At 36.5% G+C, this 72,089-nt stretch overlaps 2 protein-coding genes across 2 annotated transcripts; both read right to left on the reverse strand.

Moving 5' to 3' along the window:
• Positions 1–29,083: 29,083 nt before the first annotated feature.
• Positions 29,084–30,081, reverse strand: LOC111886950 (uncharacterized). The gene has a single exon (XM_023883194.3). The coding sequence runs from the start codon at positions 29,901–29,903 to the stop codon at positions 29,190–29,192; it is 714 nt and encodes a 237-aa protein (XP_023738962.1). The 5' UTR covers positions 29,904–30,081; the 3' UTR covers positions 29,084–29,189.
• A 924-nt stretch (positions 30,082–31,005) lies between these two features.
• On the reverse strand, positions 31,006–32,250 carry LOC111886918 (uncharacterized). Its single transcript, XM_023883153.2, has one exon. The coding sequence runs from the start codon at positions 32,248–32,250 to the stop codon at positions 31,006–31,008; it is 1,245 nt and encodes a 414-aa protein (XP_023738921.2).
• Positions 32,251–72,089: the final 39,839 nt, after the last annotated feature.

Below are 72,089 nucleotides of genomic sequence, written 5' to 3' on the forward strand. Positions count from 1 at the left end.
AACGACAAGTGTCAAAAATCATGAGAGATTGACACGTGTCAAAAAAAACTTTTATTTATTAAGGAGAATTTTAAAATTACATTTTTAGTCATTTACATAATTTTTGTTTTATTAATTGTATTTTAGAGTATTATAATTTCTTAAGTAATTGTCATTTGTAGTATTATACCAAACAATATATATTTTAAAATTTTATTTTTGTCCATCCATTCAATAAATAACTGTTTGAATCAAAATTGTATCTCTATACTTTTATGATTTATGATATACTTTATAAAAAAGTTCTTCGAGGCAACCCAACCATCTTGCCACCACAAATGAATTATTTAAAACTGATTTTAATGAAAACGATTGTTTTAATATCCACTGGTCTTCGTACTAAAATTATTTACTTAAGTTATCGTCATGAATTGATGAGATTATTTGAGTTGAGAAGTTAATTTTGTTCTCAAACTATGTTAAAAGCTCTTTATGTTAATAATTCGTCCGCTACAAAAATAAAGAATATTAACGGTGACATACATCGCAACTAAAACTCTATTGATCATCGTTGTTGTCTTGCTGCTAATGTTCCAAAGGTTGCTGCTATTGCTCTCTGTTACCGCTAAAGGATTGTCGCCGCTAATACACGTGCGTCGCCACTAATTGTATTTCCTTTTTTTAGTATTTAAAATTAAAATTAGAAAAATAATATACAAAGTATAAAAACTGTTATGAAACATTATCTGGGGAAAAATAGTTCAAACATTAAAATTTAATAATATATACGACATCCGATCCAAAATACTAATCCAAACATCAGGTCCAAAATAGTAGTCTAAAATACTAATACAAACAAAACATTACATAAATCATAAAAGTAGCTACTCATCATCATTGCTCCCCTCGTTTCCTCCGATTTCATTTCGTTGTGGCAACAATTGAAACCTTTCTTCAAGTGTCGTACTGCATGTCGGGTCTTATAATATTGTTTGGATCATGTCCAAATACAAAGAAAACAACATAGTCTTATACGTTAAAACAACTTATGCAAACATAAACAACATACAAAATATATTACCAAGATATCATTATAGCACTATACTTTACAAATTAAGGTCATCATGATTATAACATCTTACTTTTTTTTTTTCATTATTCCATTATAACATTGTACTTTCGAAAAACATTTAAACATACATCCTACACATACTGCATATACATTATAACATTATACTTTTTTTTATCGTTTTCAATTACAACATTATATTATGACTAAACTTACGAAAATATAAGCAAAGTACAAAATATATTACCAACATATAATTACAGTATTCTACTTTACAAATTAAGGTCATGATGATTATAACATCCTACTTTTTTTTTTCAATTTTCCATTGTAGTATTGTACTTTCCCAATACACTTAAGCGTACATCGTACACATATTACATATACATTATAGCATTGTACCTTTTTTCATTTTATCTATTATAGCATTGTACTATACTAAACTAACAATTAACAAACTACAAAATATCAACATATCAAACTATAACTAAACTACAATATACCAATATATCAAACTATAACCAAACTAATAGTTACCAACATATAACCTATTACCAAACTAACAATTACTAACATTTGAAACTATTACCAAACTAACAATTACCAACATATCAATAAAAGTTATAAGATGCACTTTTGCATATATATTTTTAGTTATAGTATCATTTTTTTTCATTATAGCTCCTACTTTTGTTTTCTAATTTTTCCATTATAGTATTGTACTTTCTAAATAATCCCTTAAAAGTTAAGTGATGTTACAATAAATACATACATACATATACACACAAATACACTTATACATACATCCTACACATATTGCATATACATTATAACATCCTACTTTTTTTTATCATTTTTCCATTATAGTATTGTACTTTCCAAATAAGCCCTTAAAAGTTAAGTGATGTTTCAATCAATACACACATACATACACATACAAATACAGTTAAACAAACATCCTACACATATTGCATATACATTATAACATCCTACTTTTTTCATTTTTCCATTATAACATTGTACTTTCCAAATAAGCCCTTAAAAGTTAAGTGATGATCCAATCAATACATACATACATATAAATACAAGTATACTTATACATACATCCTACACATACTGCATATACATTATAACATCCTACATTTTTTTTTTATCATTTTTTCCATTATAGTATTGTACTTTCCAAATAAGCCCTTAAAAGTTAAGTGATGTTTCAATCAATACATACATACATACACATACAAATACAGTTAACCATACATCCTATACATATTGCATATACATTATAGCATCCTATGTTTTTTCATTTTTTCCATTATAACATTGTACTTTCCAAATAAGCCTTTAAAAGTTAAGTGATGTTCCAATCAATACATACATACATATACATACAAGTACACTTATGCATACATTCTACACATATTGCATATACATTATACATACATCCTACACATATTGCATATACATTATAACATTATAACATACAAGTTAAGTGATGTTCCAATCAATACATAATATTTTTAGGAAAAATCCAGTGCCTCGACGTGGTGAATGGAGCATCACGACGTGACATGCCAAATGCATGGAACGCGTATATGATGGACGACACGATGTGGAAAGAGGAATGTCACGATGTGGCAGCAACTGCAGCCCAAGCTCATAATCTTTTAAGATTTCTTCTATATTTAAGCACCTAATCTCAAAGGACATTTTCTTCAATCCCTAACCCATCATCACGAAACCCAAGCTTCCATGGATGTTTGAGAGTGTATCTTCTTGATTTGGAGCTTATTTTGTTGGATTGTGGTGACGCTTGAGGGAGAAGGAAATTCACATTTGTGCAAGGAAGAATTAAGTTGGTTTTGGATCCATCATTCTCTTCTGATTTCTGAGCTATTTGAGGTATAAAGTTCATACCTTGGCATTTCTTCTTCTAGATTCAAGTATGGGGTCATTTTGGGTGGTTTTGGTGGTATTGGAGTTTGAGGAACTCCAGAGCTTGTTATTTTCCTTTTTGGTCTCCAAGCTTCTAGTATTTAAGAAAAGAGCCATGGTTGGAGTTACTTTGTGTCCATGTTCAACATTTGGCCTCATTAAAGATTTATTGGACTTAGAATTATAGATCTCGACTTGTTATGGAGTCATAATGGATAAAGTTGGAAACTTTATCCATTAAGTCATTGAAAAGGACTAGATATGAAGTTATGTGTTTAGATCTGTAAGGGTTAAGTTCTTAATGAAGAATATGACAATCTACCCGTTTGCACGATGTGGCAATGGGATTGCCACGATGTGGTGGTTCTCAACTTCATGACTATTTTGTCCTGATATGCCCATGACATGGCTAAGAGGTCTACACGTTGTGGTGATTGTTGACTTAGTTGACAGTTGATCGCTGACTTTTGACTAATTTCACTTTGGGTCAAACTTGATGGACTTAGATTATTGATTAAGGATTTATCTGTATTTGGTGCCAGTTGGTTCGCAAAAGTGATCAGTACAAGGAGTGAGGGTGTTGTTATGTTTCCTTGGGTCATCGATTCAGATGAGTTTCCTTACTATACTACATGTTACAGTATATACCATTGTATGTTAGGATATAGGAGTAATGATATTTTGGTTAGAGTACTAGGAGCCAATGATCATTTATTTATGTTCCCTAGGGGTTATACGTAGTCACATAGGATAACCTGAGAGCTCTTGATCTAGGTTTTCTTATATGTTCCTTGTTTGGTTGTGGCTATAGCGTGGGATCACATGTTCAACTTGTTGGGTTTTGAGCATTCTAACACTCCTAAGTGTACATGCAACCCTAAATACCTTGGATCTATGTTTTCTCTATTATACATGCAATTATGAACATCCAAGGTATTATCCTATTCTAGCATACAAAACAATGAATATAACAAGATAGAATACATACCTCTTTGATGTAGAATGTCTTCATGAAGCTTGAGTGCCTAGTGCCTCAAGTGTGACACCTCAAATGGTTCACACAACACCAAATACACTTGGAATAACTTGAGAGAAATCTACACTTCATGAAATCGGCTAGCCCTTCTTTCACACACACTAGTGGCCGATTTTGGTGAATAATATGATGCTTATATAGTGTGTTACAATTAGGGTTACACCATGTAAACCCTAATTGTCATGAACTTTCATTTCCATGACCCATGGGTTATGTAACCTCCATGGAGCATCCTATGGGTTTAACCCAACTCGATTATCCATGGAGATTTGGCCCACTATATAAGTTATGGATGATTTGCACAATCAACCCATATATTTAATTAGTCTTCTTTTGATCATATATTCCTTGTAGATGAACTCTGACCTTTGTCGATGACTTGTCCATTAGATAAGGGATCATATATTCCTCCATTCTAGATATCATATGGACTGAGACATGGATTATAATCATTCTCTCTGTCCATTTGTTGTTTCCCGATTTCCGATTTATGACGACACTAATTGAACAAATCAAATCAGTCCTGGCCCGACCGAGCACTTCCATTTGTCATCATCAAATCATCGAGGGTCCCACAGATATCGCTTTTATCCCGAAGGTAAAAGGAATGGATAAACTTCGACTCATATGGCTTGTTCTACTACTTGTTGAATCATACACAAAGGCACGTTTTATAACATCGAGTTACCAATGCGTTTTCGTGCAATCAATGTACTATCAACTCATAGTAACAACTCATATCTCTAGGTTTGAAGAATATAAGATATTATCGTCTCATGATCACTCGTGATAAAATCCATGAAGTGATTCCAATGAGCGCGGGTTGAATCCAATACTCAGAACTTATGAGCACTCATGAGTGCTGTAGCCCTTTGTCCAACATCTTAGACCTCTACAAGCCAACCCATGACAATCTTGATTCATATCTACTTCCAACATATGACCGACTGTGGATGGTTTGAATAACTTAGTCAATCAGAACAATGACCTAGTTATTCTGGAAGTCAAAACATGCAAAGTGAAACACAATAATAATCGAATCCAATATGGTCTCAGAACTTATGAATATAAATAAAACACCTTTTATTTATCACCATATGATTACACATTATTTATTGTATACTGTTTCAACTATCAACTTTATTCTTGAATTTAAAACAATAGTTGTCCCATGCTCCAAGCATGTACACTATGTTTTCTAAACACTAGCCATGCCATACACCAAGTATGCATACTATGTTTGTCTATGATCTTCACTTTGTGAAATAGATCAATTGAACATAACTCCAATGATCCTCTTTTCACAGTCTCAAATCCTTACTTCAAATGCAAGAATTCCAAATTCAAGCCATTTACTGAAGTTTGTTAGATTCTAAACTTATATGCATTGATCCTCTTGTAATGATTATGCACAAAGTCAGAAAGACTTGACAACAACCATTACAGAGCATTCCAAAGGAGATCAGCTCCTTGGAAACACCCTTCTTGCATTAAGTTTCCTAATCTTACACATATTGAATAATTTCTAACTTTGAAACATTTCCATATTCCATTTTGACTATCACTTCTGAACGAGAGTTGCCTCCTTACAGATTATGTCAATATGGTCCTTCCAGAATTATCACTATACTTCCAACTGTCCTTGAGCAACCAATCTTTGGTAAACCGTAGATTGTCCTCGACAATTGTTTAATCCTTTTAGTCATATCCAATGCTAGACCTTTTCCCTTCTTAATGCCCCAGGCATTTGGAAAATTTTAGAAAGGATGAATATAGCACATGTAATCGATCCTATATCCGAAGCATATGGGACACAATTCATGATGTCTCACATAAAGACTAAACCAGTCTTTTTCTATAATATTTCCATCTCAATTTGCCAAGTTCTCATAATTCAGATTATGAAAAGGGATGCCGTAATCATAATCGAATTTTACAACGCAAATAATGGAACCATATACAGAATTTCCTTAAGTTGAGCCATTCCAACATGAAATTCATATATATATCCTTGACTAAATACGATTAAAACCTCAATCTAAGCTTTTAGATTTGAGATGAAGTATAATTTCTCTCCCTTAATAATAATAAAACAACTCTTTTCCCAATTGAAACCTTTTGTTTTCTATAATTAACATTGCTAACTTGCAACCTTTATCATAATTATCATGCTCTCACTAACATGATGATTATTAGCATAACACTTATGCTCCCACTAGCTTTGACATGTACTCAGAAATTAGATGACTTTCTTACCAAAGTTCAGATTTCTGATACTATATTGTTTTGATAAAACTTTATCAAAATCATACACCTCTTTTAGATAGCTCACAGGTGTGTCTAAACAATTTTAGAACTATGAAAAGGGATGTCGTAATCATAGTCTGAATTTTTTAGACCTTTTCCACTTCTCACTAGTCCATGTTAGTGTGTCGGTTAACCACACAGATCCACTAACGACTTTGAGAATGCAAATATCATAATTGCTATCTACTTCAAATCTACTTGGTGGAAGTGTTTCCTCACCATCATTTTCATAAATCGGAGAGAAACCTTATGACCCTTAGATTTAATGGTATATGTGTTCTTATCCATGTGAATTGTCAAAACCATAGTCACAAGACAAGGATAATGACAAATCCAAACTCATATGGACTGAACTTGTGCAATCTTAACTTCTTGCCACCTGGCAGCTCAAGGGCCTACCATTGCTTCCAAGTTGTTATGCAACCAATTGAGAACTCTAAGAACTCAAATGCTAAGCCAACTTTAACTGGAATGGGCACAGAGTATGTGAACACGATAGGTTATAAACCTCAAGTCGTGTGCTAGCGAAGAACTTTAGGTTTTATTCTTGATTACATCTTAAAACCCTTTCAGGATCTTTTAGACTCCCACTGTCTCCTTGACCTATAAGACTTTCTTTCCAAATATTCAAGAGATAGTGTGGATTCTAATCAAGACAAACACTTAACACAATTGGCCTTAGTTGGTCTTTGTTTTATCCAAAACATCACAACTTACCAATTTCAAATGTACAAGAGTGGAAAACTTTTACTCTTACATTTGATAAGTGTTTTAAACCTTCTTTAAGACATGTCACTCGAGTTACCATCTTGGAGTATAACTCTAAGAATTGTTTTTGGAACGAAGCATGAATCATCTTCTTGATTTAACCACTTCAACAATTCATAACTCCTCTTCTTAACTATCAGAATGCACTTAGAGGGTGAATTGTGATAAGGTCTCAAAATCATTAAGATGGTCTTAAAACATGATACTAAAGTACTCTCCCATCTTTTCAGATTTGAGAAACTTTTATCTTTCTGCCTAAATTGATGCTTCTTATTCGCTCTGTCATATATTGGAACCTTTTCCAATGTCTCAGAATTACACTTAAGCTTGTAAGTGTAACCATATTTACTGAGCTTTTGTAAATTATGACGAATAATCTTATCAATCTTTTGTGGTGGACTTAATCAGTGCACAAGAATGTGTACTCGATCACTTAGTTCGGAACTTGACTCACACATCCATGTGAACAAGTAACTAGTCTTAATTTTTCCAAAGATGAAAAATTCTCATTCATCATGCTATACAACTTGCATGATTCCAAGTTCTGGTCCAATTGAAAGTTGGGTGATGAGAATCTTTCCTTATTTGGTAAATTTAGACATTACCACAAATAAAAGAATCAATTTCATATTTCCTCTCTTGCTATTAATGGAATCATATAATCAACAAATTTTTTCTCAAATGCCATTGTAAGGATATTTTAAAATAAATAAAATCATCATTTTTTCTTTTATTTTAAAAACTTTGCGGAAGAACTTATCCTTACAATCCATATGAAAACTTATTGTTAGCTATTCCTAAGCAATATCTCAAAACTCCTAAGAAGTAGCTCAAGAATCCAATCTTCAAACTATGCGATAGAAATCAATCTACGCGATCAGATTCAACATATTCTTTCTTTAAGTTTCTTCATTTTTTCTTTGATTCTTATCAACATGTGACCCAGTCACATCATGTATCAAAAATCTCAGAATAGAAACTTAGCAGAGTTAGATAGTGGACTTTACCTAAAGTAGAGTCAAACTTATTGACTTTAACATCCTTAGGTAAATTTGGCAGCTTCGCAACCAATGCCCCTTCCTTTGGCAATTTAACATATGGACGCTTTGATAATGGAACATGGGACTAACACAGACTTAGCCTTTCTCTTTACCATTTGGTCAACCTAGTTGACTATGGTCAATCCCTTTTCCTTGGGAAGAGAATGCTTTTTCTGGATTTCCAGTGTCACCATTGTCAATGTCCATAAAGTTTTAGGAAGATGATCTTAGCAAATAGATAAGATCATTAAGAGTCTTGTCATAGTCTGTTTCATAGGAGTCCCAAAGGAGCTCACTATGTGACTTAGAAAGTGATTAAACCACCAACATTCTTAATATTTTGACACCCAACTCTCCCGGCTTGTCAATATGTGACTACATCTCCAAGATATGATCACACATAGACCTTTGCTTGCCAATAGGGCTTGAGTGACCTTAAGTTTTTTCATGAACTTTTGGGTTGGGGAGAATAATTGGAGGAGGTGAAAGAAGTATGATTTCCATGGGACATCATCTTCATTTAGGAAAGCTTGTTTCAAGAGATTTGGGAAGATCATAAATGTCTAAACCAGACATCTTTTTGGAGATATTCAAGATAGTTGATTAGAAGTCCTTAATATAACACCCAATATGAAATATTAAGGCTAGGACCCAACACAATACTTTTATAACTTGGAAGAGGGATGCCGTAATCCGAGCTATATGAAGGTAGGTGAATGAAAATTCACCAATTTCCACCATGAAAACGAAATAATTTAATTAGGATTTACTTGGATTTGAAACTCCTAGATCTTTTGAGATTCATTGAACTGTTCAATGACATGTTTCAATCTCAAGTGTGCCCTTCAGGTTTTCTGAGTGGGATGCAGAGGATCACAAAACAAGGTGTGAAGTAATCATGCAAATTACTTGGTACCCTTAAGTGTTTACCCCTCAATCGATGTGTCGGTTAACCACACACGCTCCATCGATACTATGATAAACATTCAGTTACCCTTCGCCTACCTTGTTAAATACGAGTTAGTGTGCCGGTTAACCACACACGCTCGACTAACCGACTTAAACAAAGTGCAAAGTATAATTTCAGGGATTAGCACCTTTTTCACATTTTGCTAAGTAACTAAGATTGGGTATTTCTAAGTGTTTAGTTACTTAGTATTTATCATTAATACTTTTAATGAAGGGAGAATTATAGTCCTTGTCCTACCCGTTCGGCTAACGACCCTCCACCAGTCAAGGAAGCGGTGGGTGAGAGTGGACACCCATTAAGCTGTCATTTTATAGGCAGTAACCTTATACCCCCCCCCCCCCCTTATAGACCGGCTTCGTGAATGAGGCCTACTAACAGTAATACTGACTTTACTCTTATACATATATATATATATATATATATATATATATATATATATATATATATATATATATATATATATATATATATATATATATTATTAACTTATAATATTATAAAGTATAAGGGTTGAATTTTAACTTTTAAAATTCTAAGGGCAAACTTGGAATTAAAGTATTCATAAGAGAAAACTTTACAAATTCCAAAACTTGAGGGCAAGTTTTGAAACTATTCAAAACTAATTAATTCCATAACCTATGTGTTTAAAGTAGTTTTAATCCAAAAACTCTTCAAGTTCCATAACTTGAGGACAAGTTATGGAAGACTTTAAACTAATAAAAGAATTAACTTTTCTTTATTTTATAACTTATGGAATTAATTAAGGTTACACATTTTATTACTTAATGAAGTGACTCTTGAACTTCCATAACTTGAGGACAAGTTATGGAGTCATAAAACCATTCAATGAGACAAGACTCCTCATTTTTGTAACCTTTGCCAACTTTTATGAGTTTTATGAAACTTAAATGTGACTTTTCATATAACTTGAGGACAAGTTACAAAAACACATTTTAGAATCAACTCTTAGATTAATTTGGATTGAAAACAACAATTTCACATAACTTCCTATTAATCTAAGCAACTCATAAGAACAAGATAATTCAAATCAAACTTATTCATGTAATTAGTCTAAACCTTAAACTAATACAAAACATGAATCTATTGACAATTATCTTTGAAATTGGATTAGCATGAACATTACCACATCAAAAACAAGTTTATAAGTTCAAAAACATCTTAGGGTAATGTTCCTAGTCCAATTCCAGCCAAAAAAGTCGAATATATGTTGTCTGGGGGTCCAACTCGTCGAGTGCACGAACCAACTCGGCGAGTTGGATGCATTTTGCCTTAGACTCGGCGAGTCTGCTGGGCAGACAACATCAAAACTCAATTTTTCAGCTACTTTTGCAAGTATAACAAGAAAACAAGCCTAGGCTCTGATACCACTGTTGGGTTTTGAGCATTCTAACATTCCTAGGACTTGCTGGCTATTACCGCAGATTCATAGAGAATTTCTCCAAAATAGCCAAGCCGCTTACAACACTAACCCAGAAGGATACGAAGTTCAATTGGGAAGACAAACAAGAAGCTGCTTTTCAGAAACTAAAGCAAATGTTGTGTAATGCACCAATCCTACCCCTTCCAGAGGGGACAGAAGATTTCGTTGTATACTGCGACGCATCAAATCAAGGATTGGGATGTGTGTTAATGCAAAGAGGAAAAGTTATCGCCTATGCATCACGACAACTTAAGGCGCATGAGAATAATTATACTACCCATGATCTTGAATTGGGAGTTGTAGTTTTTGCACTAAAAATCTAGAGACATTACCTATACGGTACTAAGTGTACTATTTTTACCGACCACAAGAGTCTCCAAAACATCTTCGACCAAAAAGATCTTAATATGAGACAACGAAGATGGGTCGAATTGTTGAATGATTATGAATGTGAGATTCGTTATCATCCCGGAAAGGCAAACATGGTAGCAGATGCCTTGAGCCAGAAAGAATATATTAAACCCCGACGGGTACGAGCATTAACTATAACTATCCATTCTAACTTTACCGCACAAATTAGAGAAGCTCAACTTGAGGCTCTAAAAGAAGAAAACATCAAGAACGAAGCTTTGCGAGGAATGGAAAAGATGACAGAATGTGACAGTTTATGAACCGAATTTGGACGCCTAAGTTCGGTGGAATCAGGGACTTGGTCTTAAAAGAAGCCCACAAGTCCAGATATTACGTGCATCCAGGCTCTAACAAAATGTACTTGGATTTAAAAGTACATTATTGGTGGCCAAACATGAAGGCAGAAATTGCTACTTATGTGAGCAAATGTTTGACGTGTTCTAGAGTGAAGGCAGAACATCAAAAGCCTTCAGGTTTACTTCAACAACCGGAAATACCAGAATGGAAATGGGAGCAGAGTTCAATGGACTTCATCACTAAGTTACCCAAAAATCCTAGTGGGTTCGACAATATTTGGGTAATAGTCGATAGATTGACTAAGTCCGCCATTTCTTACCAATTAAGGAGAACGACAAGATGGAGAAGCTGTCTAGAGTTTATCTTAAGGAAATTGTTAGATTGCATGGAGTTCCAAGTTCTATTATTTCTGACCGAGATAGTAGATTCATTTCACGATTTTGGCAATCTCTACAAAAATCCTTAGGAACACGTCTAGACATGAGTACATCTTACCATCCACAGCCTGTGTAATAGACTTTGGAAATGCGTGGGATACTCATTTACCGTTAATTGAGTTTTCCTACAACAATAGTCATCACACCAGCATCAAGGCTGCACCGTTTGAGGCTCTTTATGGACGCAAAATGTCGTTCCCCAGTACGTTGGGCAGAAGTTGGAGATACGCAGATGTCCAGAGAACATACAGGCGATACTACGTACTGGACCATAAATAATCCATGAGACAATTGAAAAGATCGTACAAATTAAGGATCGATTAAAGGTTGCACGTGATCGTCAAAAGAGCTATGCTGACGTAAGACGTAAGCCTTTAGAATTCCAAGTTGGAGATAAAGTAATGTTGAAGGTCTCTCCTTGAAAAGGTGTAATTCAATTCAGTAAGCGAGGAAAACTAAACCCATGGTATATAGGACCTTTTGAAATTCTAGCTAGAATTGGTTCTGTGGCATACCAACTCAAGTTACCTCAAGAGATAAGTAATGTACACGATGTTTTTCACGTATCAAATCTCAAAATATGTCTATCCGATGACACTCTGGTTGTACCTCTCAACGATATACAAGTCAATACCAAACTCAACTTTGTAGAAGAACCTGTCGAGATCATGGATTGAGAAGTGAAAAGATTAAAGCAAAGTCGTATTCCCATAGTGAAAGTTCAATGGAACTCTTTGCGAGAACCTGAATTTACTTGGGAACGTGAAGATCAGATGAAAGAAAAATACCCCGAACTGTTTGACAAAACCCTAACCACAAGATAAATTTCGGGACAAAATTGTTCTAACGGGGGGAGAATGTAACACTAGTCAAAATAGGTCAATAGACAATCACATGTGATTATGCAAATCATGTAATGTGATTATGTTAACCTAGTAATGTGGTACGGATCTTATGTAGTTTATGATAAATTCTAATACAAATATGAACTTCCTTTATGATACAACTCAAAGTATACGTCCATACGATTCCAAAAATATAGAGAACGTCTGAATCTGACTTCGCATGAAGAAGTTATGATAAACCGAACACTATAAATCTCTATATAAGAGGAATTTAAAATAGACTTACAATTAGCTATTTAAGTCTAAAATAGAGTTGTAGTACTCATAAATACCTATGCGTGCATATAAATAACGTCAAAAACGGAGTTCGTATGCAAAAGTTATGGCATTCCGAAGATTTAGCTTTTAAAAACCCTAAACTAGCTAATTCACGACGTGAGTTTTATGACTCTCACGGCATTCTGTCATAATTTGGAATCTAAAAGCTGCGAGAGGATAAGATCCAATTCACGACGTGAGTTTTATGACACTCACGACGTGAGGAGTCACATGGCCACCTTTTGAAGCTAGGGACGCAAATGGCAAGTCTATGGAGTGAATCATGAGACTCACGACGTGAGTTTTATGACACTCACGACGTGAGTGTCGTAAAATCTTACTATAAACAGAGGCTTCGACCCATTCACTTCCTTACACCATTTCCTTTCTTCCTCTCTTACTTGCTGAAGCCCTCTTGCATCCCGAGCCCCGACGAACTCGCACGCTAACTGTTTCGCTTAGATATCATAAAAATCACGCTACTAAGGTGAGTTTCACGGCCCCACTTTCTAATATTTCGGGGGAAAACGCATGCTAGTCATTGTATATATGTTATTATTATGTCTATATGATAATATATATAGTTATAATAGCCTGTGTATATTTGTTCTAAATATAATATTTTGAATATATACAACTATTATCAACTTATCGGTATGTTAATATATTAATGTAGATCTTGAGTTATACTTAGGATTCTATATATATTTTGCTTGCGATATAGTTCCGAAGTTATATTCGGAAGTTTTATATGTTAAGTTATATAGTATGTTGCAATTAATAGTTTTATGTCAAGATAAAACTAGATATGTTATATGTTGTTATTATTAGTTTTATGTCAAGATAAAACTGGATATGTTGTTATTGTTAGTTTTATGTAGAAACGTTATATGTTGTTATTATTGGTTTTAGGTCAAGATAAAACCTGGTTTTTACTTCAAGATATAGCTGTTATACTGCCTAAATATTATGAAGTTAGGAGTAATGTTTAAAAGCAAACTCTAGTAACTTAAGGTTTTAGACATGAAAATGCTTTTCTTGTTAGAGCTATAGGAAGTCGTCGAAGTCTACATGAGTAATTGTATTCATCAACTAAGATTAGGGATCTTAGTGGAAATCCTCTGAACTGTAACTGTTAATCCCGTGTGAGCGAGGAAGTCGTGTATAATTAATATACTGGCTGACAACCCCACTTGTGACTATTAGCTACAGTCAACCAAAAACAAGTGATGAACTATCCTTTTATTTGTTATTGTTCTGGCGTCGATGAAGCGTACGGTGTTGTTTCTCATGTTAAATCATGAGTGTATTTGTTCTCATGGTAAATCATGAGTGTATTGTTCTATTAGAGGTATTATGTCATAGCAGCGGTTACAGGCTCATGGTAGCACATTGTTAGAAACATTATACTTTGTCGTATACAAGTATTAATGTTAAGTATAAGTTTTCCCCTACTTATACCTTAAGATTAAGAAATGTTTAGGTATAACACTTAATTGATAAGTATACAATTATACCTAATGTTGGAGAGTCAAAATGATACTTTCAAAACTATACTTTTGAATGTGTAAAAATGTATTATTTTATGGAGTCAAAACCTGTGGACTCACCAACTTTATGTTGACGTATTTTAAAATGCATGTGTTTTCAGGAACTTGAAAAGCGGGTATGTATTCGAACAGGAGAAGTTTTACTAGTATCTTTTTGTTCTTTAAGAAGCATGTCATAGTCGAATATTATGTAATAAACACTAGGAAAAAAATAATGTAACTTTCAATCATCAATAAAGGTATGTATTTTCTTGAAGTATTGTTCAATGTATGTTATATAACTGTGATACGAAAAATGACGTTACACTACCCAGTGTTTCCGCCGACGGCCGGGGTGTGACAATTAGTGATCTTCCAGTGATGATATAAAGTGTTGTATGATACCCTATATGCGGTAGAGGGTTGTTAGACATGTAGTCTAGTGTAGATAGTTACTTGTGCTTATGTGTTTCTTTGATTGATTTTTTGATCTATATGTCGACATATTGGTTGGTGGGTTGAGATGGTCATGCTTTGTGTTGTAGGCCAAGATACCCAGGCAGGCCAAAAATATGCTCTAGTCTATGTATGGATCGGTTGTATGATAAGAGAGAAAGAGAAAGAAATAAAGAGAAACAAAAAGAAAGAGAGAGAGAGAGAGAGAGAGAGAGAGAGCAATCCAAGTGTATTATAGGCCTTACAAGGCAGTCTAGTCAGACTGTAGGCTCAGGACAACGGTCCAGGCATATTGTAGGCCTTATGAGGCAGGCCAGACAAACTAAAGGCTCATGTGTGGATGCATTGTATGTGTATTGTGGTATGTGGTATTTTGGTGGAACTCGCTAAGCTTTGGCTTATAGTTGTGGATTAAATGGTTTTCAGGTACCATCGGCGATCGTGGTAAGGTGAGAGTGTGATTGTACACACTCATCAACAACAATGGAGATTTAGTAATATTTATATTACTATGAATTTCAAACAACTGTATTTTGGAACAAATGGGTTTTCATAACTTTGGTTTTATGTAAATGGTGATTTTACCTTATTTAAAAATGAAATTTTCTTGTGAAAATAGGATGTTAGAAGTTGGAATCAGAGACCTGGTTTAAGGGATTTGGAGGAACACTTGTGTGAATCCAAACTCAAACTAGGATCCGAGAATTTTCACAAAATGTTTTTGAAAGATATGTTTTAAGAAAATGGTTGGGTTGGAGACATGGGCTCGGTATCTTGTCATGTTCTTGTTTGGTTGTTGGCTTGAGATCATGAACATAGATCTCTGACTCAACCTTGGTTTTTACAAGAATATGCGATGTGTATATTCAGCTAGAGCCTGAACATGAAAGTGATTCCCAAAATTTTCATATTTGTTATATATGTTGAATTTGAGCTTACAGATATGTGAACTGTTATGAATGCATGCTAGTGGGTAAGTTAAGTATCCCTTCAGGAACTATATTATAGTACTAGTTTATAACCCATGAGATCCACGGTTATAAAATTAATTTAAATTTCATATTAGAAACTCAAAATTATTAATCAATTATTTTAAATAAATTATTAATTAAAAGATATTTTTTTAGTTATATAAAATTATAATCGTTGATTTAAATAAATACAAGAAATTATATCACCTTATAATATATATTAACTTTATTTTAATTTTTATTCTAATGTTTTAATTTAATGTAATTAAAGTAGGAAATTTAAAATTTAAAATTTGAAATTTGAAATTTGAAATGGAGAATCTATAGGTTGACAAGTGGCATGACATTAATTAAGATGTCTAATAGGGTGACACATGGAAAAAGGAGAATAAACCTATTCTATTATTAGAATAGGGAGATTGTATGACCTATGTGATGCCTTATAGCCTTGGGATTTGCTTGTTATGTCCTACTTGATTTTGTTAATTACTAAGTGTATGTTTTGTAGTTGGATACGATTAGGATTATCTAGCCTTAGAACGATTGACTTAGCCTTATTTCATGTTTGTTGTTTGGTTGTGAGCTTAGCTTAGTGTCATTTATTTGACTGTTTATTTAATGTTGTTTTGTGTACAACTTGCATGCACGAGGAAACCAGCGGTGCTGGTAGATGTTCTAGTAGTGCTGGAACGTGATTAAGGAGAATCCTAGGATGAGTGCCTCGGAAGTTTGTTGTGGCTCTTAAGAGCATGTGGGTGTTAGTACACCTAGGAGTGGTTTAGTGTAGTGACTTTGTACCTTGAGATGAACTTTGATTCTACTACGAATAGATGTGGAAGGTAGTATGGCCCATACTACTAAAAGCATGGGATCCGTATGTGAATTAGAAGGAGTCTCAAGTCTACTAAGAAACTAATATGTAAAGGCATAGTGTGTTTGAGTGATATTTCTAGATGTTTGACCTTTTTCATTGTGCGTTTCAGTATGGTGTATATTAGAGAACCGGGATCAGGCATTGGCTACCCAGAGGGGATGGGTCTGAGTGATGAGGAGATCCGTATAATCATTGCTATCAAGGTGGTCGGAACTATCAAATAGGCGATTTTGTAGTTGTTTGAGTCGGTAAAGACCATGTTGATTGAGGAGTTTGATGGGTGTTATGTTGCTGTCATGCAGGCTGTTATTTCCGCTGCCATCGTTACTATAGTACTTTAGATATGTGGGGAAATACAATATCGATAGTTCAGTATTACGAAGCCTCCAGAATTTAGGAGGGACAATGACCTGATTATCGCTTTGAGATGGATATATGACATGGAGGGATGTTTCTACACATGTTCGTGTCCTGAGGACCAGAAGGTGAAGTTTATGTTGAACCTTCTTTGTTAGGGAGTGAAAGATTGGTGGGATTTTGTGACCCATACCTTTTCATATGTAGAGCAAGGTAGAGTGTCTTAGGAGCGGTTTCTGGAGATGTTCCGGGCGGAGTATGTTCCACTTGTAGAGAGAGAGAGGGGGGAGAGGGGGGAGAGCAACTGGCATAGGAGTATATGTCGCTTCAGTAGATGATAGAACCCATGACAGAGGTCACCAAGATGTTTACAGAGAGAGCACTTTTCTGCTTGGAGTATGTGACTTCAGAGCAGATGCAGAGTCATAATACTTGAGCATGATCAAGGATGAGATTTGAGAGTTTGTGTTGACTCAGTACTACCAAAATTTGGTTGAGTTGTAGTCGAATGCCAAGAGGAGAGAGATTAAGTTAGAACCCCAAAGGAAGGTGGAGAGGCCAATTTCAGTGCAGTTGCAGCCAACAGCGAATTGGTTCAAGTCCGCCAACTTGAGATCAGGACCACTAAAGTAGAGGAGTTCTGGGTGTGATAAGTGTGGAAAGTTTCATGACAGAAGGTGTCGATCTTTTTCATGTCGCAGGTGTGCAATGAGGGACATTTCAGCAGGGATTGTAGGCAGAGTGTGCGGGTTTGTTTTCATTGCGATTGGGAGGGCCACATCAAAGCTCAATATTCCCTTCTCATTTTTGGTGAATTGTAGAACCCTACACCTTTAGCATGGAAGATGCCTTATGGACGCCAACGGAGGGATGAGGTGCCTAGGATGGAAGGAAGAGGCTAATAGTTTATTGAAGAGGATCCAGGTGTGGCAACAATTTTGATTGCATGTATATTTCTAATTTATTTTATTTTGCATATATGAATTGGGTTTTGCTTATGCAACTTCCATTATGGATGAATGTTTTCTTATGTATGCATTTGCATTGGAAGTGTTACGAGGTCCTCGATAGACTATAGGGTTGGGGTGACATAGACTCATAACTTTTAAATTGATCTCTCTACTTGTTCTTGTTTGATAAAGGTTTTGGGGTTGAGTTGAACAGTTCGAAGGACTCTCTTAATCCATTTCATTTTATTCCGTAGGGAAAGAATAAGTAGTACTTCAACTAGTTCGAGTTGGAACTTTAGTTTCATGTTAGTTGCATTTGAATGATTTGTATGTTTCAAGTGGGGGAGAGTGGAAAATTCATAGCGAGAGAATTTCGGACCAGGTTCCAGTCTTCGGCCAGACTGCTTAAGATAGTGACTCTTGCATGGTCATTTAATCTTCTGATTTCTGTGGTGGGTTCGTTGTTGGTTAGCGGATGCTTTTTGTATGGTCTTAATTATACGCCACTGTAACATCCCGAGTTCAGGAGTGCAAGTTCAGGGTTCAAAGTGAAAATGTGAATGGTCAACTCGGCGAGTCCATGGTTGGACTCGGCGAGTAGGGTCGTGATTCTGGTCGCGTGTTAAGTGGCCAACTCGGCGAGTCGGTGGCTGGACTCGGTGAGTTGGTGCTATGCGAAGAAAACCCTAATTCCGGGGGATGAGCCCTATATAAAGGACATAATGCCCTCTCCCCAACCTCTTTACTCTCCCTTGAAGTCTAGAAACCCTAATATTTATTGTGAGTGAATTAGAGAGTATTTGGGCCTTGAAGGAGTGTTTGTGGAAGAGATCTTTGAAGGCTAAGAGGCTTGGAGCAAGGGGCTTTGCAAGGATTTGGATTACTCTTAGTCTCTTCTATTGGATCTTTCTTTTGAGGTATTATTTCGTTGCTTGGGATGTTATTCATCTAGATTCATCATTTTGGAGTTTTTGGAAAGCATATCTTGTGATATTTTGAGTTTGGAGGTTAGATCTGAGGTTGCTACCTTAGATCTGGAATGGAGAAGGTATAGAGTGCATAAAAGTCCCTGTTCTTGAGTGATTGGTGAAGCCATCTTGTCCCAAACCCTAACCCTAGAGTGTTATATGCTTAGATCTCTTTGGATTCACATAAAGTTTGCCACTTTACGTGATGGATGGTTTGTAGAAGGGTGGATCTATTGTTTGGATCATTTGCATGGCCTGGAAAGCCTCTGTATGGATTAAGACCTAGGGGTACTCGGCGAGTTGCATGAAGATAGGCAGGAACTCGACGAGTTGGAAGAACAACTCGGCGAGTTGGTTGAAGATGGCCTTGGACTCGGCGAGTCTATTCTCGGACTCGACGAGTCTGGTTGAGAGGTCCTAACCTCTTCGGGTTAAGCCGTAAATCGGTGAGTCAAGGGATGAATCGGTGAGTTGAGTGCGAGGGGACTCAGAGTTGTGGAACTCGGCGAGTCTCAGGGTGACTCGGCGAGTTGAGTCGTGATTTGGGAGTTTCAGAGCAAGGGAACTCGACGAGTCAGCGAGGTGACTCGGCGAGTAGAGTCAGGCAGGAGAGTTGACTTTGACTTTGACCAATAGTTGACCAGTTGACTTCCAGGGGCATTTTGGTAATTTTTGGCATTGATTTTGAGTTCGGTGTTTTGGTGTTGGCTAGTGGTGGAGATCGTGTCAGTGGTCGGAGCAGCTTGGTCTTATCTTTTCAGTCAACAGTTGCAGGTGAGTTATTCTCACTATATCAGCAGGGTCTAAGGCACCAAGGCCGGCCCTTTATCGGATTGTAATCCGGGTATCGTTGTTATGTTATTGCTTTGCTATGTTTGCATCCTGGTAGTTAGGATGATATATGTTAGAGACCTGGTTGAGGTCGGTATCCTGGTATATAGAATGATGCTATGCTAGTGACCGGTTAGGTCGGTATCCTAGTTAGGATGATGTTATGTTATGTAATCTGCTAGATCAGTTCGATTGGATGTGAATTTTTATATGATTAAATGTTATGTGCACATGGTTGTTGGACTGGGATTGGGTTGAGGCGGGTCTTGCTTTGTGCTGTAGGCCAACAAACCCAGGGCAGACCGGTTATCCCGAAGGCCGAGCGAGCGGTCCGGATAGGCTGTAGGCCCCACGAGGGCGGACCAGGCGTGCCGAGGCTCGGAGAGTGGACCAGGCAGACTGAAGGCTCGGTGCGAGCAGACCAGTCATACTGTAGACTCAGATAGTGAACCAGGTGGATTAAAGGCCCGGTGCAGGCGGACCAATCACACTTCAGACTCGATGTATATGGCTAGACTCGGAGGGTGGAACAGGTGGACTGAAGGCCCGGTAGGGCGGACCAGTCACACAGTAGACCCGAAGTGCATGGCTATTTTGTGTTCTGTTATGATATGGCATGTTATGTGTATGGTATATGTGGTTGGTATCTTGGGGTATCTCACTAAGCTTTCGGGCTTATAGTTGTGGTTTAAATGTTTTCAGGTTCTTTAGGAGACCGTGGCAAGGCAAAGGCGTGATCGTACCGCTCCTCATGATTATGTTTTATGATATGGTTCTGGGAAGACTCTGATAAATAATTATATTGAAAACCTTTTTGTAATAACTTTATGAAACTGGGTTGTTTTTGAAAAGTTTAAATTGGTTGAAATTTTTAGAGTGTTACAGTCACATAGGTGATTCCATAAGATTTTTTCGTGTTTAGAGTCCGAGAATATTAGGAGGCTCGCGTTAAGGGTTATGGTAAGGATCTCCTTTTCTGTTCTTGTTTGATTGGGACCTGGGGGTCCGAGTCATGGACCAAAAGGCCTGATAGGGATAGTTAAGTTTCACAGGTTCGGTGTGTGCCTATGCTAGGTTGAGTGGAGTTGTTAGTGGTTGGCGGATTGGAGGTAAGCCCAAGAGATGTTAGTGGTTGGTGGATAGGGGGTAATCCCGAGAGCTGTTAGTGGTTGGCGGATGGGGAGTAAGCTCGAGAGCTTCTAGTGATTAGCGGATCGGATGTAAGCCCGAGAGCTGATAATGGTTGGCAGATCAGGAGTAAGCGCAAGAGCTCTTAGTGGTTGGTGGATCGAGGGTAATCACGAGAGTTATTAGTGGTTAGCAGATCCGATGGTTTAGAGCCTAGAGGGTATATAATCTAGTTTAATATGAATTCGTTTGGTTTCCGTTAAGGTTTTTCCTAATGTGTTGTATATGAGGTTATCGACGATGGCGGTCGGTTGTGGTTCCATAACTTAGTTTATGAGTAGGGCAGCATGATTCCATGGAGATTATGGTCAGATCAAATATGTGAATTTCGGTCAACATAGATGATGATAGGGTGGAATTTTTTACAAGATTGTAGAGCATGACCTTATGGTCTTCGAGTTATGGTTAGGGAGTGAGATCCTCGCAATGGGGCTAAATGACTTTTCTCCGTCGGGGCACATGTTTTCGCTAGAAGATTTAATTTGCAAGAGTATCAGAAATGGTCTTTTGGCTAGGGAATTGATCTAATGTTGCGGCAGTCGAGAGATTGATTGTAAGGCATCTAGTCCATGAATAGACTTTACTTTTGTTCATGAGGGCTTTGAGGTGGGAACTGCAAACCATAGCGAGAGATTCATGCCGACCAGTGGAATTGAAGTGGGATTAAAAGAACCATGAGAGGGTCGTAGTTTATATAAGAGGTAATTTCTAAGGACCGATTGCGAGGAAGAAATCTAATTTAAGTTGGGGAGAATTGTAACACCCGTTTTCCAAGATAGATCAGTTGAGGAATTGAATGGATCAAAGGTAAGAGTTTTGGGAAAAATCTAGTGCTATGACGCGGTGAATGGAACACATCGAGGTGGCATGCCAAATGCATGGAACACATATCTGATGGCCGCCACGACGTGGCAAGACGAATGTCATGACATGGCAACAACTGCAGTCCATGCCCATGATCTTTTAAGGGTTCTTGCATATTTAAGTACCTAATCTCAAGTATTAGGGCATCTTCTTCAACCTCCAACCCATCATCACGAAACCCTAGCCACCATGGATGTTTGATAGCCTATCTTCTTGATTTTGACCTTATTATTTGGATTGTGGTGAAGCATGAAGGAGAAGGAAGTTCACATTGGTGCAAGGAAGAAAGGAGCTACTTTGGATCCATCATTCTCTTTTGATTTATGAGCCATTTGAGGTATAAAGTTCATAGCTTGGCATTTATTCTTCTAGATTCAAGTTTGGGGTTTTTTTTGTGGGTTGGTCCCTTACATGGATGCTCTTGGAGTTTGAAGAACTCCAGAGCTTGTCATGGTCCTCTTTAGTCTCCAAGCTTCAGGTAATTGAGAAAAGAGCCATGGTTTGAGTTACTTTATGTCCATGATCAAGATTTGGCCTCTTTAAGGACTTATTGGACTTATAATTGTAGATCTTGCCTTATGGTGGAGTCTTGAAGGATATAGTTCGAAACGTTATCCGTTAATTCACTGAAAAGGATTAGATATGAAGTTATTGTTTAAATACGTGAGGGTTAAGATCTTAATAAAAAATATTACAATCTGCCAGTTTCCACGACGTGGTAATGGGCTTACCACGACGTGGTGGTTCTCAGTTTTGTGACTATTTTTTCCTAATGTGCTTACAATGTGGCCAAGAGGTCTCTCTATCGTGGTGAGTGTCGTAGTAGCCGTTAAACCGAAAGTGTACATATGGAGAACTTCTAAATCTGACTTCATCAGAGGAAGTTATGATTTTTCTAAGATTCAACTTAATAGTATACAACTCAGAAATCGAATTTTAGATTGGTCAATTTTTAGCCGAAACAATCTAAATGAGAATTGAAGATCTCGTTGATACAAGCTCAAAGATATAAAGACATTCCAAAACAGATGTCAGATGAAAAAGTTAAGCATTTTACATGGACTTTAACAGCCTAAGCATGTGTGAAATAAATAAAGTCAAAACTAGCCGACGGAGTCTAAATAAAAGTTGTATATCTCATCGATAGCTATGTGTGGATATAAAGTACGTCAAATACGGATTGTGTATAAAGAAGTTATGCATTTTTTAAAATCTAAATATCGACCCGTGAAGTGTGTGACGTGCCTATCTTCTAGAAGAGGGCGATGTGGCTCCAACCAGAATTGGACACATGACGGACAACAGATGGATCGAAGTGCACGATGCCCACCTCCATGCACAGTTTGCATTGGTGGAATTCTTCCTATAAATAGCCTCGACTCCCCTGACCACTTTCCTCACCACTACAACTCCCTCTCACAATATTCTTCGATTATTAGCCATTTTTCCTTAGTTTCTAGTATACCGGTGAAGCCCTATGATCTCTGAGTGTCCGACAAGTAGTAGTCATCAAATAGTAACTCCGCTAGTATAATTTCCAGACTTTTGTCTAGGGAATCTCTATAAGTTAAATTACACTATATATTATTTTAGTGTAATTTATATTTAAAATTCATAGTTGTTGTTATAAATTTATAAATAAGGTTGATTAATGGCTCCAACGTCATATTAGATCTACTTACAAGGATGATGTCTAGGCTAGATTTAGTGAGGTGTTTAAAGTGGGATTTCCAAACAGTATACTCTATATACCAAACAGACCCTACCTCCGATATGATCCTACCTGATTGTCTCTTATCAGCTATAAATTAATAGACATTGGGATTGTTGAGGAATCTAGACTATTAATTAGTCATATAAAAGATAATAAACTAAGACTTAGAGATAAATGAACCTATGTCATATCAAAGGAAAAGCCAAGTGTTGAAGCAAAGCACTGCCCAACTTTCTTTATCAAGTGAATGCATAGTTACTTTCATCTTACACACACACACACACACACACATATATATATATATATATATATATATATATATATATATATATATATATATATATATATATAAAGTATTTATGATAATTATGTAGCATATGTGCATATTATCTTTATCTATGCTAGATGAACGATTTATACATGTTTTACTTGATTTAAATTGTATATGTATTTTATACCTACAAATATGTTGGGTAGAGATGGGTAGATGAAAGATGATATAGATGATGAGACATAAAATATAAAAGATGAAACGGATGATGAGAGGCCTTGACTTTAAAGATGATCTAGTCGTCTAGCAGAGTATAAATGATGACTACAAACTATTCTAGATAGTCCAGTGGAACGCTAGCAGGCTCGCAACATATAGATGTTTTTGAACTAAGTGTACCCCATCCCCTCATGGTTCCCTTACTGACATATATTTCTAAGGTATCCCATAAGCAATGGTGTCTATCCCGAAGATGATTCCTTAGGACAGGTTGCCTGAATTAGATGCTATAGGGATAGAACGTGAGGATAATGGGAATGGATAATCGGGTTGAATTATTTGACTAATATATCATTAAACGAATATAATTATTGTGGGTTAAAAACCTTATGTACTCACCACGCTCCCAAGCGTGACCCACTCAATTTCTTGTATCAGAGGTAGTGGCACGAGAGCATAGGTGTGATGACTAATGAGAGATTTATGGATGATAGACCAATAGAATAACATATGTTTGTAAGCCCTGTATAATTTCTGTTTATGCTTATGTACTGTATTGACGATGACATCCCAAGGTTTTTAATATAATAAAATACATTTCATCGGAAAAGTCTTGATAATATCATTATCATGTTTTTGGGAACAAATTATGCAATATTATTTTTTTAAAAGGACACACTGATTTTAAATAAGCATAAATAAATTGGTCTTTTTCTGGCCGTGAAATTGGGAATGTCACACATTTGTCACGTCGTGACCTAATTAACTCACCACGTCGTCGTTTTCGTTTTATTTGTGACTTCTAGTCCGTTGCTAAAATGTTTTGTCATAAAAGAAAATGGTATTCTACTTTCTCATGTTGTGGCCTATCTGTGTCACGTAATGAATACTGCAAAGTACATTGCCTTCACTATTCACCTTACGTCAACCTTATCACCGCTTTGGCCTCACGTCATGACAATTCATTTGTCACGTCGTGAATACTGAAGTTCAGTAATTCTTCATAATTTTCCTTTTTTAACCTCATTCATTTTATCCCACTCTAAATACATTAAGTCCTTTCGATTAAGAAATTATTCATACTTTAAAATCACATTGTTCCTTTATTGCTCACATAAACTCTACTTAAATTCACAATTACACAAAAAGACCAAAATACCCTCTTTGGTCTAAATACTTTTCTGAAGATTTTTATCAAACTTTAATACACATAGATATACATTTTATACTAAAACTTCATTATAAACACCAAATTTATTTATATCAAAAAAAGATTTCACTAATATATTTGATTTCATCATTTACTCAAAATGACCAAAATACAATTTTTGGTCTCAACATTTCTATTACAGTTTAATCACTTTAACATACTCACATACATAATTTTACATCATCACTTAGCTAAAACTTATGGTTCATTCTAACAAAACAAGTGTCATAAGTTATCCTGCTCTCAAAAAGATTTCGTCCCCGAAATCTACTTAAACAAGTGTGGGTATTTTACTCTAAATTCTTTCGTGGATTCCCATGCAACATCTACTCCTCTATGGTGTCGCTAGTTGATTTTCACAAGTCCAATCTTTTTATTTCGCAGTTTTGTGTCTTTTTTATCTAATATTTCTTTCGGTTGTTCCTGATACCTTAATTTCTCATCTATCTCTATTTCATTTAATGATACATCTTGTGACTTGTCAAATAGCGTCTTTCTTAGACACGACACATGAAACACATCGTGAATACCTTCAAATTCATTTGGTAATTTAAGGCGATATGCAACTTTTACAAATCTTTGTGTAATCTCAAAAGGACCAATAAAAGGAGGACCTAATTTCCCTTTTTTTTCCAAAACGGAATACACCCTTTCATGGAGATACTTTTAACATCACCATATCTCCAACTTGGAATTCTAATGGTTGTCGACGCTTGTTTGCATACTTTCTTTGGCGAACTTGAGAAACTCTCATGGTTTCTCGAATCTCTTTAATTTTTTCTTTTCGTTAGTTCCACAACATTGAGTTCAGCGAGTGGTTTTTCTCCATATTCTGACGAGTTTAAGTGATAGTCGAGCTTGATAAATTTATAGTTAGATTGGGGATTATGATTTTTGAAAGAGTTAAGGAGTTACGAGTAGGTTACTGAATAGCGTTTGGTAATTGTTTTAACAGTTGTGAGAATAAAATTAGAGACGGTGTCATGGATACTGACATCTCCAGAAGGTAACTAGTTTGGAGGTAACTCTACTCTAACTCTGAATGTTTATGTATGTGTATTCTTACACAAATATGAGAATTTAATATAATGTGATATCGTTATGTTATGTACCATTGAGGTGGTAAAACCCAATAGCCTGATGAAATAAGTTTATGTGATAGTTGATATATGGATTGGAAAATGAATGTGATGTACTTACTTTGGACGAAATATTCCTAAAGTAGTGGTTATGAAAATAGTGAAACATTGTTTAGTCTTGACAATATTTCCAGGTAAAAACATTTAATTATGGTCAAAATGATACTAGTAGGTTTCATGTGGTATCCGAAAATAGTAACCAATTAATATACTGAATGTGACATATATCTTGAATGACAAATGAAATCTGTAAATAATGATGTGTGTTGTTTATGTTATTGTAGTTGTTATTCACTAAGCCATATGGATTACATTGTTTGTTATTATTGTGTTGCAGGTATGTTATTGTAGCGTCCGGCTCGGATCATGTACTTTTTGTATTCCAACGTACACCAAAAATGTTTTATAAAATTGTAAATGAAGAAATTTAATGTGGTGTACTTAGTGGGAAAATCTGGGCGTTACATTTGTCGACTTGCCTGTTCTGATTAGTAGTTTTGTTTGCGGTGTCCTATAGTTGTGAATCTTGATCTTTGTTAGATGCATTTTATACATTTTTTTTTATTATATCTATTCCATACATTTACATCATGTTTAGGCATTACATACTTTGGAACTTTTATTTAAATTTATGGAACATTTTTATTGTCATATTTTTTGGATGATTTTCATGTGGTTCAAACCTTGGAACAATCTTAGGATGTTAATAGGAAGTTGTTGGTCAATTTCATGAAGAACAGAGCTAATATGAAAAAATTGAACTTTTCGAAGATTAAGACCTTTACAGAAAGTTACATGGTCGAGTTAAATTTTCCTGAATTTTAACTCGCTTAAGTTAGGTCAAAAAAGTGGAATTTGGTGACAGATTAAGTGAACCGATCAACTCACTCTTACTCTCTGAAATCAGGTCATTGCTTGGTCAATACATTTTTCTAGCCTATAAATACATACCTTAGGACTTAGGTTAATATCTTGATACACAAGTTTTTTTAGGCTAAAGAATGACTTTTGGGACAAGGAAGCATTTAAAGTACACGACTTTGAGTTGTAATTCATTATTTATATCGTTTAATTTATAGAAGCGTTAACCAATTTCATCAGCGAACTCATGTTTTTATCCATGAACAACTATAAACTTTTCTAGTCTGATTCTAGTTCGATTTGTACATATGTGTATTTGATTTTTGTTGTGTTAGATGTTTTAGATTTGATTTTAACCTAGTGTTTTAATAAAGCATTTAAACTTATATTTTTTCATGAATGGCCAAATCAATTGGTTGAATTTATAGTAAAATTAGTTAATTAATGAAATCTATAATTGTTTTATGAATTAACACAAGTGGTGGACCACGATGAGTTTTTAACTTATGATTTAATTTATTGTAAACATAAAATCACATATCTTTATGTTTCCGAGCTTATGAAAAATATTGACTATTGTTGAAAATACTTGTAACGAATTTAATGGGACTTTACAATCAAAATCTAAGAGCTTATGTGGATTTGGGTTAGTAAAGTTAGGTCGACTTAAAGAGCTTATTTTGACTCAATAATTTAATAAGTAAAAGTGATATTAGATCTTGCTCATATTGCTACTACCAACTTACGCTTGAAGAGTTAAGTTCCCATGTTTTAGTTGTTCCGAGAACTTGCGATGCTTCTTTCTCTAGTTCATCCCATTCTTGATTGTGCTAATGTGTTGTCATCTATAACATATTAATCTTCTTTGAGGGGATGTGGGGATAAAGATCTAAGTTTGTATTTACTATGTGTGTTTGTAAAAAAGATGATGGGGGTTGGCCGGAGAAGATGGTAGGGGCCAGCCAGAATCTACTGCCGGCGGGGTAGGGGTGTTCTTGGAAAAGGTGGAGTAATGACAGTTTGGACGTGTACATCATGAAGCATTTGTGAGCATTTGATAGCTTGTAGTTTCTAGCCTTTGGTAAAATGCTCCGTTTTGAATAGAAAGTTATGTTTGACACTACAAGCTTCTAGTGTTTAGCTTAAATAAAATGTTCCAAATCCAAATGTTACACCATGTAGCGTTTAACAAAACGCTACAAACTAAAAGTTCCTCACTACCCCGCTATAAGCTACCCCTTAATTTTGCCGAACACGCTCTTTGTGTTGTATGTCTTGCGGTTGTTCCCATGGGTATTTATTGATTAAAAGGTTTGGACATAATCTTGATATGTCCATTGTTTGATTATATTGACGTTGAGATTCATATACAAGAGATATGTCAAAATGAGTTTTGGATCATTCAAAATCGTTTTAACAAACACCCACATGCATGCACATATAAAATGTTCATAAAAAAACACATAAATATACAACTTAATTAACCACATGGTACACATACAATAAAATATGACACTTACTATTTTTCTACTTTAATATACAAACATATGTTCAAATTTAATAACAGAAACACGTAAGAACATGAAAAAGCTTGGATTAAGATATTAAAAATGGTGGGTCAACAAATTCTATCGACGGCTAACGACCAAGGAATTTGTATTTTTGTTAGTGTAGTAGTTGCCTTGTAAGACTTCAAATTTCGTGTACGCTGTTCTTAATTGACTTCAATTTTCTCAATTTGTTTCAATCAAACAGATTTTAATCGATTTCATCAAAGAAAACTGCTTAACAAGGCATAGATGATTGTTGTATGCTTAAATTATTGAGATTATAGATGGGAATTTATGTTGAATTAGAAAGGAAAGAAATCTTATGAAATACAATCACAGAAAATGTAACATACATTAATTTTTGTAATTTGTTGAGAAGATGATTTATGCAACAGCGACAGATTTGGTAGGTTTTGAATTAAGGATGCCTTTAACTGGACTTGGAAAGTACCATCCCTTTCGTTTCGACGGCGACGGACCAAAGGCGCTACTGGCTCCGACAGCTACTGATCTAGATCGCTTCATCATCGAGAAATCATCCACCGCCGGTGAATCATGGAACTTATTCGATTCATCCTCCATTCCTTCGCCGTGTACGTCGCATTTTTTACTCTTATTAGTCGTAAACACAGACCAGAAATTAATCTTACTCCGGCTAACTTTAGGCAGAGCTTTATTGTTTTCCGGAGCTATCTCAGCATCGCGTGATTCGCATCCGGCGACTGGACCCCCAACGAACCTAGATCTCGAACGGAGGAAAGGAACAGCTACAGATCGCGACTTCCGCAACGACGGTTCGGTTTCGAGGTTATTTGACAAGCGGACTGCGTCGGCGTTGGCGGTACATGGCGGAGCGTAATCGCGACGACTACCGCCTCGGGAGAAGGCGAAGAGAGAAAACGAATTGGAAGATGAGGAAGAAGAGGAGGAGGAATCGACCGGAGGTGGACAAGAGGAACAGGGGAGAGCAGTGGCGCACTCAGGGCAAAGTGTAACGAGGCGTTCTCGGAGACATTTTGGACAGATTCCACTCTTTCTTCTCCTCGACGGATGTTTGGGACACTTCCATACTTCTGCTTCATCCACGTAAAGCGCCATAATTGAGTGCTTCAAAATCAACCGTTAGGGTTTTTCCGGTGGGCCTGTTTGCAACTGCTTGCTGCTGATTCTCTTTCTTTCTTTCTCTCTCTCTCCAGGAATCGTGTTGATTCTGCGGAGGGTGAGAGGCGCTTAAAAAGGAGTGCGGAGGGAGAGGCGAAGGTGCTAATCGTGGTTTATTTTATAGTATTTAGTTATTTAGCAACACTTGGTGGACTTATAAATATGGGGACATGCATTTTTTTTACATAAATCCAAACTAAACATTCGTTGCTTATAAAATGTGACTATATTAGTCATTTGAAATAATAGAATATGAAACATGGGTTCAAAAGGGTTACATGTGTTAGAGGTTATTAATGTACATATAAGTTAACTTTTGGTTTTCTTTTTGAATAAGATCACATGCCACAAAGCTTGTACGTCACACTCACTGAAGATTGGTAACAGAAATGAATGTTTAGGGGTAGGGGTCGTTCATCCTCCTTCGTAGACTAGCATCTGATCTGTTGAACATGCCCCTTCATTTTCTTTTCAAAAATCGATGTGTTGATTACTTCACCACATAATGTGTTGACATGTATAATAATGATGCACCCACCACCTGGACCCAAGTAAACTAGGGCTACGGGCTACCCTAAGCCTAAAGTTTCAAAGCACATACTTATGCTCAAATTGTTGACCATGAGGATCTCCGGAATATCATCCGTTATACCCACCACATACCACATATGTGGTGGTTGCCACATCAGCACCATATTCCATTACCACTAACATGAGATACTTACCACTAACACACCACTCCACATCATTATTTTTATTTTTTTTAATTCAAAAATACAATAAAATTACCTTTTTTTAATTCAAAAATACAATAAAATTACCTTTTTTTAATTCAAAAATACAATAAAATTACTTTTTTTTTTAATTCAAAAATTAAAATAAAATTACATTTTTTATAAGTAAAAAGCATTCATTTTTTTAAAACTATTTTTTCATTAATTATAAAAATAAAATAACAACTTTAAACTACATTACTTAGTTAATCTAGAAAACAAACATTACATTAATAAGAAAACGAACAAACGTACATATAAAAATCCTAATCGTCGTTCATGCTATGTTGGTACAAATGTTCTACGACATCTTCTCGAAGATTGAAACACGTTTCACTGTTATGAATTTCAACAACTCGCTCCAAAAAAGCATTCGTTCCGGGTACGAACTCCTCAATTGGAACGACAACGTCGTTCGGATCATACGTGCAAATCGCTCGACCTTCATCTTCAATAATCATATTATGCATTATAATGCATGCTAGGACCATTCGTTTAATTCTTTCTTTATCCCAGAGTCGTGTAGCATATTTCACTACATGCCATGTTTGCTTAAGGACTCCAAATGCCCTCTCGATATCCTTTCTCGCTGATTCCTGTTTTTTTGTAAAAAATTTTGTTTTTTCTCTTCGAGGAACCGAGTATGCCTTCATCAATGTAGAATCATCCGGGTATATCCCATCACCAAGGTAGTAACCATATTTGTACGCGTGCCCGTTTACCGTGAACGTCATATCAGGTGCTTTGCCGGTCCAAATATCGTTGAAAAGTGGAGACTGACCAAGAACATTAAGGTCGTTGTTAGACCCCGCTACTCCAAAAAAGGCATGCCATATCCACAAATCTTGAGATGCAACAGCTTCTAGGATGATAGTTGGTTCACCTATATCTCCTCGAGTGAACTGACCACGCCAAGCAGATGGACATTTTTCCCAAGCTACATGCGTACAATCTAGACTGCCAAGCATACCAGGAAATCCATGCCTCTCTTCATGAGCCGAATATAATCTCTCAATATCACGTTGAGTAGGTTTATGCAAATATTCTTCGTGAAAAACCTCATAAACACATGCAGAAAACCAATCTACACATTCAACTGCGGTCCTCTCGGATACTTTCAAGTATTCGTCAGATGCATCAAATGCTATATCGTATCCCAAATACCTAAGAGCAGCTGCACATTTTTGTATACTACTAAAACCCATTCTTCCTCTAGCGTCGGGTTTTTGTTTGAAAAAATCATAACGAGATTCTAAAGCATTACTAATACGTAAAAATATAGCCTTATTCAGACGAAAACGACGTTCGAACGAGTCGTCATTATAAATACAATTATCGGCAAAGTAATCACGTACCAATAAGTCGTGTGCAGCTTGGCGATCACGATTGACGACCGCCCTTGTACGCCCTGCATTCAAACTTTCTTCAGCGTGAACGTGTTGCACAACATTGAAGAATGTCTCGACGAATTCTACGTCGTCATCCGAGTCAAAACTTTTTAAAAATTCCATATTTATTGAGGGATCCATGGGTGTAATAGAATGTGTATGTATGTGTATGTGTTTTGGTATTAGAAGTGTATTTATAATTGAGTTTGAAAAAAAAAACGGCCAAAATAGCCGTTCAACGGCCAAAAACCAAACACCCAATCAAATTCATCGTTTGAATTCGTTGTCCCGAACACGATTCATCACGACCACGGACTACCACGAACCACCGGGACGGTGTGCACGTCTGTGGTTCGTGGACACCTCAACCACGAGCCGTTTCGTGGATAGTATACCCGTCGGTCTTATGGAGGGCTTCGTTGTCCACTGTGGCATGAACCACGACCATGAACAGTTAAAAATGTATTTTTTTTTCTTTTTTCCTTTTTTAAAAATTTACCTATAAATATAACCTGCTACTACCATATTTTCAAATCATTCTTCTCCTTTATGTTCTCTAAAATATCACATAAATGAATAGTTTTACAAATTATGATTTGGATGATAATGAAGAATTTATCTCAATATTATTTAAAGTTGTGCAACACATATACGATGAAGAGCGTACATATGTTATGCATACAAGAACGATTGTCAATCGAGACTATCAAGCTGTATATAAACTTTTGGTATGTCATTATTTTATGGATAACTATCGTATAATGATAACGCATTCAAATATCATTTTTGTCTTAATATGACATTATTTTTACATATTAGTGATGTTTTAGAGGCGTGATATGAATATTATAAATATATACAAAATGTAACTTACATGTCCTCTCACAAATTTCATGTAGCTAAAAGTACTACATAAAATGCATAGAGTATAAGCCTAATTTGTGGTTCAATTATGTTGTCCCACTTGCAACACATCTTTCAATTGTTTTGAATTGAACTTACAGAATTGGTCCTTATAGTTTTATATTCTATTATTAAATTATCCAAATTGCCCGTTTTCTTTCAACTTTTATTTTTACAACCAACTTAACTTGCCATTTGCAACCTTTTTCCTTTTTTTATTCGTTTTTTTACCCTTATAATCCATAAGCTATTACTCCTTCACAATAACATTTTTATTTTTTTACTTGCATTTGCCTCATTATAACTTTTTTTTCATCTTTTTTCCTGAAAATCTATATTTTTGTAAATACAATTTACAAGACCAGTATATACAATAGTATCAGCCTATATATTTTGCTAGTAATAAATACAGTGATACATACATTTTATCAATATAATTGTTAAATTAAATTAAAAACCAGATTAGATGGCAAAAAACTAGATATAAATTGTATAAAATAGTCCCTAAACTCTTCTGAACTTTACTTATAATGCTTATTATAATACTTGTTCTTACATTTATTGCCTCTATATTCTTATGGATTATTTATAAACAATCTAACTTACAAAAATAGTCCTTAAAATCTTTTCAACTTTTGATAATTCAGATAACATTCATTTCTTTTAATTTTTTAGTGTTTTCTGAAGTTGTGATATATACAATAAAACCACAAGTAAGAACCCGCAGCAAAGCGCGGGATCAAATACTAGTTTTAAGCAAAACCCAGATGCTAAAGGTAGAATGTGTTTTACTAATATACAGAAATGTACGGTTGCACTTAAATATTTAGGATAAGGTATAGTCTTTGATGGATCGGACGAGGATTCGAAAGTATCTAAAAGGATAATAACTGAGTGTGTAGATCGTTTTTTCGCATATGTTTATAAGGTTTTTCACAAAGAATATTTTCACAAACCTACTGCATGTAATATTTAGTGGCTGTATTTGGGATATGATGAGAGGCATGAATTTCTAGGAATGACCAGTAGCCTTGATTGTACGCATTGGGCGTGGGAAAACTATCCAACTGTGTGGGGCGGTCAATTTACCTGAGGTGATATAGGTGAGCCGATTATGATATTAGAAGCTATAGCATCTCATGATTTGTTGATATAACATTCGTTCTTTGGAGTCTCAGGGTCTAACAATGACCGTAATGTTTTTGGCAAGTCTCCCATTTTCAATAATATATGGATTGGCAAAGCACATGATATGTCCTTTACGATGAACATGCATTTGTACAAACATGGTTACTCCATTTGTGATGAGATATACCATGATTAATCCACCTTTATAAAGGCATACGTTGTACCTCAAACTAACAAGACAAAGTTGTTCACAAAAAAACTGGAATCCTCAAAAAGACATGACTTGTAATGAAACGCGTTGCACAACTTTGAGATATAGAAAGAATAAAACGAATAATGTATGCACGTACTATAATGTATAATATGATTATTGAACATGAATGAAGGTCGAGCGATTTGCATGTATGATGACAATGACTTAGATAATCTGGCTCAAGAGTTCATACCCTGTTTGACTGAATTGTTAGCAAGATAATTAAAATCCATAATAGTTAAATGTGTTTCACGATTCGAGAAGACGTAGTTGAGCATTTGTACCAATGTTTTAAAAACCGGTTTTTTAATTGAACCGGTATGTTGACCGGTTCCTGGTTCAACCGGTTTAACCGGTTCGACCGCCGGATCAACCGGTTTTTATAGTTTTCATATTTTTTCCTATTTTCCTACACATACATACATATATAAATCATGAATTTGATGTTTACAAATTCAAAGATTAAAAATACACATAAAAATTGTAGATAAATCCAAAAACATTAAAATAACACATAACCATAAGTTATAGTGTTTTACATCAATTCATATACGTCAAAAAGAAATAAAGTATAATACCGTAACAAAATATAGTTTTAAATGAATACAAACACATCAAAAAATTTTATCACATTTATCATATGTTTTTATTTAGAAAAAACTAAATAGATATGAAAAAAAAATCACCAAAGTTTATTATGTAAATTGTTTTTTCATGTGTTTTTATTCGATTTAACCGGTTCAACTGATTTCTTTTGACCGGTTCAACCGGTTTTTTCAAAAAACCGGCCGGTTCAATCCGGTTCAGAAATCAATATAAAACCGGTGATAGTTGAACCGTTCCCTCCACCGGTTCCGGTCCAACCGGTTCGACCGGCCGGTTTAAACCGGTTTTTAAAACATTGATTTGTACCAAACAACATAAAGGAAGAGTAATTTTTTATGTTTGGAACTTTTATTTTTTCTTGTATTTTTTTTAATTTTCGTTTTTCTAATAAATGTTTTGTCTTTTTAAATGAATGGAAAACTAGTTTAAAAAATTATTTTATACTGTATTTTTCATTTAATTTTAAATAAAAAATGATATGGAATGATGTTTTAATACTATATATCCCACGTGGTTAGTCGTTGGATGTGGTAATAAGGTGACACTCACTACGTTAGTGGTTAATGGTGGGTACTCCTGATAGCCTAAGGCACAACCACAAACGTCAAAGTACCATAATTTACAATAATTTGGTGACCATAAAAATTTACTTTCATTGATCAAATAAGGGTTTAAATACAAACGAAAGAACTAGAAAATAGGAAAGGATAACAACTAAGATAATACATAATGGATAGCCACAATAATGAGGATAACCACAATATACGAAATCATTTAGTTCCCCTCAAGTTGGAGCATGTAAGTCGTGAATGCCCAACTTGACAAGTAGACCTTGTAGTCTGTTGGTTGCCAAACCCTTAGTGAGAACATCTATTGCTAACTAGCCTTACATGCTCACGTTCATTGGTAGTATTTCTCAATACTTCATCCGTTCTATGACAAAGTAGCAATCCTTTTTATATGTTTGGTTTACTCATGAAAACCTGAATAACTTGCGATGTTCTGACTGATTATCGTTGAAGAGTGGGGTCGCTTTTGTGAATGTGACTTTCAACATCTTTAGTAATCAATGCAGCCACAAAACCTCACTCACCGCATATGTCATCGCCCTATATTCAACTTCAGTTAAAGAACCTGATGCCACCGTCTTCTTCTTCTTTATCCATGAAATTGGAGTGACTCCTAAACGAAGGATATATCTTGTTTGTAAACTTTGTGCTTACGGTTTTCGGTTTATGTTGCAGTTACTTCCAGTTTCAAAGGGAAGAGCTCGGGATAATTTCAGAGCACACATCACCTCGTTCCGCATTGTCTTGATTTACTCTAATGTGATATGTTGATTGATACATTTGTTTTATCTGGATTTTCATGATGATGTTTTTTGGGATACTGGTTTTATTAATTACAAATGAAATTTTTGGCTCTTATTTTTAGCACATTACAGTTTAACTTATAAGATTATATTGCTTTCTTGTAGTTGGATATGCTTCAAAAAATGTTAAAAGATCTGACATGTAGTGCATCACTTGAAGAAATTTTTCGATCGTTGCCGCCACGAAATGATATCAGAGGTAACGATGACGATACCGGAGGGAACGAGAGGAGTCGTGGTGACTTGTAGCCACTTTTAGGATTTATGTAATGTGTTGTTTCCCATTTTGACGATTGACTTGTGCGAAATAAGAACATCTTGAGATTTAACGGTCATAATAATAAGAAGAACATAAAAGATGAGTCTGATAATTTTACTAGAAATAAATAAATAAAAATATTACAATGAGGTTTTCTCTGGATGGGGAGAGACCCCGTCATCTCTCTCTCTCTCTCTCTCTCTCTCTCTCTCTCTCTCTCTCTCTCTCTCTCTCTCTCTCTCTCTCTCTCTCTCTCTCTCTCTCTCTCTCTCTCTCTCTCTCTCTCTCTCTCTCTCTCTCTCTGGAAGACTACATTGTGCAATTTCTTACAATAATACATGATCATCTCTCTATTTATAGAGAGGAACGCCTTACAATACAATAAAGATAATAAAATAATCTAACTTATCATTCATACTTTGTAAAGCATTTTCATGCTCCAACATATCATGTACTTAATGTTTGGATTAATATTTTGGCATGCCGTATTATTAAACTTTAATGTTTCGATTTATTTTTCTACAATTAATATATCGTAGCAGTTTTTATCTTTTTATAACGTTTTTTCTGCATTTGGAAGGAATGGTTTAAAAAAAACTAAGAGAGAGAGAGAGAGAGAGAATGACAATTAGTGGCAACACCTTTAGTAGCGACACAACGCATTAGTGGTGACGCATTACATTAGTGGCGATAGAAAGTATTAGCGGAAACATATGGAGCATAGCGACAAACCAACAGTAACGACCCTTTAGCAGCGAGTCGCCACTAAAGCTGTCAGCGGCAACAATTAGACCTTTTAGTGGCGACGCCCATCACTAGTAAAGGTCGCAATTCTTGTAGTGCCATTTTTTTTTGTGAAATTGACGATTCTAAACTCAGTTAGGCTGTTAGCTGAAGAGGTACTAGTATTTTTAATTTCATGAATCACAAAACTTTACTTTAGATTGTTCTGTTGCTCGATATTGAAAAGTGCTTCAGTTAGTTCTTTCAAGACTCCTTATGACCTTATCGTTTTCTCACGTGGTTCTGTTCTTCGTATGTTAGTTCCTGACTTCCTGGTTTAGTTTTTTGTTTTGTTTTATTTTCTTTTGTAACAACTTTATTTTCTAATCTTTTTTATACGCAACAGCTCTTTTAGTATTTATATTCCACGCATGAAACAGACATTATTTGATAACGTGATATAAAAAAATTGTTATATGCATAAATTATACTCAAAAAGAAGACCACGTGAAGCAATATTTTACTTGTGAAAACTTAACGCGGCCGTTAATAAACTCATGTGACAACGCATCAAGCAATTATAACTAATTGCACTTATAATGTTGTAATTGTTTTATGTGGTAATATAATAATCAAATAAATGATTTTTCTTCTAATACAATTTTTTCAATTATTTTATTTCGATTTATCAATGTTTATAATTTTAAAAGTTCAAAAAAAAAAAAAAAACAGAAAACGTGTTTTTACTATAATATTTGATGTTTTAATCACTTCTACAATAAAATAACCGAGCTTTAAGAGTGTTATTAGTCAAGATTGGTCGTCTTAACACAATCAGGACGGTCACAATTTGTTTTAGGGGTTAGCAATCACTCGGTTTGAATCATGTTTAAAACCGGAATCTTTTTAGACCAATTATAAGAACTAATAATATGATCTGTGTAGTCTTGGTAGTTGGTACTAGTGTTGGTCTTATTTTTCGGTCAGTTGTAACCGATATATGTTTTTATACATTAGTACAACTAATTAATGTTTTGAGCCAAATGAATAGAATTATACAAAATCAATCAACAAAAAAATCACCCAAAACATAAATAAATAAGATATATATATATTCTAAAATAAAATACAAATAATAAACTCAATGTTGAAACAACATAAATTCAACTTGGATATTTTATGTTGTAAGACTTGTAACTCAATCAATCTGTGACGAAATAATATATTTATATAGTCAAAAATGAAATACAAACACTAAACTATATTTAAAAAATCATAGTATTCTGATTTCAAACAAATGAGTTATGACATTTAAAAAAAAAAAAAAAAAATCAACATTATACCATGTGTTATGGGCCTGTAACTCAATAAATATTTATCCAAATAAGTTGTTGATATAATTTAAAATGAAATACAAACAGTAAATTATGTGCTGAAAAAAAAATCATGACATTCTGATTTCAAAACAAACAATTTATGTGTAACGACCACGTTTTTTGTTAGACATGTCATCGAAAGATCCTTATTTACGTTTGTAAATCAATGTTAATTTTATGAAAAAAAAAAAAAAAAAAAACTTCCTTATATCTTATGTGTTTACACAATGATACTTGTATATGATTATCATGTGCATGTTATACGTATAATTATTATGATGATATAATAGTTATATAAAATATAGTTATAAACTTAACGAACAATGATAAATAACATTTATAATTAAAACGTTATTTTGGATAAAAATCTATATAAAAGTTATAGTAGTCGTGATGACCAACTTGTGAATATAAAGAACGTCAAAATAATATTTATCCTCTTTGTTTTTTCCTTCAAACGTGGCTATATGATACTAAAGGCCGCATGTTTTTTATGATTATTCATATTTTTTGCTTATAATCATACTTATGAAATTATCATAAATGTCCACAAAATAATAACAACCATATCTTTTTTCTTTTATCATATGAGTATTATATATACTATTAAACACACATAAAAGATTATATCATGACCATATGTTCTCAAAAGTAGCAATAAAATACTCATAGTCACATGTTTTATATTTAAACATATTTTTTTTTTGCTTTTACAAACCTAATATATTAATCAGTGACCATTAAATACTAACAATCACTTTTTTTTATGATGACTATGTTTTACTTTTATACATCTACCAAATCATAAAAAGTAACAATAAATTACTTAGACTAAACTGTACAAATGGTCCTTGTGGTTTGCTCAAAATTGATACTTTGGTCAAAAAATGATTGAACTAGCACCAGAGGTATAAAGTTTTCATTTTGTTGCTTGTTTGGTCCAATATGTTATGATTTTTTTTCAAAATGATGGATTTGCCTCTGTAAATATGATTTTCTTTTTTTCTTATTTGTTTTTCTGATTTTTAGATTTAAAAAAAATAAAAATAAATAAAAAAAATAAAAATAAATTTCTCTCTCTCTCTCTCTCTCTCTCTCTCTCTCTCTCTCTCTTTCGTATTTGAGTGTATGTTTACTGTGAGAACAACAATCCACAAATCGATAACAATCCTGTTGCCCTAAATCCACCACAATGTCTTGAACTTGAAGCCCACCTTCAATCTCTCACTTGCCGGAGCATTCATTGGAATCGGAAGAGACGACATCAGACCACGATCCGACGAGAATGGATGTTTCCAAGGTGGGTTTTTTTTGGATATCTAATCCATGTCATCGCTGCTCATGGCCATCGTCAATGTATCTTCATCTGATGGACTTCATCAACTGCCTAGCAGCCCTGTGAAGATCTGAAAGAGCACCACCACAGCCGTCCTTTTCCGATTATCCCTCTTACAGTCGATCTAAAACCCTTGTCGGTGTTTCAAGGCCCTTCACCACCACCTGAATCGATTTCTACTATGAAGCCTAAACCTAAACTTGAATCGTTTCATCGCCCCTAAAAATCATTGCTAGATCCGAAGACGAAATGATGGAGGACGAAACATATCGGAGATAGCGCGTCGCTAGGGTTTCGTGTATGCTTGTATTTAGGGTTTCATCTGCCACCCTTCTAGTTTTTAGGGTTTCAACCATCGTTTAGGGTTTCAGATGAAAATCCTCATGCCGAAGAAGAAGATTTATCACCCTTAATCATCATCGAGATCAGAACATTTAGAGTTTTATTGTCGTCACCCATTGATGCTCATCAGATCTTGAAGACGGCATCGCCAGAGAAGGAGAGACACGGTGGACGACTCATCAGATCTTGAAGACGGAGAAGGAGAGACTTCATGTGTTCAGATGACGATTTATACTTCGCCTCACTTCCCAACTACGCAGATCGATGTATCTTTGTGTGTGTATTTGGATTTGTGTATATTTGGGGTTCCATTCTAAACCGCTAAAGTCGATCTCTTTCATGGTTACAAGTTTAGGATTTAGGAAATTCATATTTTTTATGTGTTCTTGTATGTTAGATTTTTTTATTATTGTTTGTGTGTTCATCTGGGGAGAGAGAGAGAGATTTATTTTTATTTTTTATATTTTTAAATCTAAAAATCAGAAAAACAAATAAGAAAAAAAATCATATTAACAGGGGCAAATCTATTATTTTGAAAATAATCAAAACAGATTGAACCAAACAAGCAACAAAATGAAAACTTTAGACCTCTGGTGCTAATCCAAACCTTTTTGGACAAAAATGGCAATTTTGAGCAAACCACTGGGACCATTTATGCAATTTAGTCAATTACTTATAGTCACAAGTATTTTCTTTTTCATGAACATGATTTATCTTTTAACCACACATAAAAAAAGTTTAATTGTTGTTATAACATACTTATACTTATACAATTTTTTCTTTTATCATGACAAATATTCATTTTTAGACACACATAATAAATTAAAAATGACCATAAAATACTTTTAGTTACTTGTTTTGTTGCTCTTAATCAATGTTTAATAAACGCTACCGTATGGACATACAAAAAGTTAATGTGGCCATATATTACATTTTAGTTACATTACTTCCAAATATCGATATCTGGTCCATGATACAACCACATAAACATTTGTTTCATGTGACTATATACGAATCTATCGTCTCTGATTCATACGTGAGTTTCCTCACTGGGTTTAGCAAGTCTAGGAAACCAATGCTGACCCTTGTTGTTTATGTTAGGATGCTAGGAGTCTGCACGAACCTTACATGCATTATGTGCTACTATGTATATCCGGCGGGGCTCGATGTCGGGCAACGCCCAATGATTGAATTGTATGCTATTGTTTATGATCATTTTATGTGTTACCATGATTATGTGATATGTATCATATTTGTATAGTGGTTGGGGCCCGATGTCAGGTGGGGCCTAAGAATAACATATATGTATACCGAGCAAGGATCGATGGAGGGCGGGGGCCCACTACATGATTTATTATGTATGGTATGGGGTAGTTTGGGGAACTCACTAAGCTTTGTGCTTATGGTTTTCTGTTTATGTTTCAGGTACTTCTGGTTCCAAGAGGAAGAGCTTGGGTTGACTGCATCGTACCCACCACATGGATTCATCTTTTGAGATATCACTCTGATTGTTATGATGTTTGATATACTTATTTTCATTTGGGTTGTACGGATAATGCTTTTGGAGTACCGTTTTATTTAAATTAAAAATAAAAATTTTGGATCATATTTTTGGGACATTTCAAGTTGGTATCAAATCCTTAGTTTGAGGATTCAGACATACTCTCGGGCATGTCTGAATTCAAACTGAGGATTTGGTAAAAATTTTCAAAAGAAATATATTTTCAAGAAAATGGTTTTTTCTAAAATGAGAAAGGGTGTGGTGCATGCAATCATTCGAGCTTAAGTAAGTTTCCCAAAACACCCATACATGTATTCTGATATGTTTTGATCTATGAATCTGTGAATCGCATGCTAGTTAGGGCTAAGGATCTGCTCAGACTTTGCATGATAAAATCCTAGGAGAGATGCATTTGTATGCCTATTCTATGAGCATGTAGACTTGCATGTTAGTACCGATCAGTTGGTGATAGGATGGCCTGATTAGGTTATGCTTGCTTCTGGTTGCTTGATGCTCAAATGATGCTTGCTTTGTGCTATGGTAACTAAATAATTTTATAAGGTTAGGTTTTAACTCTATTGCAGCTCTTGTTTGAGTCCAACCGTTGTAGTGTGAGACCTTTCATCCGAAGAATTATCCATTTTTAGTGGTATGTAATTGTACTCGTGAACTAGTTAGAGGGAGTTAGTGGGGGTTCCTTCTGCAGCTGATGGCAGAGAGTAGTATGGAGTTTGCCCTAGGAAAACCTAAGATGAGATTTAATGCTGAGAGCCTTATATAGGAGGGAAATTTGTAGGGATATAAAGTAACTTGGTTGAGTCAAAGTAATTCTTGAGGAAAGTACAGATAGATATGGAAGGTAGTATGGGTCTGTACTACTCGAAGCAGAGGATCCGTACTCGATTCAAGGAGAGTTGCGATGAGGCAAGGGAGCTTGAGGAGTTTGTGATTCCCCAATATATACTTCGATACATATTCTGATAGTTTATACGGTCTATTTTCAGTATGGTGACATTGAGAGGCAGACCTATTGTCAATTCTGGTGTTGGTGAGGGTTCAGGCTCTGGATTTGGAGCGAGTCAGCTCGATGAGCAGACTAAGGAGTTCATCTCGTCTGAGATTACTCGTTGTATTCTTGATCAAACTATTGTGATCTTCGGTACGGTCAAGGAGGGTATTCTGGAGGTTTTGGATGAGCGGTTGAGCTCGTTTCGTTCTGAGATGATGGAATTAGCGGGAGCATGTTCTTTGACATTCAGGGAGTTTCAGCCATGTGGAGCTCCAGACTATCATGGGGAGAAGGACCCTATAGCGAGTCGGAGGTGGTTAGAAAATGTTGCTAATGCCTTACGCACTAGTCTTTGTCTTGAGGAGGACAAGGTCAGACTAGCTTCCTTCCTTTTGAAGGACAGGGCACGAGACTGGTGGGAGGAGGTATGGCATGCAGTGGGTGATGATGCGGTTGATGTGATGTCATGGGATGATTTCTCGACCAGGTTCTGAGCTGAGTTTTCACCGGTGATTAAGGTGTAGTAGTTGGCGCGAGAGTTTCAGGATCTCCGCCAGACTACGAAGATGGTGGCTGAGATCACCATGATGCTTAGGGAGAGGGGGCTTCTGGTTCCGCAGTATGTGGTGGATGAGGATATGAAGAAGGCTGGATACCATTAGATGTTGAGGAGCGACATTCAGCAGTTTATGAGCCGATCCGGCTGCAAAACGTTGGAGGATATGATAGCTCGAGCTAGGAAGAGGGAGATTGACCTGGAGATGAAGAGGAAGAGGAATTCGGATGAGGTTCGGATATTAGGGGCTTCAAAACAGGCCCAATGTATCGAATTTCGGATCGAGAGGCCATCACAGTCGTAGCCGTTGTAGCAAGTGCGGCAGGACGCATGAGGGACCGTGCAGGGGTGGTGGTTCTGGATGCTTCAAGTGCGGCCAGACGGGTCATAATAGTAAGGATTGTACTGCTACCACCACCCAGGGTTCAGATCTAATTTGCTTTCATTGCAATCAGAGGTGCCATAAGAAGGCCCATTGTCCGAGTTTGGCTGCAGCAGGACCGGTCTCAACACCCGCTCCTGTGACTCTACGGATTACTGATGGCTGCCAGGGCCGGGCAGACACATCTATGACGAAGAGCAGGGATTTCCAGTTGATGGCCAAGGAGGCACGTGCAGCTCCCGATGTAGTGACGGCTATGTATCTTCTTCTTATCTATTTATTTATATTGAATTGCTTGTTTATGTTTATATGCTTTATTTTAGGATCGTTCCTTGTGAACGCTATTTCTGCTCTGAGCAGGAGATTTGCTAGAGCTCCGGGGGAGCTAGATTGTCCTCTAGATGTCGACATTGCTGATGATAGGTCTGTTCGAGTTGCGAGGGTTCATCGGGGTTGCACTCTCCAGTTATTCAACGAGCAATATCTGGTTTATTTGGTTTCCATTCTTCTGTGTGGGAACAAGATTATCGTGGGCATGGATTGATTGAGCCCTAATGAGGCAGTGATCAACTGTGAGCAGCAGTTAGTTTGGGTTCGGAACCTAAGTGGGGGAAAGTTGGTGATTCATGGGGAGACACCGCAGCATGGGCCGATTTTGTGTTCTGCAGGGAGGGCTAGACGCTATCTTCAGCAGGGTTGCTCGGGTTATGTGGCCTATGTCATGGATACCCAGGAGAAGGGTAAGGCGACAGTGGATGATGTGTTGATTGAGTAGGATTATATGAATCTGTTCCCGGAGGATTTTCCTAGGGTGCCTCCGAATAGGTAGGTTGAGTTCAGGATTGATCTGGTTCCTGGTGCGGCTTCGATAGCCAAAGCACCGTATCGGTTGGCTCGTCCCAAGATGCAGGAGTTGTCTACACAGCTACAAGAGCTGTTAGAAAAGGGATTTATTTGACCGAACAGTTCGCCTTGGGGAGCAACGATTTTGTTTGTGAAGAAGGAGGGGTCTCATTGTATGTGCATCGACTACCGGGAGTTGAATAAGTTAACGGTGAAGAATCGTTATACACTTCCAAGGACTGACGATCTTTTTGACAAGCTTCAGGGTGCATCTTGGTTCTCTAAGATTGATTTGCGATCGGCCTATCATCAGATGCGGCTCAGGGATGAGGATGTGAAGAAGACAATTTTTCGGACTTGATATGGTCATTATGAGTTCGTGGTGATGCCTTTTGGGCTCACCAATGCTCCAGCCGCATTCATGGATCTCATGAACCGCGTGTGTAGACCGATGTTGGATCGGTCTGTGATTGTATTCATCGATGATATCTTGGTTTATTCCAAGACTTAGGAGCAACACGAGGAGCACTTGAGGGAAGTGTTTGAGACGTTAAGGAGGGAGAGACTTTTCACAAAGTTCTCCAAGTGTGATTTCTGGTTGCGTGAGGTCGAGGTGCTGTTTCTGGGGCACCTTGTCAACCAGAATGGTATTCTGGTCGATCCAACCAATGTAAAGGCCGTGTTGAAGTGGGAGGTTCTGAGGTCTCCCTCTAAGATTTAGAGTTTTCTTGGTTTGGATGGTTATTATCGGAGATTCAACCAAAATTTCTCCAAGATAGTTGTTCCTTTTACCCAACTAACCAAGAAGACGGTTACATTTCGCTAGGGGCCTGAGCAACAGGCAGCTTTCGAGACTCTGAGACAACGGTTGTGTAAGGCGTCGATTCTGACCCTGCCAGAGGGTGTTGATGATTTTGTGGTTTATTGTGATGTTTCTATCATAGGTTTGGGGCAATGCTGGTGCAGAGGGGTCGCGTGATCGCTTACGATTCAAGGCAGTTGAAGCCTTATGAGGCGAATTATCTGACACATGATTTGGAGTTCGGGGTCGTGGTTTTCTCCCTCAAGATTTGGCAGCATTACCTCTATGGGGTCCATTGTACTATTTACACAGATCACAAGAGCCTAAGGTACTTGATGGGCCAGCCGAATCAGAATATGAGGCAGTGTTGATGGTTGGATGTGGTGAAGGATTATGATTGTGTGATCCTTTATCACCCGGGGAAGGCCAATGTGGTGGTTGATGCTCTCAGCCGCAATACGATTGCAGCTCCGATCAGAGACATATGTTTGAGGATGATCGTGATTACTCCATTGTTGGAGCGGATTTGTGAGGCTCATGTCGAGGCTTTGAAGGAAGAGCACCGGAAGAGTGAGAGCATTGTGGGTCAGGTGACTTCCTTCGATTATGATAGTCGTGGATTGTTGACTTTGCATCGGCGAGTTTGGATTCCGTATTAGGGAAGTGTGTGTTAGATTCTCATGGAGGAGGATCACAAGTCGAGGTTCTCCATTCATCCCGAGGCAATAAGGATGTATAGATATCTTCGTCCTAATTATTGGTGGTCTTGCATGAAGAAGGATGTGGCTTGGTACGTAGAGCGATGATTGACTTACATGAAAGTCAAGGCTGAGCATCAGCAACCTTATGGAAAGATGCAGCCGTTGGAGATTCTTGTATGGAAATGAGAAGACATCACCATAGATTTTATCATGAAGCTTCCCAGGACTGCACACGCAGTGGATTTGATTTGCATCATCGTGGATCGTTTGACCAAGAGCGCGCATTTCATTCTGCTTCAGGATAGTATTGATGGGTTTTAGCCATAAGAACTTTCCTATGTGCGCATGCAAAACCCTAATGCTTGGATCTAGGCTTTCTAATTAAACATGCTTTGAATCCAAGACTTCTAATGGCTAATTAGGTTAAATAACAACATTGAAATAGATCTAGAACCATACCTTTGAATTCCTTGTTGATCTTGTAGTCTTGGAGCTTCTAGAGTCACAAATGTCACTCCTCTAATGGCTTACAAAAACCAATAGCAAGGAAGATGATTTAGGAGAGAGGAGAGGGGGGGAAATCGGCCAGGGTTCTCTTATTTTAGGTGAGGTGCCGATTTGCCTTGGCTATGGGGTCTATTTATACTTGTAGACTCCTTAAGGGTTACCACCTAAACCCTAATTGGATAATCTTCTCTTAAGTCTATCCAAATCCTTTCCATAGATAAGTCATTGGACGATTTTGAAGCTATCCTAGCTTCTAGAATCCGTCCACTATATATCTATAAGGATTTATAGTCTAAAGCTTAACTATCAAACAATTGACAGTTTATACCCCTTTATTTAATTAACCTCTTTAAGTCACCAAATTAATTCCAATTAATTCTATGACTTATATTAATCAAATAACAATATATTATTCTTTATATTATTCTCATAATATATTAATAATATTCACTCTCTCTTAATAAATCATCCTATCAAGTTGCTACGGTGAAGGCAACCCAAAAGGACCATGCACTACCGGGTCAAATACTTGCCTAATATAGTTGCAGCCTTAGACACTATTCCAACAAGTATTTCTACATTCACGTTGGCCGATGTTTATATTAGGGAGGTGGTGGCACGTCATGAGGTGCCGGTATCGGTGGTTTCTGACAGGGATGTTCGTTTTACTTCCAGATTTTGGAAGAGGTTTCATGACGATTTGGACACTCATCTTCATTTCAGTACAACATTCCATCCACAGATCGATGGTCAGAGTGAGCGGACTATTTAGACTCTTGGGGATATGTTGCGTGCGTGTTTGTTGAACTTTGGAGGGATTTGGTATACGTATCATTTGTTAGCGGAACTTTCGTATAACAATAGTTCTCATGGCAGCATTAATTGGCCTCCTTTTGAGATGCTCTACGGGAGGAAGTGCATGACCCTGATTTGTTGGGGCGAGGTCAATCAGTGGGTTATGGGGAGCACTGTGGTGGTGCTCAAGACCACTAGGTTGATTCATCAGGTTCGAAGTAGGCTCCAGACAACTCATAGTCGGTAGAAGAGTTTAGTTGGTAGGTGCCTGTCAGACTTAGAGTTCCAGGTGGGAGATATGGTTCTCCAGAAGGTGTCACCTTAGAAAGGTGTCATCCAGTGTAGGTAGCGGGGCAAGCTGGTCCCCAGGTATATTAGTCCTTTCAAGGTTTTGGTGTGGGTAGGCTGGGTTACTTATCGCTTGGATCTTCCAGATGAGCTCAGTGAGATTCATACCATGTTTCATGTCTCTCATTTGCGTAAGTGTTTAGTAGATGATTATGTTGTGGTACCATTGGAGAATATTCAAGTGGATGACCATCTGAATTATATTGAGAGACCGGTGATGATTTTGGATAGGAAGGGGAAAACCTTAAGGAACAAGGTAATCGAGCTAGTGAAGGTGCAGTGGCAGCACCGCAAGGGATTGGAGTGAACTTGAGAGCCTGAGGACGAGATGTGAGAGCACTACCCATATTTATTTGGGGCGTCGAACTTCGAGGACGAAGTCTGATTCAAGTGGAGGAGATTTGTAACACTCGGTTCCAGGTATGAAATTAATTCCAAATTCTTTGGCCACGGCGTGGTGAAGCCTCACCTCAGCGTGGTGATAAGCCTTTGGGCCACGAATTTTATTGGACCAACACGGCGTGTTGGTGTCGTTCCATGGTGCGTTGTCGGCTCGTGAAGAAAACCCTAATTTTTAGGGTGTTGCATCCTATACAATCTCCTTAAGTCCCCAAGAGTTGGTGTCTTTATCAGCCTCCATTCCCCCAAATTGTCCATCGTAACCCTAATCATCTTTCCCTCCTATTTTTGAGCTAGTTTGGTGTTTTTGAAGCTAAAGAAGGAACAAAGTGGAGGTAGGAAGCAATGATCCAGCAAGCAAGCCCTCATTCTTCAGTTTGGCACTCTTCTGTACCTTTGTAAGTCTCCAAGACTCGATTTTTATTATTCCAGGTTGTTAGATCTTGAGTTTTGTCCCTTTAGTTTCTTGTTCTTGAATATTGGAATGGTTAGATCTCATAAAGTTTGCAACTTTATGGATCTCCAAGTCAAGGTGATCTAGTAGTGTCTTGGATCTGGTCTATAATCAAGTTTTGAAGCCATGCATAGAGATTAGGTCATAAATACTCATTTTGACCTAATATGGGTTTAAGACATGCATTGGACATGTATGTCTAAAAAGTACCAAACTTTGATATGTTTTGGGTGTCGAAATCACTTCTGGAAAGGATGGACTTCAGACTTTAAGGATTAAGTGCTTATTGGTTAAGCCCTTGCATAATCAAGCTTTATGGTTTGGGTTTTGGACCTTTTGGTGGTTCCAATGGGTAAAGTTGGAAACTTTACCCTTCTAAATCTCATTTTGGTTTAGATCTGAGCTTTGGAGCTCTTTGAGTCAAAGAAAGCAGCTTAATTTATTAAGTTGTTGGAACTCAGGCAACCACGACGTGTTTACAAGTCAACACGGCATGTTGGTTGGGGTTTTCCCGACTATTTGGATGATGGTGAAACACAACGTGTTTGCAAGTCAACACGGCGTATTGGGTCAACATGGATTGTTGACCTTAACTTTGACTTTTGTCTTTGACCAAGTTTGACCTAAAAAGGGGTGTTGAGGTATTATAAGTTGTATCTAAGGATTGGGTGACGGGTAGAGCTGATATTCGGAGTTGGGTCTAAAGCACCAATACCAGTCCTTGTTGTTTATGTTAGGATGCTAGGAGTCTGTGTGACCCTTGCATGCGTTATGTGCTGCTATGTATACCGGGTGTGGATCGATGTCGGGCGAGGCCCCATGATTAAATCGTATGTTTTTCTTTATGATCACTGTATGTGTTAGCATGATTAAGTGATATGTATCATATGTGTATAGTGGGTTGGGCTCGATGTCTGGCGGGGCCTAAGAATAACAGATTTGTATACCAAGCGGGGCTCGATGCCGGGCGGGGCCCGATGTATAGTGGGTTGGGCTTGATGTTTCTGCTTACAATTTTCAGTTTATGTTTCATGTACTTCTAGTTCCAAAGGGAAGAGCTCGGGTTGACTGCATCGCACACACCACATAGATTCCGATTTTTGAGATATCCCTCTGATTGTTATGATGTTTGATATACTTATTTTCATTTAGGTTGTATGGATAATGTTTTTGGAATATCATTTATTTAAATTAAAAATGAAATTTAGATCATATTTTTAGGACGTTTCACATGCACAACCATCTTTCCAACACTAAGCAAGTCCAGAAATAGGTTAAATCACTTAAGTGGTTCTGGAGTTCTCCAAACTTTAAGAACTTCATAAATGGACGAAGATGACACCACAAAACAAACCAAAACCTTGATCTAGCATGAAATAAGCATAAAGTTGGAAGCTTTACATCGTACGAAGGTCCAAATGTTCTTTGCATGAAGATGAAATCTAGTGAAGACAACTCACAAACACCAAATGATCTTTCTTCTTCTACAATCTTCCAAATAAGGCTTCTAAGAACATCAAAACTTGTAAGGAATGGAGAAGGGAAAATATGGAAGCTAGGGTTTTCTCCCAAGGAGCTCTCTGATGTGATGAAGGCTGCAAATGACTTGTAACACAGAGACATTATGGGATTAAACCCTAAAAACGAAGTGGGCTTGGGCTACCAAGGATTTGCGTCGTGAATCCCCAAAGATCACGTCGTGATTGGCCTGATCCACCAAGGCCCAATTAGCTTAAGCCCAAACTGCCTTTCAGCACAAAAATCAACCTTTTTCCTAAAGTCTTAAACTCTTATCCCAATACCTCATTCCTTTAAGGTTCAAACTTCTACCCTTTAAACCCGAGACCTTCTCTTAATCAAATTAAAGTCCACCATTCTGAAATAAGGAACATCCTGAAACTGGATGTAACAGAAAAGACACACAAAAATATTAGAACCTTAATCGGAAACATCATACTATGTTTCCTTGGGTTAGATTTTAGACATTCGATTCACTAGGGATGGTGCTCAATTATATCATTCAACTTCTTGTGCATTTCCAACAAAATTCTATGTGTGCCAACTATTATGTAATCATTCATTATACGTCTCAAAATACTCACAATCTAATATATATATATATATATATATATATATATATATATATATATATATATATATATATATATATATATATATATCATTAATTTAATTATCATCGTATAACGAATGAGATGACAAACGGGAAACAAGCTGCGCCGCTAAGCCTTTTTGTATGGCAAAGCTAATTCTTTTAAAGACTACATGCATAGATCTAGGGGATATAACATTGCTATGCATGATCCATTGTACTATATTAAGAAGCTCTACCGCATCTGGCACGAGGAAACCAAACATATCAAATGCAAATGGTATGAACACGTGTTGATTTTCCATGCACGATTTCTCATGTTTGATGACTTTGCCAGTAGCAGCTTTTAAAGCCGCTTGTCCCGCTGTGAAACCCCCAACCCTCAAGCCCATTAGAGGGGATACTCCTGTAAGGTCCACACATGCGTGTTTCCCTCTGAACCCATCCAAAAATCAAAATGCCAGCTGGTCTGAGGGTTGACCTTGCTTCTATCGGGTAAATCAAGAAATTCACAAGTGCCTCTTTCCTAACGGAAACCTCGGCACGCTTAAATATATCAAACAAAACATCCCTAAAAATATCGTGCCTGTATTTGAACCCCGAGAGTTCTTTACAATGAACTGCATGCTCTCCAAAAGAGTCCAAACATGTCTTGCGACATACCAGACATATCTCGTCAGCTGGGAATATTAGAATCATGAGTCGATATTTGAGGATAGTACGGTACTCCACATGAGACATATGTTGGCCAAGCCCATCTATAGGGATAGCTAAAAGAGAATCTTGAGCATATGGTGCAAGTAAGCACTGACCGCTTTCTGCCGAGCCGTCATGTCGAGATGCAATTCCATATCTTGGACAATTTTATGAAAAATGGCACTCGCCAGTGTATTCTGGGATTTAGGGGGGGGTGTCTTTAGTAGGAAAACTACTAAGGTAAAAATTCGAAAGCTTGTTATGAAGAGACGCCAAGGCACAATCATAATCAGAATCCATACCATATATGTCGCTATCCCATAAGATGTGGTCTTGCAATACCCAAGATTAGGCCCTTGAGGAAACAAAGGCATATGAGGTATCCACTACTGCCGAGTATAAACCCAAACCACCAAACCTAATGGGTAAGGAAGTAATTCGACACTGTATGTCGCCGAAGAAAGGGCCACCACATACCACAATGTCCTCAATTTCCCCCACACAACCCATTGTCAAAGAATATTGTCGCCTCCTCCATGTGAATGGGTTGGAACGTCATCAGCCCAAAGAAAAGTTTAGCAATACCCATACAAGACCAAAGCAGAAGGAGCTCACTTTGGGGGTCAAGCAATTGTGGAAGAATGTGACATCCCCATTTTTACGGCCAGAAAAGACCAATTTTTTTTGTTTATGCTTTATAAAAATCAGAGTACTTCTTTTAATAAAAATGTTGTGAAATTTGTTCCCAGAAAAACATGATCAATACGTTATTTAAACATTTTCAAAGAAACATATTTTATTCATTTTAAAACGTTTGGGATGTCATCGTTAATACATAAACATAAGCATAAACAGAACTTACATTTATTTACACTAGTGATCTACATCTCTTTAAATCTCTTAGTGTATTGTGACTTTATATCAACACCTGTGATATAAATACACTGAGTGGGTCAGGTTGGGAAACCTGGTGAGTACATAGGGTTTTCAACCCATAATAATATAATTATTATGTTCAAACAATCAAACAATCAACCCAATTACCCATCCCCATTATCTTCTTTATTCTTAAGGATATACCGAAAGAATCAACCATTCCTCGTTCATACATTCCTAAGGATCATCATAAGGAATCGGCACAAAGTCCATCGTCACCGGGGTTTAGGCACTAAGTCTGCATAGTTGCCAGAATTTATACAATAGGCACTAAGTCTGCATAGTCGCCAGGGTTTTGGCACCAAGTCTGCATAATCACCAGGGTCTAGGCATCAAGTCTGCATGATCACCAAGGTTTAGAGTACACCGAGTGAACACATCGTTCACAACACCTACAGGTTGCGAGCCTGCTAGCGTTCCACTGGACTGTCTAGAATAGTCCGTCATTGTCATCCATACTCTGCTGAATGACAAGGACATCGTTTGGGAAAAAGGCTTCTCACATCGTACACCTCTCACCCATACCTCATAGTCTATATTGATGGGTTTTGGTCATAAGACATCCTATGTGCTCATACAAACCCTAATGCTTGGATCTAGGTTTCTCTATTATACATGCTTTGAATCCAAGACTATAAACCCTAATTCTAGCATACAAGTAATCATATTAGATATTAGAATAGGTTTATAATGTTACCTTGATTGATATGTAGCAATAACAATCCAAATTCCTCCTTGAATTGACTTTGGAAGGCATAGAGTCACAAGTGTTACTCCTCTAATGGCTCACAAACACCATAAGCAAGAGGATGAAGAGGAGAGAGGTTAGAGGCTGCCCAAAACGTGTGAAAACCCTAGAAGGTTGCTTGTCCACGTTTTTGAGCCTTAAGGGTTCTATATATAGTGAGGCTATTAGGGTTATCTAACAAGGAAACCCTAATTTGGTTGCTTAAGCCCTAAGCAACCCATAGACTCCTTTAATCAAGCCCATGGACGATTTCCTTATGGGTTTCCCCATAGAATTCGTCCACCTCTTGATTCAAGGCAATCCATGGCCCAAATTGCAATTATCCTATATTTACAATTCCAGTCCCTTAAGTTTAATTAATCTCTTTTAGTCACAAAACTAATTACCAATTAATTCTTGACTAATATTAATCAAACAATATGATTTCTCCTTTAATATATCATTCTCATAATATATTAATAAATCATATTTAATCCTTTCTCTCCATAATTCATCCTATCAAGTTGCTTTAGTGAAGGCAACCCAAAAGGACCATGCACCATCGGGTCAAGTACATACCAAAATAGTTATGGACTTAGACACCAATCCAACAGTCTCCCACTTGGATAAGTCCAATAACTATTCTGCGTATGACTTCAAATCCTGATCTGCAATCGTAGCTTTCCAAAGCCGCTGGCAACTCTGATCCTATCAGATACGCGTGTCCTTAGATAAGGGATCATATATTCCTCCATTCTAGATATCATATGAGATATGATTTCAAATCATTCTCTTTGTACTATATCTCGATTTTCGATTTATGACGACTGACTAATTGAACAAATCAAATTAGCCCTAGCCCGGCCGAGCATTTACGTTTGTCATCACAAAATCATCGAGGGGCCCAAAGATATCGCTTTTATCCTACTTTGGATAAAAGGAACGGATAAACTTTGATACAATGCTTGCTTGTACTCACGCACCGAATCACACACAACAATATGTTTTATAACACCAAGTTACTGGTGCGTTTACATATTATCAATGTGCAACCGATTTGCAAGATACAACTCACACATCTCGGTTTCAAGAATATAAGATGTTATCGTCTCACCAATCACTCGTGATACAATCCATGGAGTGATCCAAGTGAGCGTGGGTCTAATCCAATGCTCAAATCACATTCATAAGCACTCATGAACGTTGCAGCAAACATTTGCTTATGTCTAATACTCTTTTAGACAATCCACACACCAATTCACGACAGTCTTCATTCATATCTACTTCCAACATATGAACGACTGTGGCCCGTTTGAATAATTCGATTATTCTTAATAAACTCAATTATTCTGGAAGTCAAAACATGCAAATGTGAAACACAAGAATAATACTAATCCCATATGGCCTCAACCCTTTGAGTATAAATAAAACACCTTTTATTTATCACCATATTGATTACTCATTATTTGTAGTTTCGGGTAATCAACTTCTTACTTGAATTACAACACTTGTCCCATGCTCCTAGCATGCACACAATGTTTACCTATGGTTCTTACTTTGTGAAATAGATCACATTAAACACATTTCCAATCATTCTCATTTCACAACTCCAAATCCTTTTCATAAGTGAAAGAATATCAAATTCTTGCTACTTATAGAATATGCTAGATTCTAACATTTTATGCAATGATCTCTTTTGTAATGTCACTGCACCAAAGTCACAAAGACTATTGCCAATGATATTACAAAGTCCTCTATCGGAGATTGTTACAAGACAATTCCTTAGATATGATGTCTCTCACTCAAAGTATTTTCCTTTGAACATCCTTTTGCATAAAAGTTTCTAATCTTAGACATAGATTTTTCAATATTCATTCCCAATATGGACACGCTTCCATACTTTCCATATGACAACTCATTCTTAATAGAATCTTATCTATCCATAATAATGTCGATATGGTCCATCCAATATGGAAACATTTCCATATTTTCCAATACTATACTTCCAACTACTCACAAGCGACCAATCCTCGTCGAACTTTGGATTGTCCTATGATAGTTGTTTAATTATTTTAGTCAAAACCGATTCTAGTCCTTTTGCCCTCTAAATGCGCTAGACATTTGGAAAATTTTAGAATGGTCAAACATTAAAACATTTGTAATCGATCCTATACCCGAAGCGTATGGGACACGACGCATAATGTTTTATTTGCTATGTTCTCAAAATTCGAATTGTGAAGAGGGATGCCGTAATCATAATCAAAATTTTAAGAACACACTTTGTACCTTTGACTAAATTTTATTAACATTTCGCAACCTAAACCTTTAGATTTGAAATGAAGCATAATATTCTCTCCCTTAATTATAGCAAAACAACTCGTCAACTATTGCGACTTTGCGAAGTATGACTCTTGTTTTCTATAATTAATATTGCTAACCTTGCAATACTTTCCTTAATAATCATACAATCATAACTTTTATGCTCCTGCTATCTTGATGATTATTATAAAACATAACACTTATGCTCCCACTAGCTTCGACATGTATTCATAAACATCTTAACTTTCAGAAAAACAATTCTTATTGAATTTCTTAAGTTCATGTTTCTAATACTTAGTGCTTTGATAATCTTTTATCAAGGTTTCTTGAACTTATACACATTTGCCTTCGATAGTTCATATGTGTGTCTAAACAATTAAGACTAATTGTCAAACCTCACAATTCAAATTATGGAAAGGGATGCCGTAACCATAATTGAATTCGAGAATGCAATTTTACAATCACTATCTTCTTAAAATCTGTCTTAGTGAAAGCATTTCCTCACAATCATTTTCATGAAGGAGGAAATCTTATGACACTTAGATTTAAACAGTGTATTTGTTCCTATCCATGTGAATTTGTCAAAACCAAGGTTTACGACAAATTCAAACTCTTATGGATCGAACTTTCTTGATCTCGATTTCTTGCCTTTATGGTAGCACAGCTGCCCACCATGTCTTCTAAGTAGTTAAGCAGCTCACCCTTTCCTATCAATGTACCTTTCATTGATTAAGGTGCTTTGCCTTTTATGCGTTCAAAATGAGAACTCATAGAACTCAAATGCATAATTAACTCGATTGGATTGGCACAGAATCAAAATAATGTCAACACGATAGGTTGTAAACCTCAACTCGTGTGCTAGTGATGATCGATAAGGTTTATTTGATTTGTTCTTGAAACCTTTCAAGACCTTTAAGACTCCCACTGACTCCTTGACATATAAGATTCTCTTGTCAAAAACCAAATATTCAAGAGTTAGTGTAGCTTTTATCAAAACACTTCATAAATGGTCCTAGTTGGTCTTTGTCTTATCCAAGACATCACAACTTTCCACATTTAATGAAAGTTACAAACCTTCTTAATACCTTTCACTCAATGTCACAATCTTAACTTTAAGACTTGTTATTGGAACGAAGTATGATTGACTTATTGATTTAACCATTTCTTCAATTCTTAATTCCTCTTCTTAGACATACAATTGTACTAAGACTCACTTAGAGGATCAATTGAGATATGGTTCTTAATCATTAATACCTATCATAAAGCATAAACGGTACTCTCCCATCTTCTTAGAATGGAGAAACTTTTATCTTTCTGCCTACTTGATTCTTCTTATTCGTTCTGCTATTGATCTAAACCCTTTAATCAATTCAGAATTACACTTAATCTTGTAAGTATAATCATATTAACTAAACTTTTAGTAAATCATGACGAATATCATTGTTACTCTTATGGTGGACTTGATCAACACGCTACATTGTGTGCTCGATCTCTTAGTCCTTCACTTGACACTTTGTCAATGAATTTGTCTAATTTCCAAATATGAAATTTCTCATTCATCGTGCAACCAAGTTGCGTGATTCCAAATTTATGTCCAATTGAAACTTTGGGCGACGAGAAACTCTCCCTAACTTTCCATAAATAACTGTTAGGGTGCAAAGTCATGCTTGGATGTAATGTTTTAGGCTTTCCTCTTTGTATGTGTAAATGGGTTGAGTCTTTTCCTATAAATAGGAAGTGAGTGACTCCCATTATGTAAAAGTCCATTTGGAGTGTTAGACTAGAGAGAGAAATTTTGTACAAACCCATTTGTATATTCTTTCTAGATCTAATATGAGCTTACAAAGAATTGTTTACTCCTTGTGTTCTTGAATTTGTATGATGAATCACTAGATCTTTTCTAATTCCGCACATGCCATCATAATCAACACCACTACAATTGGTATCAGAGCGGGTGTTCTTGATTCTCATCAAGAATTGATCCTTGATGGCTATTTTGATTTAGTGATTCTTTTTCTTCATTGATCTTCATGTTTATAGAGTGTTTTTGTGTTCTAGAAGTCGAATTTATCTTTGATTTGATCCATAATTCGACTTTCTCTCTCTAGAATACTTTTTTGTATCACTTTATCTCTCTAGAAAACCCATTCAAAATCACTTTCTCTCTCTAAAATTCTTCAAGTTTTTGTGATCATGGTGGGTTTGCCATATGATTCTTGGATTGTGATCGTTAAAGATGTGAAATACAAAGTCAATGAAGATCAATTTTATGGGTTGTTGTTAAGCAAATTGATTTCATGGGGTAATTTGGTTTCTTATGGAGGTTTGAAGGATGATCATGGAAGCTTGGTATTTCAACCAATTTGTAAGATTGCATGGTTGAATAAAATTGCCTTGTCCATATTAGTTCGTAGTAGAAATCAAAAAGAAGGAGAAGAAAGAGATTTGTTCAATAAGAAATATGTTTCTCTTATTGAAGACCCAAATGATCTTCATGCTCTTAAGTTTGTTGAAGTTCTTGACAATGGAGTTCAATGTGATGTTCTTGATGTTCAAGAAAAAGGAGTTCAAGTTGATTCTCATGATGAAAAAGTTTTTTGCTCAATTGGAGTTCAAACCGATGATATTTTGTGTTCTTGTAATTCGTTTGAAGGAATGATTTTTTATCGAAAGCCGGTGATCCAAGAAAATCACAAATATCAAACTCCAAAAGATTTGATTCAAACTCAAAATGTTCATGTTGTTGAAAGTGGGGTTGTTCATGGAGTCAAGTCTTCAAGATGCAAAAAGATAAGAAAGAAAAAGAAGAAGAAGATGAATCGAAACAACAAGCGGGTTTACTCACAAAAATCGTCAAATGTTGTGAAGCCAAAATCCGTGAAACAAATTTGGGTTCCAAAGCAACAATCTCCAAAGGTTGCATTGAATTTGAAGTCAAAACCCAAAAGTGTTGGTGGTTCTTTTGAAGATGTTCTTGGATCGTTGAAGAACACGAAGAACACGAAGAACGAGTTGTACATCGCGCATGGTGGGTGGTACAATGTTCGATTTGGAGATTTTCTCATTCCGAAAAAAGAACCAAGATCTTCCAAATTTGATTCGTTTGTTAAAAATGGATCTCGATTCGTCAAAAAGGTATCTCAAATTCTCAAATGGATTCCAAAACATCCATGATTTCGATTCGTACTTTGCGTTTTTCAAATTTTGATCGATTTGCCTCATTAGATCTAATCTGTTTCAATCCCATTGATTGATCCAATAATTTTTTTTAGATCAAATCCAACCAAAAATAATTTTTGTTTAGATCAAAATCCTCAGAATCATACACTTACACTTTCTTTTTAATTTGAAATCAATTTCTTTTTGTTCGGAAATGTTATTGTTCATCATCAATTCACTTTGAATCCTTGAATGTTCATCATCCATTATCTGAAGCCCAAATTTTCGAATATTGTTCATCCTTTCATGAGCCCAAATTCCAATCTTACTATTCATTCTTTAATTGAGCCCATTTCGTTAGCTTGATATGATAAACTCATTGATTTTATTTGAGTCCGTAAATCAATTGACTGGCTCTCAGTTGTTTGTTCAACTCCATACGCTTCAACTAGTTGTACATTGGAACTCATACGCATATGTTCTTCTTTCTCTTAATCGACTGTGTTTGAAGTTTCGTCTCAAATTCTCGATAAATCTATTTCTGTCGATGTCGATGTCGATAAATGATTAGAAAACAATTTACGATTTCAAATGATTCAAATATGATGAAATCAATTTTTTTTAGATCGAAAATTGGTACTTTGATATTGATGAAATTGTTGATCAAGAACACTTGAATGTTATGAAGAACAAGTTGAAGAAACGTTATTTGATCTGAAATTTGGCATCAGAAACCTCAATTTCGTGTTTCTTGATCTTTGACTTTGAAAAGTCAATCACAGAAAAAGTCAACCATGTTTTCTATGGATTGATTCATGGAATTGAAAGAAGAAATCGATGGATTTGAGTTTAATATGCGATTTGAAAGAAGAAATCGAGTTTAATTTGGAGATTAATTGGTTGGATTTGTGAAAATGTTGATGAATGATAGAAGGAAACGAACCAAGAACAAACGAATTGGGAATGAACTGAGATCGATAGCCGATGATTTTATTGATTTTGGTTTGTTGATTTTCGCAAGAAGATGCGAAGTATGATGAAATCAATAGATTTTGAGTCGATATAGATTTCGATGGTTCGATTGTCACAGAACGATATGTCGATTTCTGATTTCAAAAGATTTTGGTTGGCACGCTAAAAGCAAAGGAACGTTCAAATGATTTTGGAAGAACTGAAAGAAAAAATTTTGAAAAATCGATTTGATCGGTTTTTGAATATTGGAGTCGATTTTCAAATGTGTGAAGACGATTTTGATCGATGCTAGTCTTACTTCGCATGTTTGATAATTGCTTATTTGTGAAATCGAGTTCGCATATGGATGAATCAACATCAAGTTTGAAATCTGGAATGTTTTTTTTGGAGATATTCGCATAAAAGAACAACAAGATTCGCATATTGATTTTTTTGATGATGGTTTAGTTCGCATTTGGAGCAGTTCACTTGTAAAAGCAAAAGTATTCGCATTTGGGTGTGTCAAACATGGTTCGCATTTGATGACTGGGAAGTGTTTTATTCGCATTTGGTGAAGATGCGAAACATTTGTAGAAAATGCGAAGTAAAGAACGTGCGAAGTCTGTGATTTGGGAAAGAACACAAAGTTTTTACAGTAAAATGCGAATTGGGGAAGAAACACACATATTTCGCATTTGGTCCCTGAATTTTTCAAGAAATGACAAAATTGACCCAACTTCGCAAGTTTGAAGAACATGCAGAAATTGTCAAAATGAGTACCTGCAGTTTCGCATTTTTGACAGTTTATAGCCAACTTCGCAAAATGGCAATAAAAGCTGAAAAAAATGCAGAATTTTCAGTTTTGGTCCCTGCAGTTTGTGCGAATTTACGCTTTATGCCCGGTTTCGCAAATGGGCTTGAGTTTCGCATATTTGACTGTTTTTGGCGCAACGGGTCCCTGCAAGTTTCAGAAAGTGACAATTTCTACCCGGATTTTGAAAAATCTTGCAACTTTCACTCAAAAAGTCAAAATTTTTCATAAATTGGAAATATTTTGTGGCTTTTTCGTGATTGTTTTTCCGTGCAAGATTTTTGGTGATTCATTTTTGGTACACATCAAGGGGGAGTATTGTGAAGATTATTCCTCGGGCGCTTCTCATCCTTAGTGGGTTTTATAATCATTTTTTGATTATAAAAGGGGGAGAATGATGGGTATTCGAAGCTTCTCGGGTTTGTCGAATATTCATTTGCGGATTTGAAGACTGGTGTTACTTCGAGGTGGAGTTTGGTCTTGATCGCGTTAGCTCGTTGGAGATTAAAGTCGGACATCCAATCCTAACTTTGAGGGGGAGAATGTTAGGGTGCAAAGTCATGCTTGGATGTAATGTTTTAGGCTTTCCTCTTTGTATGTGTAAATGGGTTGAGTCTTTTCCTATAAATAGGAAGTGAGTGACTCCCATTATGTAAGAGTCCATTTGGAGTGTTAGACTAGAGAGAGAAATTTTGTACAAACCCATTTGTATATTCTTTCTAGATCTAATATGAGCTTACAAAGGATTATTTACTCCTTGTGTTCTTGAATTTGTATGATGAATCACTAGATCTTTTCTAATTCCGCACATGCCATCATAATCAACACCACTACAATAACACAATAAGAACCAAATCCATTATTGCTAATAATAGAAACATTTTAACATCAATTTTTCATACACGCCATTGCAAGGATAAATAAATAAAATTTAAAATCAAAATTTATTTTATTGCGGAAAAATTTGTCCTTACAATGCAATTCATTGAAAAACTTATGCTAATACATCTTTCTTAGCAATCTAACTCTAACTCTAAGTAGTAGCTTAATAATCCAATCTTTGAGAAATACGATCGAAATCCATTCCTTCATGGTTAGATTCTGCTCACTTCTTCGTTTAAGCTCCCTTTCTTTTCTTCGCTTCTACAAAACATCAATAGTAATCTTATCACATTATGTATTAAGAATCTAGAATGAAGCTTAAAAGAGTTAGTCAATGGATTTTACCTATATTAGAGCCATACGTTTCGACTCTCCCATCTCTTAGATCTCTTAGGTAAATGGGGCTGCTTCGTCTCCAATGCCCTTTCTCTTGGCAATAAAAGCAAATTGACTCTTTTGGAGCATGACATGGAACTACTTTAGACATTGCCTTTCTCTTATGATCAAACTTTTCGATCATAGCATGTCTTTCGTTGTCATTGTCTATATCCATAGAGGTCTTGAAGGCAGATTCACCAATCAACTTTGCTTTTCTATTGCGCCAAACCATTGCTGATTCAGCAGCAATAAGCATATAGGTGAGATCTATAAGGGTCACGTTGTGGTTCATCATATAGTACTCTCTTACGAACTCACTATACGAGTTAGGAAGTGACTGAAGAACCCAATCAACAGCCATTTCCTCACAGACAACGGATCCCAACATTCTTAACCTATCAATGTGTGACTTCATCCCTAGGACGTGTGCACACACCGACTTTCCTTCTCTATGTTTACTTGCCAAACGGGTTTGAGTGATCTTGAACTTTTCAAGCCTTTGAACTTGTGGGTTAGGGAGAATAATTGGAGGAGGAGGAGGAAGTGAAGCATGATCTCTTGTTCCTCGATCGAATCGTGGAATATCATCTTCATGTGGAATGCTTGTTCCACGGGATTTGGGAAGACCATAGTTGTCGAACTTTGACATCTACAATACGGGAGAAAACGAATTCAAGTTAGTTGATTTATTGAGTCCTCAGTAAATCACCCAAATGAAATACTAAGGCTAGGACCCAACACAATATTCTACAACTCGGGAGAGGGATGTCGTAACCCTAATTGCAGAATATTTGAAGGTAAGTGAATGACGATTCACTAATTTCCACCATGAAAAACGAAAAAGAAATTTAAGTTTTAAATCTATGAAAACTCCTAGATCCTTTGAGATTCATTGAACTTTCAATGGCATGTTTAAATCTCGATATGCCCCTCTTGTTTGTGACTGGGATGCCGAGGATCACAAAGCGGGTGTGAATAACCATGCAAACTTACATGGTGCCCTCACATGTTACAGTCACCTATTCGATGTGCCGGTAAACCACACACGCTCCACCGAACTATGAAAAACATTGAGTCACCCTTTGCTACCTTTGCTTAGAACCATTTAGTGTGCCGGTAAACCACACACGCTCCACTAACGTCTTCGCAAGGGAACAAAGTGTAATATCATGGAATTGCATCAATTCACTTTTGCCTAAGTAACTAAGATTGGGAAATTTATGAAAACATTTAGTTACTTTTATACTTCATTATACTTGTAATGGAAGGTTTTGTCCTATCCTACCCGTTTGGCTAACGACCTTCCACTAGTCAAGAGTGCGGTGGGTAAGAGTGGATACCCATTCAATCGCCATTTTATAGGCAATTTCCTTAAACACCCCTTATAGACCAGCTTCGTGAATGAGACCTATTAACGGTAAGACTGACTTTTACTCATACATATATATAATGTTAGAATTTTAATGTTATATATAGTATAGGGTGTATTTTATACTTTCAAAATACTAGGTGGTCTAATTTAACAATTATACTTTTAATTCAATTAAATTGTAAACCTAAACTTTTATGGATTTATTAAACTTCTTTTAATTATACACCTTAATTAATTAATAAAACCATAAGGGTGTGATTTGAACTTTTTCAAAACAATACTAGAGTTTTAGAATTTAACATTCCTAATTAAACTTTTAATCAACTTTTAAATTCCAAAACTTGAGGGCAAGTTTTGAAACATTTCAACACATTAGGGTTTAGAATTTAAATATACATCAAAATTAAACCATTTAATCAAAATTTAAATTCCAAAACTTGAGGGCAAGTTTTGAAACCTTTTTCAAAACATTAGGGTTTTAACTATTTAAATTTCAAAACAACAAAACTTTTCGGGGTTCAAATTTAAACTATAAAACCTAAAGGGCAAAATATGAAACTTTTCATAACAACAAGGATCAAATAACAAATAATTCAAAATTAACATTTAATCACATAATTATCCATATTTGATTTGTTTAATGATTTCTTGCAAAACAATTTATCAATTTACTCAAAATAATTAATCAATAATCACATAAGGAAACAATTATCTTATTAATTGATAAATATCTTCAATTAGATCAAAATTATAGTCAAATATATCATATAATCGGATTAATATTGATCTAACATGATAAGGTAACTATCCATAAGCAAAAACAGCAAGAAATCCCGAAGTACCCTCCTTCTGACGAGTCGACTCGTCGAGTCAGTCTTGGAGTCGTCGAGTCTGCATGGACTCGGCGAGTTTAGCCATGGACTCGGCGAGTCCAGCCTCCAGAATCCAAAAAATCGAATTTTCCAGTTATATCAAGCATCAATACAATAGAAACCAATCTAGTCTCTGATACCACTGATGGGTTTTGGTCATAAGACATCCTATGTGCTCATACAAACCCTAATGCTTGGATCTAGGTTTCTCTATTATACATGCTTTGAATCCAAGACTATAAACCCTAATTCTAGCATACAAGTAATCATATTAGATATTAGAATAGGTTTATAATGTTACCTTGATTGATATGTAGCAATAACAATCCAAATTCCTCCTTGAATTGACTTTGGAAGGCATAGAGTCACAAGTGTCACTCCTCTAATGGCTCACAAACACCTTAAGCAAGAGGATGAAGAGGAGAGAGGTTAGAGGCTGCCCAAAACGTGTGAAAACCCTAGAAGGTTGCTTGTCCACGTTTTTGAGCCTTAAGGGTTCTATATATAGTGAGGCTATTAGGGTTATCTAACAAGGAAACCCTAATTTGGTTGCTTAAGCCCTAAGCAACCCATAGACTCCTTTAATCAAGCCCATGGACGATTTCCTTATGGGTTTTCCCATAGAATTCGTCCACCTCTTGATTCAAGGCAATCCATGGCCCAAATTGCAATTATCCTATAATTACAATTCCAGTCCCTTAAGTTTAATTAATCTCTTTTAGTCACAAAACTAATTACCAATTAATTCTTGACTAATATTAATCAAACAATATGATTTCTCCTTTAATATATCATTCTCATAATATATTAATAAATCATATTTAATCCTTTCTCTCCATAATTCATCGTATCAAGTTGCTTTGGTGAAGGCAACCCAAAAGGACCATGCACCATCGGGTCAAGTACATACCAAAATAGTTATGGACTTAGACACTAATCCAACATATATCACCTCTCAACTCATCGTCCAACTCATATTTCATCTATTATATCTACCCATGTTTTACCCCAACATTTTCGTAGATATAAAATACATATATAGTTTAAATCATTTAAAATATGTATAAAATCTTTCACCGAGCATAGACAGCAAGTATACAGACAATATGCACACATATGACGTAGTAAATACTTCATATCTATGTGTAAGTTGAAGGGGACCATCCACTCACCTGAAAGGTGGTGACTCAGCACTCGGACATCGCTTCGATACTCTCAAAACAATTTCCTTCGATAAAACCTATTATCAATACCACTAGGGTTTAGTCTAACGATAACCGCGACAAATTAATAGTCTGACTATTATTATTATTATTATTATTATTATTATTATTATTATTATTGTTATTATATAAGCGTTAAATAACACTCAATATAACTCATAATAATAGCCCAAATAATTATTTTAAGGACCTAATAACATTACTATAATTATTTGGAAGCTATATTAAAAATTGCTTAACCGTAGCTCACTTACAGCGAATTTTATCGAAAACCGGAACTTTATTTGGAGCAGCGTTTCGAAAACGAAAGACACTTTTTCTCGGGACTCCAGGAGCCTCGGGGCTTCCCTCGGGAGCTAGGGATTTTATCTAGGGTTTTGGGGGCTCAAAATAGGCTAGAGAGAGAAAGAAATCTAGAGAGAGAAAGGAAATGTTATGAAAAACTCGGAAATCATCGCAGCCTTTTATAGGCGCTCAGCAGCTCGGACTACGCTGCGCGTTCAGCAGCTACGCTGGGCGTAGTTCGGATAGGGTTGCCAGCTCGCACCAGCTGGCTCACACTTCGGACTCGGATGGATAAGAACCGAGGTACGCTGGGCGTACCGAACTCGGACGCGGGGCGTAAAGCGAAGGGTGACGTGTCAAGATCCGAAGCGAGGTTTTCTTCAGTAATGGACGGTTCAGAAATTTCGCGTACGAGCTCCGTTTTAGACGTTCTTTATATCCACGCGAAGGTGGGAACGTACTCTACAACTTTTTTTTAGACTTCGTCGACTAATTTTGATTCGATTTTAAATTTTATATTATTAACAGGCCGGGACATGATTGGTCCGTTAAATCCTCATAACTTCTTCATCCGACGTCCGTTTTCGCCCATCTTTTTCTCGTTACGCTACTCTTAAAGAGATCTTCAATTCTCGTTTAGGTCGTGTTGGCTAAAAATCACTCTATCTAATATTCGAATTTCGGGTTGTACACCGCTAATCTGAAACTTCAAAAAAATCATAACTTCTTCATACGAAGTCAGATTTGGGCGTTCTTTTTATCGATGCTCTTAGTTTAACATACTCTACGATCTTTGTTTATATCGCTAAGGCTAAAACTCACTTTATCATAAATTCACTATTTACGCTTCCTGGTGCCGTGCCGGTTCCGTCGCGAAACTTCGACGGGTCATAACTTCTTCGTTATAACTCGGATTTCGGCGTTCTTTATATGTACGGAAACCTTGTGACATATACTACAACTTGGTTCAAATTATTTATTCTAAATAATCTTTTGTCGAAAAGTTGTTTCCGACCCCTATTGCCTCTAAATTGACTAGCCCGGATCTACGGGCGTTACAATTATCTCCCCCTGAGGATGATTACGTCCCGAAATCATCAACGAAACAGGGCTCACATGATGACTCCATTCGTTATCTATTCATCCTAAGTCATAACTTGGATGTTTCTTCGAACGAGTATCTATCTCTTAGACTCCTTGACTACAGGCGGTGTTTGTGACAACCCGAAATTTCCATTCTGTACAAACTATATCACTTCAATAGAAGTTATAGCAGTCACAGTTAATTTTTAGACTTTTTCGTGTAAGTTTGAGTAACTCAGGGTTTACACTTCAGGAAATATCAGGAGAGTGGGTGCACTAGGGTTTTGTGCAACACTGTTATTCCAACACTCTGTTATATGAGAAATCATTTCAGGAATAAAAATATTTTCTGCCAAAAATATCTCAGGACTATAAATAGAATTCTGAACCAAATTCATTCATTATTCGCATTTCCAACTAGAGAAAAGCCATTTTCTCTCTCACGGATCTTCAGGTTTTTATCCCAAATCGTGAGTACCCCTCTCTAGTAGTGTAATATAGCTTTAAATGTGTTCATAACATAGATTACATAGCTAAATCACTAGATTTAGGAGTTTACTCCCCAAGGTGTTCTTGGGCGGTAAACTCCCGAAATGAAGCCTAGACTGTCCCCCGTGATATACAATTGCCTTAGACTCATATGTATGTGTGTTAGGGACAAGAAAAAAACCAAGAATCACCCAAGTTTGGGAGTTTACGGCCCAAGAATATCTTTGGCCGTGAACTCCAAATTCAAGCTTAAAATGGTGCTTTTAAGGCACCTAAAGCATTGGACATTTACTAGGAATTGTTCCCACTTAAATCAAGGACCGAAACACATCAAAACCACCCTCCAAAGTGAGTTTACGGCCAAGACATGGTTCTTGGGCCGTAAACATGAAAGAAGGGCACCAAAGTGTGCCTAATGCCTTCATATGCTTTAGGTAAAAGTCTAGAACCTATCCTACATATGCAAGAGACTTGAAAGCAACAAAAACACCATTCCAAGGGAGTTTACGGCCGTAAACTCCAAAGGAAATGGCCTTGGGGCCGTAAACTCCTCTAGGGAGTGTTTCTAGGCCTTAAACCCTTCCAAGGACTTAACCACCAAGTTGGAATAATTCTAGGAATCATTTGGAACTTCAAAACACACAATACACCCATGGTTGGGAGTTTACGGCCGTAAACTCAAGATTTTACAACCGTAAACTCCATGTGTGTTAGTATATGAGGAGTAAACTCATACATGGGGTCCTTTGGAACCCTAAACACAAGTGCCTTGTCCCACAATAGCTTAGATGCAATCCTTAGGGCTTAAAACACTTATATAAAGTGTTTATTATGTCTAGGATGTCTTAACATTATCAATTAGTGATTTGAGACTAATTGAGTGCATATATGTGTGATTATATGTTCATTAGGATCTTAGTGTGTGTACAAGTCCCGGCTTGACACCTAGCAATCCTATACCGTTCAGTTCATCCCAATCACCAACTACAGGTGAGTTCATACCCCTTAATCAATGTTTTAAATGATTTTAAATGCTTTAATGGGGGGGGGGGAATACAAGTAGAAAACAATATGTTATTTAATGAATCTTATGTATTTTACAACTATGTTTTCACTCAGTAGATTTCACATATTTCAAAAGGTGACACATGAAGTGGTTTTCTATCTTAAAATACCTTGATAACAAAAGTATTAGTTTTGAAATGTTTATTAAAATGACATCAAGTCATTCTTAATTATTGTTCAAAACTCCTAGATATCTTGCAAAACCATTATTTTACCTTCTTGAATCAAACTATACTTATGCGCATATGTTCATTTATATGATAGAGATTATAGTTTTCATCCTTCGTTCAGTTTTCCCACACCCTGGTGTATCGAGGGTGCATAAATCTACTTGAACAACCACTTACTTTCCAGTTAATTATCATAGGGATAGTTAGAAGATATCAAACATTATTACTACTACAAGGAATCACACAAGAGTCAGTTTATTCATGAGTCTATACCAATACCTTACATGATACATGAGTACACATACTTAGGATTACATGATACATGAATATGTTTACATATACTTACCTGTTACATGAACACACTTACATGAATACCATATAGGAACACTTCTACATAGGTGCATTATCCTGTATTACTTACCTTGGATACTTGTACTTAGAACTATGAGGATGATTTATTAGTACTTACTGTGTAAATTATCTTTCCTATCCCGGTTCAATGGGATATTTCGGCGGGACTTACCATTCCGAACCCCACTGATTAGCACTAGTGGTCGATGAACGTCTACGGATGTCTAAGGTTGTCACTTATTTAGTAGTCAGTGACGGGACTAACCATCCCTCTGTCCACTGTTGCAACAGTGGATGAGATGTGAATCTTCGGAGGATCATTAGGTTAGCGATCTGTTTTAAGAGATCGATATCAGGACTAACCCTCCCTCCACCCTGCTGCCGCTACAGAGGATGAGGGGACACTCTTCGGATGTCCATAGGGTCTATCTTTCGCTTCGGCGATGTCATGTCAATCCTGGTCACCCATGGATAACACTTACATGATTATATTTTTCCTACTTTACTTTCTTTTGTGATATATTCACATAAACGATGAGTTAGACTAAGCACTTTTAGTACTAGTCAATAGAAAGGAAAAACTATCATTTTACTTACAAAACATTCAGGTCTTGGTAGAAGACTACATAGTCATAAAAAAACATTCGGGTCTTGGTAGAAGACTACATAGCCATAACAAAACATTCGGGTCTTGGTAGAAGACTACATAGTCATAACAAAACATTCGGGTCTTGGTAAAAGACTACATAGTCATAACAGAACATTAGGGTCTTGGTAGAAGACTATCTTATCATTTTCCTATTTTACTTTATTTTGTGATATATTCACATAAACGATGAGTTAGACTAAGTACTTTTAGTACTAGTCAATAGAAAGGAAAAACTATCATTTTACTTACATAAAATTAGGGTCTTGGTAGAAGACTATCATATCAGTTTCCCATTTTACTTTATTTTGTGATATATTCACATAAATGATGAGTTAGACTAAGTACTCTCAGTACTAGTCAATAGAAAGGAAAACCTATCATTTTACTTTGTCATAACAAAACTTTCGGGTCTTGGTAGAAGACCACATTTCATACTTATATCAACTGTTCTATGTAAGGATTTATACGACATTCTTAACAACATTCCAAAACAGGACAATAACACCTAAATACTTATGAATTCACCAGCATTATAGCTGATACTCGCTTTTAAAATAACTTGTATTCTCAGGTCATTAGTTAGATAGGTACGATGTCCAGGCCTTGAGAAGACGGAGCACAGTCAAGACTCGCCTTATTTTGATTATTCATTTTGTTGTTGTACTTATAAAAGAACACACATGTATTAAAACTCTACTTATAATGCAATGGATGATGTTGTTGTTTGTTTATTATATTACACTGTTGTGATACTTCACATGACGTCCTCCACCCCGGAACGTTTCCGCCGTTCTTGGTTTTGGGTGTGACAGTGTTCGATCTTGCATCCGCTCTCTATCTTACGTTAGACTCCAAATTATGACCTTCAAGTCACAATGTCAATCCTCAGTTGATACGAACTTAAGATAAGTTCTTTTATTACTACAATGGAACGATGTGTCATATTCTAATGACCTATCATCGTGTGATGCATTGCTTGGACTCAGGTCGCTTAGAGTTAAATTTCGGAACAGTCTATACCTTCCTTCATCTTCTAATCACGTATTAAAAGGTAGCATTTCTAGCAACCGTCGCGATAAAACTACTGATCGCTTTGATTAATTCTTCTGGCTTAAGTTGGTGCTACATCAAACTTGGTTCTCTGAGCCACGTAACATACTTATCGTAGTCGGACTCAATTCGATATGACCACTCGGGTCGGAATATCAACAATCTTTTTAGTCATTACCGAAACGATGGTAACGACATACTTGAATAAAACGGTATCAATTACTAGCTTCTTGGTAACCTTGTGACTTTCCCTGATCCAAGCGTGAGTCCTATGCTTCCGGTAGTATATGCATCTACTACCTTTCACACCTACTCATACTCGTCCCAAGTATTGTCTCGCAGTCCCCAAGTCATCATACAAGAAAATCGCATAACAGTTTAACACATCAGATAACAAAACGAAGGTTTTAATATTTCTTGAAACTATTACATAGGTGTTCAAGTTCACCCTAGACTATGCCTCTAATAGGCTACATCATACGATACTATGGCCACTGCATAACTTGATCTTCGGATATGAAGTCCTCATCCTTGATTCCTCGCATGGTTTTCTGCTTCGTCGAGGATCATGTGGAATGCCCTTGGCCTCGGTGGTGTTTCTGGTCTTGCTGCTTTATTTTTCCCCAGGCAGTCCCTAGAAATATGCCCTTCTTTGTTACATCCATGACACACCTTCTTGTTGGATGCACACTTGTTGGCGTAATGCCCCGTCTTTCCACATTTGTAGCAAGTCACCTCCTCGCTACATTTCCCGAAGTGCTTCTTTTTACACTTCTCGCACCACTTGGTTTCACCTCCTCCTTCTTCAGTCTTTGAGAATTTCTTTTCCTTGTTAGATTTTGAAGATCCCTCATGCTTCCTTTTCTCGCCAACTTCAGCTCTCTCCAGACCCTTCTCTCGTATCTGGATCTCCACATTCTTAGCAGCCCAGATGGCGGCTTTCAGAGTGGTAGTTTGCTTGACCATTGGACCAAAGTCCGCTGGTAATCCAAGGGAAAATTTGTTGACCTTGGAGAGCTCATTTGGAACTAGATAAGGAACAAGCTTCATTTTCTCCGTAAAACTTCCAGCATACTCGATGACACTCATCTTTCCCTTCTTTAGATTCTGAAACTCGTTGTTGATCTCCAGAAGATCCTGCTCAGAGCAGTACTGCATTTTTAACTGCACCAAAAAAATCCTCCCATGACATCTTGCTCGCTTCTCATTTGGGCATCGAATCGGCTAGAAGCTTCCACCAGCTTAGTACTCCAGATTTCAACAAAGGAATCGCGAGAGCAGTCTTCTGCTTGTTGCTACACTCGCAACTCTCAAACGTCGTCTCCATCTCACGGATCCAATTCATGACTTCCACTGGCGTCGGGCTTCCAGATAGACTCGGTGGTTTGGACGCCATGAAATCCTTATATTTGCATCCACGTCCATCATTTCCTCCATCATGGTGGTTTTGCCTAACTATCGGTGGGTTGGCTGGACCAACAGTCCCACTGTAGTTTCCCTCCTCAGTCTGCCCTTTGTTCAACATGGGTTGTTCAATCTGTATGGTCGCTTCCTCTCGATTTTGCTGGAGCAAACGTCTGGTTTCCTCCATTTGACGATCCAACATCGCTTGGATCATTGCTTGCACTCCGGCCATTTTTATTGGCTCAGCAGCGGCTACCACAACCGGTATTTGCTCAATCACTGGGGGTTGGTTTCGGTTCATGTAACACTCGTGTTTCTAGCCTAGGCATTTATATTGAGTTGATAGTCTAGGTTAACCTTTGTAACTCATTTTGAAGAAATGAAA

Source organism: Lactuca sativa, chromosome 6 (genome assembly GCF_002870075.4).
Source record: "Lactuca sativa cultivar Salinas chromosome 6, Lsat_Salinas_v11, whole genome shotgun sequence".
Taxonomy (NCBI): domain Eukaryota; kingdom Viridiplantae; phylum Streptophyta; class Magnoliopsida; order Asterales; family Asteraceae; genus Lactuca; species Lactuca sativa.

Excerpts from the sequence above, each read along its gene's own strand:
- LOC111886950 (XM_023883194.3), bottom strand. The coding sequence starts at position 29,903 with ATGGCGCTTTACGTGGATGAAGCAGAAGTATGGAAGTGTCCCAAACAT.
- LOC111886918 (XM_023883153.2), bottom strand. The coding sequence starts at position 32,250 with ATGGAATTTTTAAAAAGTTTTGACTCGGATGACGACGTAGAATTCGTC.